Source organism: Apteryx mantelli, chromosome 1, assembly GCF_036417845.1.
Source record: "Apteryx mantelli isolate bAptMan1 chromosome 1, bAptMan1.hap1, whole genome shotgun sequence".
Taxonomy (NCBI): Eukaryota; Metazoa; Chordata; class Aves; order Apterygiformes; family Apterygidae; genus Apteryx; species Apteryx mantelli.
Window position 1 is genome coordinate 194960763 of NC_089978.1, and position 59929 is coordinate 195020691.

The following is a 59929-nucleotide window of genomic DNA, read 5'->3' on the forward strand; positions in this document are numbered from 1 at the left end:
GAACAACATGAAAACAAGGACCTTGAAAGGTATTGCTCAGACCTGAATTTGAAATCTGAACAATCTGAAATCTAATCTGAACAATTTGAAATTTACACAATTTCTAAAATAGGTTGGATTAAAATTAACTTTGGTTATCTAGCTCACCATCTATCCTACTCAGCACAGTTAACAACTGATCAATTAATGAGACAGCTCAAAATGGTTATTCCAAGATCCTTGCATCTCATACATGGTTTATGTCACTTCAAACACTATTTTTGAATAGTGCAACATGCTATGGATGTTAATGGTAGTAAGTCTGCATTTAACGTGAATGCTGCGTACCCATGTAAGTGTTCACAATTGCAATTACAATCACTTGAAATAGGAGACATAAGGACCAGCTTCTCCCAAATGCATTTTGGAGGTCTGCTTAAGTAGTAGCTTTTTGTATAAATGTACAACCCTCTTTATTGAGAGGGCAGTCACATTAGGTAAACTGTACAGCAAATAAAAAGTATTACTTTAGCATAATAAATATTTTGTTTTTAAATGTGTAAGCTTCTAGAAGAAAACAACCCTCCAATAATTCTAGTTTCTTTTATTAGACCCCAAACATGTTCCTATCCAAACAAATTAAAAAAATTAACTTACGTGCAACTGTGGCAGTAAAATCAAGACATCTGAACTTTAAGGTATTATTTTTCTGTTGACTTCATCTATATAAAATCAGTTCAGTACAGCATTCATACCTATAATTGGTTTCTGCAAAGAATATTTTATTGTAACTTTAAACTCAAAAACATTTATTAGTACCTATAACTTTTATGCATTATTTCTTCTCACAGGTATTTTACACTGATCATTCACACTTTTGTCAGTATTTAACTAAGTTTTAAAACCATTCGCTGGAGCAGATTTCCTTTTCAACTGCAAGACCTTCAAGGCTAGCTTAAAAAGATCTCCACCCAAGTGGGTCTTTTCTTCAAATTCATGGGGAAAAAAATAAGTTTTTAGTTACTGTATTAGCAAGATTTACTAGTGGTAGGAAATGCTCTGGTTACTGCAGCTCTGAAATGGAAGCTACTTTCAGTGCTTTTGAAGTGGCTTCATTAATGCAAATTCTCACTTAAATGGAGAACTGAGGCACAACGAGGCTAAATAACAGAAATTTTTTTAGAGGGCAATGTCATGGGAATCTTACCAGTGGTTGAAATAATTCCACTTACCTAAGATGAAAGTGCATGCAAGAAATATACTATGAAACAAAATCCCCCCCACCCCGCCAAAAAGCAGCAAAGATGTCACTGTCAAAGTTTTATTAGCTCTTGCTAGCTATCCCATCACTGGGTAGCTGTATTTGAGTATATTTTGAACTGTATTTCAAGCTGGAGAAAGATTGCTGTACACATGAATAAAGTTCTATGTACAGAGTAAGCAGTTAAAATGGCACTATACAGATGTTTGTATTTCCATGGATTTTTTCCTTTCGTGATGTATGTCTTGTTAGTTCAGGATGATTTATAATACATAATGAAGAAACAGAACTAGTTTCAAAAGAGTTCCTTTTCCATGCTTTGCTGGTTCACGTCAGTATGCTGATACTATGTGCACTTCTCCACTTCTGCTGGCAGAAGGTGGTGGTGGTGGGAACATCACCTCTCCTCTCTGACTCAAAACTGGGAACAGAATGGAGGAAAAAAAAAAAAAAAAAAGGAGTTGTATTTGTCTCTTTCCTCATCACTCCTCTGTGAGAAGTTCCTTGCACAGAAAGAGAAACCTGGGAGGAAAGGAAGTGAAGCAACTGCAATAAAAAGGAAACAAACTAACACCCAATGTAGTCTTCTAAAACAAAAAGCAGAAAACCATTGTGACAACAATAATAAATACTACTCAGAGTAGCACTAGGGTTTTATCTGGTCTTTCTACTCTCTGGAAGGAGCAGCAAAGATTAGAGTCTACACACAACACCTCTGAAAATACACAGAGCTAAAGCATGACACTCGCACTGAGTCTTAAGGCTTTTTTTGCCTGCTTCTGTTTTACTTTGTAATAGAAGAATGTCCCTTCACAAACTCTCAGCATTTCTGCAGATTTTAACTGAAGTTGGAAACACACAACCATGATCTGAATTATTTATACCATAGCAGCTACATAGGAAGAAAGGGAATTGGTAACCAGGTGAAATACAGATATTAATGTTTCACAGCAGAATTGTAAACATCTTCATAAATGGAGAAATATTCAGAAAAAATTACTCTAAACATCAAGCTGCTGTAGTGAAAGGCCAGGCCAAGAAGAAATCAGCTGCTTTGTCTTCCAAGTTCCTTGCATTTGTGTAATTTTAAATGTCATTTAATCTATAATCCTTAAAACTGTTAAAAGAAGCAAGTCTCCCTGAGGAAACAGATCTCTGGCATAATTTGAATGGCATAGTTCAGGGGGGAACAACTTTTTTGGCAACGTTTGAGATGATTTCCATAGTCCTGTAGCTGTGACAAAAAACAAAAGTACACCTCAAAGTTTTTCATATGATCTATACTACAACAAAATAGATGTTCAACATGAAATTGTGAGATACTTCAAAATATTTCAAGAAAAAAAAAAGCAGCAACATTTTGAATACAGACATGCAATATAATCAGATTTACTTGCTCACATTCACCTTAATGAACAACAGCTTAAAGGCAACAGTGAAACTAGTAATCAAGCATTAATTACAGCTTTGTGTACCAAAAAAGCAGCTTTGACAAGATTTTATATCCACACTGTAGGCCAAAAGTAATTTTGAAAACAAAACCTTAAGATATATCCAAGTAAGCAATTTTTATTTTTAATTATTTCTGTATCAATGTACTTACTGGATGTAAATACTACAAAAAGCAAGAGAGATTACAGTCATTTTCACACAAATTCAACTCATAGCTCCATATGCTGAACAGAAGCATAATACGAACAAGTTTTCCAAAGTTATTCATAAAGCAAAATTTAAAGCTGGGTTTTCTTTATGGCTAACTTAGTTATAAAGAAGAAAAAAAAAATTCCAAACAATGTTACTACTCCCATTTTTACTAATCTGTTTTCCAAGGTAGATGCTTTTTCTGGAAATTCCACTCGGCTGGGGTCATTCTTCTGTTCACTCTGAGACAGAAGTTAAGTTCATGTAAAAAGTGTAAAAAAGAAAAAAAATTAGTGTGAGAACTGGCAGTCCTAAGAACCTGCATGTATCTCGTATGTATGTTATTTCTTTCTCCCTGTGTGTCTGAGGACTACTTCAATTGAAACAAATGTGTGCAAACCTTTATCTTATCTGGTGCTTGCTCATTTTGTAAGTAATACATATTAGAAAAACAAACTGTTTGTTTACAAACAGAATTCCTTAGGAGTAAAACACACTGCTAATAGATGCTACAAAAATCCAATACCAAAACATTTCAGTTTTCAGATACTTTAACCAGAACTTGCTATTTAATTATTAGTACGACTTACTAAACCAGTGAGTTAAATATGTAACAGATAAAACTTTTAAAGATTTCCTTGCAGTTAAAGAGGGGGTTGAAAGTACCTTACAAGTGCCTGCTCAAATATCTGCTGAAGCTGACTGGAGCCTTGTCATGAAGTGCAGCAGGGTTAGGTCCTGCTTCCCTTTCTTAGTTCATAATACTTGGAAAGCTATCTCATTTGCATGTCAACTTTCAAAAAAATTATATACTACAGACATAACATGCACTGCAGGCAAAATATTGTAATGACTAAGCTTAGCAAAAGCTACTGAAGATTTTAAGGGAGTTTGTACACACATATCTCAGAGGATTAACTTTTTCATTTAAATTGTTACTTTTCATGAAAAATGTTTCAGTGTTGTACAGTGATCTGAGAGTGGCACACCCCATAAATTAAATAGCACAAAAATGTTTAGTGTTACAACATTCATCAGTGAAATTCATAACACACTGCAGTATTTTAATACAACAGGAATTGCATTTTCTAAATGATTACTAGGCTAACATTTAACACCTTGGTTTGTTTAACAGTGGGTGCAGAGCCGCTGTGCTTCATCTTGACAGGTATAAAACCTTAAGTACAGAGGAGAGCAAGTCCAAGCGGCACCTAACTCTGTTCTCCCCCCCTCCCCTTATAACCAGCCTGCATGTACAGGAGACAGATATATACATGCAATTGATATCTGCATATGCAAACAAAGGAACACAAATGGCTAAAAAGTTCTTTGCTACAACCTCAATCCAACTCTTAAATACATTTGGTGTTTAGTGATTTATTAGGAGAAGGCTGTTATATTACACTAAATTTACTTAATCTGCAGGAAATTGCATTACTAGCATTATCCTCAAGGTCCAAGTTCCACATGGCTTCATTCAGTAACAGATTCCTTTCTGACACTGATGCTCCATTTACTCTATCCCATTCCTTTTACTAGCCTATTACTTAAAATGACCCCATCTGACAAGAGCATGTCACTGTGTTGGTTTGAGAATGACTGATGTGGTGCTAACATCTAGCCTTGACCTCTCCCACCCTCTTCTTTTGTCACCTCTGCAGAGTTAGCTGGGATGCCTCCTATTCAATCCATAAAACCTTAACATCTTCAGTGAGTCAATAATTCCAAAGGATTCCCTAATTAAGAAGTATTCTGAGTGACACTTATACCATAGTGGTCATCCATGAGTGTAGGGATACTTCCCACTGATCTCTTTCCTGCGGTTGAAAGAAAAAGATGGACTACACTTTCCCCTGGAGACTGTCCACTCTGCTTTGGAATATTCTAGACTATTTCTTGTTCTGTCATGGAAAGGTGGAAGGGCGAGAGGTGTAAAGAAAAGAAAGCCATACATTCCTGCTACCTCCATGCAGCCTGCAATCCCTGAATGCAATGTCCAAACTACAGCTGAAGAGAGCCTATCGTAGACCAACATACCAAACATTTCACTGATGGATGTCACATTCAGGGTTTATGAGAAAGTTATATACAACATTTGGTAGACTCCACTCACACACACTTACCTCTTCCATGAGGTTCTTCAGTTTGGTAACTTCTTTTCCCAGCTTTTCAACATTGCAAACCAAGTCTTTGCAAACTTCAGTAAAACTTTCAGCTGGTGCCCACTCCAGTACTACCTATTAATAGTTAAATGACAGAATTACTGTAGATTGTAAGCTAGTATTCTTCAGTTAATGTAGTATAAAAGACAGTGTTGGAAGAAGATTATAACTTTATTTATGCTAAGTTTGAATAGTATGATTTATGCATGACAATCTACTACTTTGTTTCAGCCTTCATGCAAGTCTTCTGTCACTTCTGTTTAAACACCAAATCCTTTATCAGCAGAAACACTGAGAAGCAGATCTATGGTCTTCAATTGGTTGGCTTAGCACTCTGGAATAAATTATTTGAAAAATGTATACTTTAGGGAAAGAATACTGGACAGCTCCATAAAACTATATATGTTTATGGCTTTGATCACTGTTCATTTTTTTCCTCATTTCTACTGACTAGAATAACAGTATTCCCCAAACCTAAATCAGTCTTTGCCTCCTTTGGTTGAATACCTTGTGAGAATTTGCGAGCAAATGCTTATTTATGGTCTGCACAGGAACGGTCAGGTTACCACACTCTTTATTCAACTTCTGAAGAAACTTGAGGAATTCATCTCCACTAGCAAAACAAAACCATGTTCCATTATTTGTAAAAGGCTGCAACTTGCAAGCTAAATACTATCTATCCATTCCTAACATTGGCTAGTGAGTGAATCAGATGTGCAATTTTAGAAAAAAAAAAAAGAAAAAAAATCCACAATCCATTTACCACAGGGATTTGTGCCACATTTAACATCTTGGCAAGCTTTCCCCCCCTCCCTTTCTTTTTGTTGGAAACCTTTAAGTTATCTGGAATACTTAGCTACTAAGTCACATTGAAAGCTGAAAAAGTGTTACCCAAAAGCTTTCTGGAAACATTCTGTTAACCTCTGCTTTCATTTCTCTCTGCTATTAATCCTATATTATCACTACAAACACATCATTACCTGCTACATGAGAAAGTTTGGATCACAGCACGCATAATAACCACAACATTGTGTTTTTCTGTGCATGTGCGATAGAGATCATAATCTGGCAACGCCAAGACGAAAGAATTTACAGTCAATTTTATATTGACACATCAAATATTCCTGATCTGCAGCTTACATTTTAATGAAAGATGTGAGGGAAAAAGATCTGTTTTTTACTTGAGAGTTAAGGACAGAAATGATAAGGTTAGAGATTAAGTTTAGTCTCTAGCACAGTGGAAGAATGAAGAATACAACAGTGCTGACTTGGGCCTTGGATCTGGAAATACATTCCTCAAAGCCCACAGAATCTGAGATAATCTACTTTGAAGAAAATGTATACTTAGTGTTCAAATACAAGCAGGAAAATAACTCTGAAAGTTAGTTTGGTACCTCCAAAGAGTGGAGAAAAGGATGTAAAAGTCTAACAGACCAATTTCAAGACTAAATTTTAAAGATCTCGTGTCACACTAACTCAATTGAATTTTATTGAAAACCTCAGCCAGAAATTAAGGTATCAGTTATAAGTGATGGTATGGACCAGAAAGTTGTTGCCATTGACTAGGCAGAGGAAAGGGGAAACAAGAAAGAAGATAATCCAATTGTTTGTAAAAGGTGAGCTCTCAAATCCTGGAGCTCTTAAAAGTTTCTTCATCTCCAGCTTCTGCTAGCTACTAGCCATTCAGGAGAATAACACGCAGGCCCAACGCAATAGACAATTTTAACTTAATAACTTCCTAATCACAGGGCTTAGATTTATGGGAGGACCTGAATAAGTGAATTCAGATCCCAACTTTCCTCTTTTTCCTGGAGCAATCTGCTACTAAACCTAAATGCAACATACTCGCACTACCTCACTTTCTGCCTCTTCTGAAAGCAAAAAGGTCTAAATGCAATTTGCCACCAAACAGTTGAGTCAAGCTACATGCCAGTGTGGTGCGAGTGTCTAAATAGAAACTGAATTTAGCCCACAGGGCATTTTCATCAAGCTCTCACTTTTTCCTACAATAACGCATACCCTAAGCAAACAATATTAAGCTGTCTACTGGCAAAACTGCCTCCTAGAAATAACTGGGAGCCTAGAGCCTGATCTCCTGCAGCATCCACATGAGGGAAATAGGCAAGACTGGAGACTCACCTCTTTGGGAATCATTCTGCACCTAGGACTTCTTGCATAAACATTGTCCATTAGGACAACAGACCTAATTACCCTAATTAGGGAGAAGGAAAAGTGTGTCAACAAAACTGGGATCCAATTTTCAGACTGTATTATCCTGAACTAGGATTATGTTGCTTTAGAGCTGTTTTGGAATGATTTGATGGCCTACAATTTTCATTTTATATTTGCTAAAACTTAAAACAGCTGCTCCTTTCCTGTAAATCTCAGCTCCAAAAAATGCTGATAGATGTTATTCTCCTACCCCTATAAACAGTCCACACCATATTTGAACCTCAGTACCTAGTTCCAACCTTTTTTTTAAAATCTTTCTTGGTGGAATCTGAACTTTAAATCTAACTCCTATGAACTCAGCAACTGCTTAGACTGTCTATCAACGATACAGCAGGGAGTTCAGGCACAGAAGGATGAGGAAATATTATATATCATGCTTATGGTAATCCAACTTAATAAAAAACATGAAAAGTAAGAATACAAAGTATTTATTCATTCTGCAAATGCATCTTGTAAATATTAATCTCTCTCTACACTGCATGAATTAACTGATATTTCAAAAGTGAGTTTTTAATATATCAATCAACTTTGGCACAACTCTGTTAGTAAGCAAAGTTTCCACCACTGCTCAGAATGTCTGTCATTTGCAACGCTGCAGAACTGCTAAGACTTTAATACTCAAGACAAAAATATACAAAACATCAGTAGAGATGCTGAAGGTTAAAAACCAAGATTGTTCAGTTTGTTATGAAGATGGGGAAAAATGACAAAGCCTATTAGCTTTTTTTTTTTTAAGCACACTGTTCTGAAATAAATAATAATTTAACTGAAGAATTATATTTAGGGTAAAAAACACTAAACAAAATAATCACATGCAGAGACAGTCTGAAAGTTTGTCCCACATGTTACTACAGTCAAACCATGCACACCAAAACTTTCTTCTACTTTAAAAAGATAAAGTTTTGGCTGGCTAGGATCAGTTATGACACCTGTGTTTTGTCACAAAGGAAAACTATTTTTGTTGAGAATCCTTCCAGAATTCCCAGAATGAAGTATGTCAGGAACATGAAATGGAATAAAACAAAGAAAAATATTGATGCTTATTTATTTATTGTACAAATAATAGTTCTTAAAAACATTTTCATCAAATTTTATATCCATTGTGGTAATGTATTCCTATAATATTTAAAAAAAATAATCTTTTTAAAAGAAATAATGGCTGTCAAAACACCAGTGGTTAAACAGTGCTAAACACTCTGTGAGTTTATAATCAATCAGCTCAACATTTTCTACTATGTTAGTTTTTCTATGACTTAATGACTGATTTTCCTTCTCACAGAATGACTTTGAACAAATGGGAAGTAAAATCTTTACATAACAGCATGTAAACATAACCTATGATTTTAGTCCCAAGGTCAGATTCCTAGAATACGTGTCAAGTCATTTTCTAAAAAAACAAACAAAAAGAACCTATGCAGTGCTTCCAATAATTGAACTGCAGCCATATTTTTGTGTACTTCAATCTTTATTCAATCATTTCCTGGGTTTGAGAACTATAAGTGATCTAAACTCATACTAGGAATTCCATATGACCATGTTACTGGGTATGATATTGTATCTGAGTTTGTATGGTTGTTTTCTTTTTGCGCCTTATTTGGCTACACATGCAGTGAACTACTAATTTTCTGGATTTCTCCACTTATTCCCTGTGTTCAAATTTTTATGCTGTTCTGCATAAATGCATATGCTAAAATGTCACTACATACAGATCTGAAAAAGAACACGTTTCTTGCATAAAAATGCAAGAAGCTTAACTGGACAAAGTTCTCCTGACTTGCAGCTGATTATCCCTCAATGAGGGGTCAAAATCATTTCTAAAGATGCCTCACTTGGACACTGAAACACCCAGGTGCGTAGCCTACTACCTCTGCTCGGCAGCAAAGTCTATCATATTTTAATAGGAAAAGCTCACATGCTGCCAAAGCATTTACGGCGTACCCATATCACAAGGGTTTGTGCCTTCTTGCATGCTGGAAGTCGAGCTCCTCAGTCTCACACACAGCATACACACTGGGTTGCATCTGGATTCTCTTTGGGAAGTAAACAGGTACTTGTTTTTAACAGAGAAATCTCTTCACAGACTAGAAGGCAGAATCAAGGTCCTGTATCAGGACATGAACACCTGTCTCTGCCAGCCCAACTCAGTCTTTCAAGAGCTTCCCAAAATGCCTTGCATGTCCTTCCACATCCCAAAGCTCACGCTTGGCATCATGCGGCAAAAATGTACCTCAAGCAGTCTGCAAAGCATTTCTCTCATCTTACACACACAGTAATGGATGCAGATATAGGCACGATAGCAGTGTCAGCAGCAATTAGCACACGTAAAAATGACTAGTTAGGAGTGGAGCATGTACTAGACAGACTCACGCAACCAAGGCACGAAGGACAATGAAATGGCAGGAGCACATCGTGATGTGAGGGCTAATACACAGCACCAGTGTGATTTAGCTGCCTCCAAGGGATGGTGACATGCAGAATGAACTTGAACTCAACCATATCCTTCGGTCCAACAAGCAATACGACTAACAGTCTAGCCTTACAGCATCCAAATAAGTTATCTAGCTCCTATGAAGAAGAAAGAGATACCTAAACAAAGGAGTAATACAGCTGTCAGGTCACCAGTCAAGTGGGAGATACATGCTTCGGGCTGCCCCCCATATACACACTTTAAAGAGGAACTGAACCCTTAATTTTCTAGGCAGTGGAAGTTTATTTAATCAGCTTATTGGATGCAAGAAGGACAGATTTCTTCCTCCGTACTACCCAAGCCAAGCCCCAGCAAAAAAGGCAACACAAAGCTATGCAAACGGTGATGCAAATGGGAGGAGAGAAAATAAGCACAGAGAACCTTATGTAGCGATGCAGCTACAAGTATGGGGAAGAAGCAGTATCTCAGCATTGGCACCATCTTCTCTAAGTTAAACAAATACAGTTCAACAAGACTAAAGTCTCTGAAAGGCAAGTCACAGTTCTCTCCCTGGCTCCAATTCTAAAGCTTTTGCAAACTGAAATATCAAACTAATGCTACTCTTCTGGAGCAATTATTTTCTAGTTTAAGGAGGTAACAAGGGGAAGATATGAACACAGTATCTAGATTCAAGTCTAAGGCTCTCTTCTAGAAAAATGATATTTATTCAACAAAATACAAGTCAAGAGATTTAAGAAATCATAAGGCACCTTTCCACTTGCTGCATTCTTCAGTCTTCTTGTGGCTGATGTGGGAACAGCTGTACCAGTGATTAGGGGGACTGAGGAGGTTTAATAAGGCTGAGGGAGGTTTCTGTCTGCTGCTCAGGCCTGACTTTGATGGAACTGCATAAGACTATACTAGAAGAGAAGTAGGGTAAGTATTGCAGAGCTGATATTGAAGGCTGTAAGGAGGAGCCAATTACCAAAGAAATATCAAGTTGGAATTGAAGTTTGAAAGACTAAGACTTTCTTAAAAATCAGTTTCCTTATAATCCTATTCCTACAGATACATACAATTTATAAGTTCTTCATTTATAATGAAAAATGATGTCTCTTAATAGAAGCCAGTTAAAATTGTTTCTAGTGGAAGAGAGAAAAAAGGAAAAAAATCCTGACTTTATACAAGGTCACCTTTATGATTTAAGATGGACATAAACAAATAATTTATCAGTTGAAAATTAAGGACCTATGCAGAATTTATACAAATCTCTCTCTCTCCTGCACATCTTTTTATTGTATATTACACTCAAGACAAATCTGGTTGCAGATTAACACAGCTTACCTTGACTACAGACACAAAAACAGAGAATTACTGAAGGCAACATCATTTGCCATTTGTAAGGGTTAATAATGCTGTTGGAGCACGGGGAAGCAAGGAGGGCAAGACCCCATTTCCACAGAGAAATAAAAAAATCTGTTCACTGAACCTAGTCAAAGAAATCAAAGAATGTTAGTACTGCAGCCAAAGAAGCCAATTTCAGAGTTTATGGTATAGCCAGAACCCAGAGAACACCCTGCACAGCAAGGTCATGAAAACCTGCATGAGGTGCAAAAAAAATAATCATTCACTCAAAGTGATGGGCAAAGTAATGACATGTATGACAGCTATATAACCCACAAACAGATTCATACAATAGGAAACTGTTTCCAACTTTCTTTGTCCAAAATGCACCTACTCCTAGCCTTCAGAACCTGTTAGTTGGCATAGTCTCATGAATGCTTATACATAGGATAATGTGTCAGAGAATCTTATCTTTGTGCTATAAAAAACACTGCAGTCATCTTAAATAATTGTGTTTTAAGTAAAATATGAGCTATTACCTGAATTCCAGCTTCATCACTTCAGGCAGGTCTCTAATTCTTATTTCTTCAACTTGTAGCTCATTAATAGCATCTAGGAGTTTCTGTTGATCTCTGGGATCTGTAATGCCAATCTAAATTTAAAGAGTCATGTCAAATATATTATTTGTTTTTAATAGTTATTTACACAAAAACCAGTGCAGTACTGTTTATTGTGCGAGTTTCTAATTATTAAAAGACCAATTGGTCAAAGGAAGTTGCTTTTAAGTTACTGCAGCCAACTACAATGTACCTAACTTCCAAAGGGAAAAAAAACCTCAGCAACTATTTGATGACGCACAAAATGAATGAATTGAAATGAATTAAAGAAAAGCCAAACTGAAATTGCACGGGATGCTCAGATGAGCATAACATTCATCAACAGAAGGGTATTTGTAAAAACTATTAGTTTTTTTAAAAAACCTTAAATAGAAAGGCTTGCTATTCCAGAATCATCTAAGGCTTCTCTCATAGCAAAATAACCTATTATCATGTTGGCGGTACAACAATAATTCAGAAGGAAAGAATGCAAACCATCAGGTCAGCATCAAATACAGCATTTTATAGAAAGAGGGCAGATTTTAAGGGCTTTCACAAGTTTTTGTGTGTGTATTTTTCCCAGTTATGGAAACTGGTCTCTAAGATACTATACCTCTTTCTAAAATCTTATTTTTAAAACAAGGTTCTCTAAGAAAATAAGTCAGTCACTTATACAAAGAAATCCAGCTGGTCCTCTCTATCTCCAAAAGTTTGAATGATCAGATAAAAGACAGAGTATGATCTCGTAAGAAAACAAACAAAAAACCCCAAACCAAAAAATATCCTTTCCAAAAAACAACCCCAACAACAAAAAATGACATTCAACATGATGTTTCTACAATGAAACACCCTGCAAAACAGCCTTTTTATATATCTGAAGAACAGCATACTTATAATCAGTATAGATTTTTTGCTTCAAATTAAAACCAAGTATTATAAGCCTAAATACCACTTGACACCTGCTTGTATGATCCCTGAGCTCTAATCAATCGACCTTCCATACTCTTGGCTAACACTACAAACAATAATAGAATAACTTAAAGAAAGAAAGAAAGAAAGAAAGAAAGAAAGAAAGAAAGAAAGAAAGAAAGAAAAGCCTAACTCTTTTCAGAAGATACATACTATGTAACTGAGGTTCTCCGAGTGATGCCTGGGACAGAAAACATTGTTAGCTGCATTATCCATAACTACCACAGATTAGAATTTAACTTATATGTAAACTCTAGAAAGCTAAGAGTTTTCTTTCAGAATACTTTAAAGAAAAAAAACAACCAGTCCATTTGATAAAAGGAAGTGCTTCTGTGACACATTCAATACATTTCCTTGCTAATCTGACAGGCTGCTGCGTAACACAGCCTTCTGTGGTTAGCAACCTTGATGAAGTTTCTCCACACAAAAGCAAAACCTGGAAACACCAGCTCCAAGCATGACTTTGTTCCTAATTCTCCAGCTGAACACCTGGAGCCAACAGGATCAGACCACTCTGCAATTCCAGACTGCAACGTTTCCACAGTCTCCAAAGCCAGGACAGATGGAGTCTCATTAATGCTCCAAGGACCCCAAATTCTCTGTTGCATCCTCTGAAATCTGCAGGATATTGGTATTTGCAGGCACCCAGCTTCCTTGAACTACTGCAGAAAGAATTTTGAACAAGCAGCTAGCAACGCACACCAAATCTGAATGCCAGGTCTCTAACTCCCGGCCTCAAATGGTGCCCAGCAGCAATTCTAAGAGAGGAGGTGCCTAGGGAAATCCTCATTTTCTCTGACACTTTGGTTTTTAATGGCCAGCATCCATCCTGATTCCCAAGACCAGTCCTCCAGGTTTGCTGCCAGGTGTTTGAAAATGCCAGACAACATGTGGCTATGGGCTCAAAAGCATCTCTTTAAACACTTAGAAACCACATTATAGATCTATGTACAAATAAGATCTCCAGTAATGGAAAAATCCCAACAAGATTAATTGAAACTTTAGCTACAGGCATCAAGAAAAATTGAGTTTCCAGTAGGTTGTCAAGGGTCCTGGAACAATTTGTACTCAAGACCACTTGGTAAATATCACTAGCAGCCTTAAGAGAGAAAGATCTAGATTTCCTAGAAATAATTTGCTCTGCTTACATCAAGCTGTAAGTTTTCTCAATTCATTAGTTCTCAAGTTTGTCTTGTGAAGCCCTATCTAGTATGAACTAATGTCTTCTTAATGCTTATAAAGCAAAGTGACATCTAACAGCAGTCATTTTATGAAACAGAAGAAAGCATGCTTATGAGCAGCAAGTTTACTTTTAATTAAAATTAGAAAACCAAGGGAAATATTCTAAAGACAGAGCAGCAGTTATTCTTGAGTGTTATAACTATCTTGCTTAAAGCAGGAATTATGATGATGACTGGGATTGCTTTCAACCCAATCTTCTCATTCCTGGAACAAGCAAATCAGACACTGATCAGAAAGCTGTGTTATCAGGAACATATTGTACTTTGTTTCCCTATGAATCAAATGCAACTTCATTGTTTTGCAAATGAATCAGTGACTAAGCACCCTCACATCCTGAAAGTATGTTTTATGAAGTAGAAAACCTGATTAAACTCATATAGACAAAGTCTCCTACCACCACAGCATTTTCTGAATCTAGAGGTACTAAGTGCAGAAGTTAAGAGATAAAAAGTGGACAATACACCAGTTCAAGCTGCTTCCCAAAACAGAGATTGTTTTTTCCCCTTTTCCTGTCCATCTATGCTGAACACAAACATTACCCGGAATCCAACCATTCATGCTATGATGAATTCATAGACTGAGCATAGTGCAAGCATGGCTTTCTTGTGGATAAGCAAGCTCTCAAGTTGGCATCAGCTGAAGTACAATCTGCAGCTCAAGCGATCCAGGTATGACCTGGAAGTGACCATATGTTGAAGAAGGTACAAGAAAGTCTTTAGTGTTGTACAAGGACTTACTTATATCTGTAAAACAGACTATGCACAGTCTAGATTTTGACTTCAGGTACATATATGCTCTAACAGTATTTATTTTTTTCTTTACTTAAATAAAAGTTAAAAAGTCCCCCCAAACCCACACCCAAAATCAACACTCCAACATCAATATGACTTTTCTGTTGACCTTTAGATGGAAAGATAAGGTAAATAACAGATTGCCTCTAAAAATGAAAGATGGCATACTTCTCAGATAAAATCAGCCAGGTAATGCATAAACACTTACATCCTTGTCATCTTGCCCAAGTGGCCACTGTTTTTAACAACGTCACAATTTCCTGCAAAATCCTAAACACTTTTTGGTGGTGTGGAAGGTGGCAAAAGGGCTGGGGAGGGGGGCTGGGGTAAGAGAATCCTGGTATGGAAGCACACAGACTGGATAAATCTCTAAATTCCCAGATTATATTTTGAATTTTGATATGTCAAATTTTCATTACATGCTCTCAAATTCAGAACAGGATGCCAATTTCTCCTCTTCTAAACTAACACACAAATGAGGAAGGAACTTTAAGTCCTAAATGCATCAGGAAGTAAAATGACTTCTGCCACTAGTTTGCAAGACAAATGCTCAGAAAATGACTCCCTCCCCAAAAAATCCAAGTGTCAGGAATAGCACCAAATCAGACAAAAACCTCCAAGTATTGAATGGACTTGTCTGAGGATGAAACAGTTTATAAGTTTAAGGAATGCAAGGATTTCAGCTTGACAGTCATTGTTTAGGCTCTGTTCTAGAACACAGATAAAGATATTTACAGAGAAAATATCTTTCTGATATTCTTTGATGGAAGAAAGTGTCTCATGTTAGTGACAGGATTTCTTTCCAATTCTTTTGGATACAAAGCAGCATGGTTCAGAGGCATCCATCAGAAGTCATCATTAATCTCTGTAGTAATAAGATCCAGACTCTTTAAAAGAGCTGGCTGTTAGTGGAAGATCTGCCATCACACAAAAGACTTTCAACTCTGTAGTTACAAGGAAGCAGATTAGATTTGTTGTTCTTTCAGCAGTGTGGGAGAAACTCTTATTAGAGCTCTAAAATCAGAATTAAAAAACCCTATTTTTTATTAGCATACTGCATCAAGAATTTAGGATAACTTATGAACTGCTAATAAGTCACAAATGTTATATCATTTTTAAAATCCTGAATTAAAGACTCACTAATTAATTTATGTCCATGCACAACACAAGCCTGGGAATAGCATTCTGCCAGAGACAAGCAGAAAAAGAATTCTATTCCCAAACATACAATTTTTCTGTGCAAGAGCAGCTGGCCCAGGTGTTTATTTCAGTTTTTTCAATAAAGTTCTCTTAATAATAGGGAGCCTCAAACATGTTAGAAAATTGAAATACAAATTATCTGTTTGTGTGAAGATTATTACACCTCTTCAGTGAGGGAAATGTAAGGCTCAGGTGTTCATTTAAGGCCACAATTCCCCCATCCCCTATAGAGAAACAGACAGAAGCAACTACCATTTCCTAGCAAGAGATTGATACGAACATATATACTCAGTCAAATTTGCAGTTCAACGAGAGAGAGAGCGTGCACGTGCATGCGAAAGAGAAAACAGCTCACATAGTCACGAGAAGAAAAATACTAAAATCTCCTTTTCCATAGGGGCTTTAAGGATTCAAAGAAAGCCCACACTTATATGCTGCATAATGGATAGGATATTGAGGCTCTGGAAGCACTGCCATAACACAGCACACTGATATACCTAGTCTAGGTGAACTCTTGAAATCTCCTCCTGATACACAAAGCTCCCTATACATGCACCTGCTGAGACTAGAAAAGCATTTCTGAGCTCTGTCAAAACACTGCAAACACCAACTCTGCTCAGCTACAATGCAAATCCTTGTGACAGCAACTCAAAGGTACATTAACATATGTAGATAAATGTTGATTCCAGCTGCTAGAACACATACCTTCCTTAGTACCCTGTATTTTTTGGCACTGTCCCAAGAGTTAACAAGGTATCCAAAGCAGACTAGAGGAAAAAAGCTGACGCTGAGGACATGGTTAGCATTAGTACCTGGGAGCAAGCCTGAAGCAGCTAATTCAGCCAGGGCTCTTTGGTATCCCAGACCAGGTACAAAGCATTCAGAAGAATTCTGCAACCTGAGCTATTTAAACTGTTCTAAGACAACTTCTGTGGTACTGTATTATGACATCCCTTTTTAAGTGGAGAGTTTTTGTAGGAAGTCTTTCATGTTCCAGAATAATAATTGCAACAAACAGCCTAAGGAAAAGCAACTGTTCTATCTCAACTGGAAACTAAAACCTTATAACAATATATCGCTCACCCCTGGATCACAGCGAAATACCAAGCTTTCCAACTGCAGTAAACTACAAGAAATCAAATCTTCTTGCCTTTTCCCTGCCAAGGTTTTACAGAGCTGTGTGAGATACGAGATTCCACAATATAAAAGAGCTACTAGTTTCTCCAAAACTAGAAAGTAGCCCCTCATGAGGAGGGCCACATTTAAAGCGGTTATTTAGGATTATCTGCTGCTAATCCTAGCAATGATTTGCTTTCAGGGAAAACGTACTTACAAACTAAAAACAGTAACGCTTAAAATTTAAAGACTGAAATATTTCCTGCTCATCCCAATTCCCACATCATTACAGAAAAGAAATATTGGGGACCGCCACTTCATAGTCAGATCTAGGCACAGAGGATGTAAGAACTCAACTCCTAGTATTTAACACTGATCTGAGGAATTGTATACTTTAGAAAAAGTCTGTCTATATTCACATAAAAATTCAAGAAATAGCATAAGATTCTGAAAACAGATCTTCAGAAAGAATTCTTACAAGGTTAGACATTTATGAAGAGAAGTTAAGACATTAAACTATTTAAGAAAGAGAAGAAAAATAAAGTAGTAAACTGACCTTTATTAGCTCATCTTTTTTCATGATCAAAAGTTGTCTTAAAGTTACATCTCTTTCCTGTACAAAACAAAGGGTTTTCCATTATCAAAAAGTTTCAGAAGAATACACTAAGTGAAAAAGAAATAAAAACAGCTACACAATACCATCACCAAAGCAATGAAAAAAGTTCTCTAGTCTAAAAACATTACATATTGTGACTAATGCACATAATCAAAATTGACCAATCTAGTCCAGTGAGACATTAGAGTGGAACTTAATATTTCAAATAAAACTTTCATTTAGCACATTAATAATAATGCAAGTTTTATGGACATTTTAGGTGCATTCACTTTTACAAATTAAATTCCAGATGGCAGATGCATCACAATCTTACCTTTAATAATCCTATTATGTGTTCTAGACCAAGACCGTGTAAAAACACTTCCATGTCATCAAAAGCTGAATAGGAACTGTAAACACATTTAATTAGATTCAAGGTGAAAACAGTGGAAATTAAAAAAAAGACATCTATAACAACTCCAAAACATACACACGAGTAAAATGCTACACACAAATTCCCAGACAAAGCACTGTCAAACCTAAAGTTGTACACACCCAGCAATCACAGTAGTATCACATAAGCACCACAGGGTACAGTTTAATCTATCAAAATTTTACAGCTGGCTATTGTGAACCTAAATGGAAGGACTTTAATGTCACTTTTAATAGCACAACATTTCAATCAAACCTTAAAGTTAGTCACAAAAGCCTGAAAATTTGGGAATGCAGTTAAGGAAGATAACTATGTACTCTGCCACCAGCCACCCTTCATGTAATTTAGGTTCAACCTATAACTATTACTTTTCCAGTTCCATTTAACCCAAGAAAAAAATCCCCCAAAACAGGAACGTCCCTAATTAAGGACAGAGGAAATTAGTTCAGTAAAAGTCTGTTGCCAGAAGACTACTGTTGAGGTGTTAAACTCCTGAATCAGTGTAATCCCTTGTAGGTTCACAGATTTTTAAGCTTTATAAACAAAGGTAAGAATCAATCTTGAATACCAGCCCTACCAAAAGATAAAAAAATACAAGGAAAAATATCTAAATAACTTTCAACAGTCAGATGAACAACTGTAATGAACCAAAAAGCAAACCACACAAAATGCAGAAAGGACTACTGCAATTGCTACGCTGAACCCTTGCCAAAAGCCTGAGTAAAGAGATAGCTTGCTCCATCTTGCTGTGGGGCCTTAAACTTACAGTTTGTCCTGTTCTTAAAGACCTAAAGAGCTCCTACAGTTAAAATTTATAAAAAAAATCCTCTTTGAGAAATTTTCTGAATATATAAGAAAAGATTTCAGGTTGGCACGATGAGAATCTTAAATACCAAAAATCCTGGAATGCAAGTACGCTTAACTCTACAATGATGGACATCCCAAATCACATAAAAAGGAATTTATGCAACTTCTATGCTATGATGAGTTAGTAATTCTGGGAGTATACAGTGTACATTTCAGCAGGTAGAATATATAAAGGAATGTAAAGTCACTGTCCCTATTACGAATTTGTGTAGAATTGTTATCCTCTCCCCAGTTCCTCTTCCCCCAACACACAGAGGACAACAACCAGCCTTTGAAACAAGTAAATCACATATACCTTCACACACTGTATGGGTATCTAATGCACCCAAACAGGCAACAGGAGACAATATTTGTGACCAACCTGAAATGATAAAATCTTTGTATTTACACATTTCAAAGTGCCTAGTTTGCAAAGGTTTCTAGAGTCTTGGGGTAACTTGAGGCATTTGGTTCTGCTAAAGGTGTGAGAAAAGGACGTTTCTTCCCAGGAGCAGCAAAAGGGGTATTCAATATCCAGAGGGTAACTTCAAAGCCCCTGAAGAACAGGACTTAGTCAAGCAGCTGAAGAAAGCCAGTGCCTGACAGGTATCTGTGTCTGCTTGTACAGTCCAGACCTCTAGAGCCAGGACAAACGCCTCATTAGGATGGCAGGAGGTGATAACTGAAGCTACATTCACTCCCTAAGGACCACACCAGCATCTACAACAGGCTATACTCACTGACCCTGCACAGTGGAGCACAATTGCCACCCAGTATGAAACGAAGAAACAGGAGCACCTGAGAGAGGAAATGGGACTTGAACAGACAATTGACAATGCCTGTGATGAAAGTTACACAGAAAACTGGCAGGGAGAAGACATCTGTCTCACAGAACTATGATGAAGTAAACACAGATATCAATGTGCCTCTTGACTATCACTGGACGAAAGAAACTAACTAGGGAGGGTGGAGGGGGGAAGAGAAATTGTTAAGCTGTATTTGTAAGAATAGATGCTGAACAGCCAGATATCTGGTATATTCGAGGAGGATCGGGTTAGAGATCATTTAAGCAAACTTGACACCCACAAATCCATGGGCCCTGATGGAATGCACCCATGAGTGCTGAGGGAGCTGGCGGACGTTATTGCTAAGCCACTCTCCATCATCTTTGAAAGGTCATGGAGAACAGGAGAGGTGCCTGAGGACTGGAAGAAAGCCAGTGTCACCCCACTCTTCAAAGAGGGCAAGAAGGAGGACCCAGGGAACTACAGGCCAGCCAGCCTCACCTGCATCCCTGGAAAGGTGATGGGGCAGCTCATCGTGGAGGCCATCTCCAAGCATGCGGTAGACAAGAAGGTGATCAGGAGTAGTCAGCATGGCTTCACCAAGGGGAAATCATGCTTAACCAATCTGATAGCCTTCTAGGATGGAATGACTGACTGGGTAGATGAGGGGAGAGCAGTGGATGTTGTCTACCTTGACTTCAGCAAGGCTTTTGACACTGTCTCCCAGAACATCCTCATAGACAAGCTCATGAGTGGACAGTGAGGTGGATTGAAAACTGGCTGAATGGCAGAGCTCAGAGAGTTGTGATCAGCGGCACAGAGTCTTGTTGGAGGCCTGTAGCTAGCGGTGTCCCCCAGGGGTCAGTCCTGGGTCCAGTCTTGTTCAACTTCTTCATCAATGACCTGGATGAAGGGACAGAGTGCACCCTCAGCAAGTCGGCCGACAATACAAAACTGGGAGGAGCGGCCGATACACCAGAGGGCTGTGCTGCCATTCAGAGGGACCTGGCCAGGCTGGAGAGGTGGGCAGAGAGGAACCTCCTGAAGTTCAACAAAGGGAAGTGCAGGGTCCTGCACCTAGGCAGGAATAACCCCCTGCACCAGTACAGGTTGGGGGTTGACCCGCTGGAAAGCAGCTCTGCAGAGAAGGACCTGGGAGTGCTGGTGGACACCAAGTTAAGCATGAGGCAGCAATGTGCCCTTGTGGCCAAGAAGGCCAATGGTATCCTGGGGTGCATCAGGAAGAGTGTTGCCAGCAGGTCGAGGGAGGTGATCCTCCCCCTCTCCTCAGCCCTGGTGAGGCCACATCTGGAGTACTGCGTCCAGTTCTGGGCTCCCCAGTACAAGAGGGATGTGGCACTACTGGAGCAAGTCCAGTGAAGGGCTGCAAAGATGATTAGGGGACTGGAGCATCTCTCTTATGAGGAAAGGCTGAGAGAGCTGGGCCTGTTTAGCTTGGAGAAGAGAAGGCTGAGAGGAAATCTTATCAACGTGTACAAGTATCTGAAGGGAGGGTATCAAGAGGATGGGACCAGACTCTTTTCAGTGGTGCCCAGCGACAGGACGCGAGGCAATGGGCACAAACTGAAACACAGACAGTTCCATCTGAACACGAGGAAAAACTTCCTTCACTGTGAGGGTGACAGAGCACTGGAACAGGTTGCCCAGAGAGGTTGTGGAGTCTCCTTCTCTGGAGATATTCAAAACGCGCCTGGACGTGATCCTGTACAATGTGCTCTAGGTGACCCTGCTTGAGCAGGGGGGTTGGACTAGATGATCTCCAGAGGTCCCTTCCAACCTCAACCATTCTGTGATTCTGTGATATTCCAGGAGATTGTCTTTTGAAACCAAGATTTCTACTAATCATCAAAAATGATCAAAATTATGAAATATCAGAACTGGCTACTACTAATGAAAAATCCTTGAAATTGCCAGAAAACATCCGTTGATAAAGACAAACAGGTTACTCATCTGGTGTAGATTAAACTGGTAGAGTTTAAAAAAGACCACTGGGCACATTGTGAAATTGTTGAAGCACAAGAATCACCTAATAAACATAACATTTGCAGTTAGACATCTGGCTGCCACAAAGTAAGTAGGCTTAACGTTTTCAGTGTCTTATTTTAAAAGCTTATCAAGATTACCCAGATACTGGTAGAATGTCCTCTAGCCACTGCCAGGTTTCTACAGGCCAGCACAAAATCCACTTGAATAACTGCTACATGGTGTTGGTGTGTTTCCTTGTACTAGAAAGTCTGGGAAACTTCCTAAATAACCTAAACTTATTAAAAGGTAGAGATCCCTCCTAACACTGAGGTCACAAAGTACAGATTCTATCTAAGAGTATGAGTCTCTGTGAAGAATACTAGAAGACCAAACTATTTAAAAAGAGTCAAATGATACCCCAGGAAGGAATTCAGGGTGGATCACAAAATAAGTTCTGTCTTTAAAAACAAAACAAACAAAAAAAACCCCACCACACCACAATATTTGGGCTGGCTGAATAGTGACAAGGAATGTCACCTTTATGGCAAGCATCCAGGAATTCAAAAGATGATTCCCAAGGAGAAGACTAGGATCCCACAGGAGAACTGGTTCATGGACAGGAAGATATGCCCAGAACAACTCCTTCAGGAACCTATAAATAGTAAGATGAAAGAACAAAGAGGACAGCAGAGATAATGGACTTTAACATGTTAAACTTTCACCCTTCAGCTCCAAAAAGTACCTCCAGGATGATAATGGCTGAAGCACTGGAGGATAAAAACCTGACTGATGCGTGCATTCGTTTAACGACACAGCCTGGTGGCACTGAGGTAGTCTGAACTGCTACCTAGCGATGTGACATCAGCATAACGATGCAACACTGTGGCGCTTCTATTTAAGCTTGACTAGACTGAGCAGTGATAGAGAATCACCACAGACTAATCAGAGCAGACTATAGAGTAATTACAGGCCCCGAAAGTTGCCTTCTCAGGACAATGCAGCTCAAGAAGAAAGTGGATAGTTTGTTTTTGACATCTTAGCCAGTATATTTTGGGTCAAAACCACATCTGAGGTCTTCAGAATAGCTGAAGCAGGGGCTGAGTCCGGTCGTAGGACACCTGAAAGCTTCCGAGTCAGAGGCATGCTTACACAGAAGGTTCTGGAGCTTAAGTGTTAAGTATGAACTCCTGTTCATATTTAACACAAACTTCCTCAGGTGTATTGCCCTCTCCAAGGTAATATAAGTATCTGAATACATGTGTGAAAAATGGGATATAGCTCTTTCTGGCAGCATGAAGTTGAAAACAGGCATTCTAGGAAGGCATCAAAAATTTAACACCAAATGACGCTAACCAGAGACCAAGGAGTATCCAAGCAGGAGAGCATAACAGACTTAACAGAGTTGAAAAGAACTGAAGTTACAGTGGACCTTGCCTCTGTTACATTTCACAGTAAGTGAGAGGAAGAAAAGGTATAGAGCATGCTCTTTATGCATAATGTAAAGGAACTCTGCGGTCTTAAATGACAGTACATTAATATACTCACTGTGGACTCTTGGTAGCACTCCATGCAATACACAATATATATCAGTAAGACTTAATCATGTTATCAATAAATGCAACTTCTTAGGAAAATTTACGATCTAAAATTACACTATGTATTTACCCAACTCTGTGGTCAGGAACAGCTGTCAGAAATTGGTAGACAGTCTCTGTCTTAATCATTTGATGGTATCTCCCTTGCAAGTGATTTGCAGTCAAAGAAAGTAAACTATAAATCTGAAAAAAGCCAAAATGAATCAATTACTATTCAAATCTAAAACAAATAATGCATAAAAAATTGCACTTAAGTAAGACTACAAAGAGTTCTATCATGAATTATTACATACAGGGAACATGAACGTATACTATTTCTTCTTCTCCATGACAAACAACAATGAGGAGTTGAGAATAAGCCCACAGAGTTTATCAAGAGCATTTCTGAATTAACCAAATTCCAGCACAGTGATGAACTGGCACAGAGCAAAAGAGAATATGTAGTGCAGTCTAAAAAAGTTAGCACCCATCATCTGAGAAACAACAATACACCAACATGACCATTTTTGTGGTTTGTAGACAGGAGTTCTACACACTCAAGGGAGTAAGTTTTCTAAAGAGCAGCAGGTACCTATTTTAACATGTTTCCATGTGCATATATAGACCCATATGTATACATACGTACATACATATGTGAGAAAAAAAACCCTCCCCTCACAGATGTAGTTTTTGTAGCCATAATCTTTTTGACAACGCAAGGGGCTGTCAACAGTCCAAAGAGCAGACCCCCAAGCTGGAAGAAGTTACGTACCTCAGCACCATCTGTAAGACTTTGCAGTAACTGTGTGAAAGTTAGCATGTCACAGGACAAGAGGCAATGAGGCAAGATCCATCTCTTAAGTGTGAGGAGCCTGTATTACCTCCAAGTCAGAGAGTCCTGTTCTATGATATGGCAACAGCCTGCTGAACTAACATGTCCTTTACCAAATGCAGAAAGAATTTGTAGCTCCTTTCAGTAACCTGAGTTGACAGATCACAACCTCAGATGCTGATGTTGCTAACCTACAGCTTTGTGCATAGTTACCATTTGTGTTCCTGCCTACTTCCCTGGAGTCCAGCAGCAGAACAAATAGCCACAATTCACCAAACTGAATGACACACTTTTAAAGAACAAGTCCTAAATTCTAAGTGAAACTGATATTCTATGATGCTGACTCTAGCCATCTGCCACCGCAAAAAGCCACATCATTGGTAACAACAGCTCAAGACAAAATACGCAGAAATCTGACTGATCCACCGCACATCATCTGGTAACAACAGTAAACATCTATTTTAGAAGAATATATTTTGTGTTCAGGAGCACTCTCTTTACTCCAATAATTAATGGCTGCTCTTCCAATGATTTTTTGACCAATTTACCTTTCTTTAGACTGTCTTCCCCCCGAACACTGATTCTGAAGAGGGCCAGTACATACCACCAAACCCCCAAACCCATCTTTGTTTTCAGCCTTTTCACTTGCAAATTCAATCAGGAGTTTCACACTGCAATTTACTTTGGTATCTGATTTCTTCCACATAATGTGGGTCTTTTTCCTGCCTGCCCAAGTATTTTACTCTATCTCATATCAAAATTATTAACACGAATAATCTCTTGCTATGTATTGAAAATCTAAAGTTAAGAATTCTGAAAAAAAGGTTCCCACAAAAACATTACCATGTAAGGCACCATGAAAATTCAATGTATAACAAAATAATCTACATAAATGTATCAGCATATGTATTCAACTAGCTGATATAATTCAGTTAATTCAATAATATTTTTAAAGGAAGTAATACAATTAATAGAACAGATTTTTGAGGCAAAACATAGATTTGCATTTCAAAGAGAAAAACAAATACCTCTGAATGTTTATTGATTTTTGCCAGGTCCGCTGCTGTTTTCTCATCCTTAGTCTGTAGATTTTTGTCAGCTCCAAGCTCAAGCAACTTAAAAATTATGCTTTTATGTCCATGGCGTGCTGCCCACATTAATGCCTGCATAAGAACAACTTTGCTTTACCAAGTGAAACCATGCATATTTGAAAAAAAGGACCATAACTTTTTGAGGAAAACAAACAAAAAAAACAGTTCATGCAGAAGGTACACATTAAGAACAGCTCCGCAAATTATAAGTCACTGGAATACTATTAACTCTAATGTTACACTCAACTAGACACTCTTAAGTAGACATGAGAGAAAACAGTCACAGTAAAGCACCTTAAGACTTTCAATTAAGAGGTAGAATGCAAGATTTAAGTATAAATGACAGATGTTCCAATCAGATTTAATTCATTTACTTTATACACATTGTAAAGAGACCTTTTTCATATACATTACTACACCTACAAGTCCACTAGACAGACTGTAGAATTCTACACAAATTAAGATTATCTTCCTTTACAAGGCTACTTAAATACAGAGGCTTTTTTTTAAGTGCAGGACCACAGTGGGGAATCTCAAGAGTAAGTAGCCAACAGAACTCTGAAACTGCATATTGGGCAGCTCTCAGAATGTTGTGCTCCACAACAGTTCCACACACAGTTAAGTACTCAGGATAGGCAAACCATGCGAGATTAGGTGCATAGGGAGTAAAAAAGAAAAGAGGTTCAGTGATACGACTTCCAAAATTTTTCTGATGTGGCAGAATCAAAGACAAATAGAGTAAAACCTATTCTAAAGAGTAAAACCTAACCTAATCTAGCAAGGCGGTGTAAAGCAGAAGAGTATAACAATGAGGATTTGGGGGTATTTTTGTTTCTAAGGTATACTTAGAAACAAGTTTATGGGTTCCTGCTTTTTAAAAACGTTATCATTATTTACAAGATACAGAAGTAAATCACTTACTGAATATCCATTTTCATCTTGGGCATTTATGTGTGATCCATGAGCAACAAGAAGAGCAGCAACCTGAGGATAGCCTTTTCTAGCTGCATACATCAGTGGAGTCATTTGTCTCCTGAAAAGAAAGGGGAAGGGGGAAAAAAAATAAAAAATAATAATAAAAAAAATCACAAAACAAACAAAAAGAACCCCACTGATTTCAAGATGTCAAAATCCTTCTGCATAATCAGGTACAGCACCCCAATTCCGTAAAGATTTTCTGTCCTATAGAACAAAAAAGCAGAGAATGAAAGCCTGAGATGCCATATTCACACTTCAGCACATGGTTCAATTTAACAGAACTTCCAGATTCAAGTAATTTATTTCGAAATAGCAGTTTTAAAATGCTTTAGGAGTTGGTATTTATTCTCCAATTGAAAGGAAGTCAAAAGTCAATTGTATTCCTGGACAATGATGAAACAAAACAAAGCAAGTCTCTTCCAGAAGTTTAGAATATAGGCTTATAGTACTTCTGCAGAATAATGTTGAAGAATACATTGGTGTTTTATCATCTCCGAATTCAAGCAATGCATTAAAACACAAACAACCTTAACAATTCCCAGCTGGGAAGTGTTACAGTAACTTGGTGACTAAAACATTTTTGTTCTGGTTCTGAAGTACATGAAACCAGTTTTCAAAGACTTGTTTTATCCCCCTCTCCCTTCTCCTGCTGCTACCACAGACCCAGTGGCAGACTTCTCATTTAGCACATACCGCAGCTTAATGAGAAGGAAATGGGTATAGTTGTAGATTATAGTCTCCACTCTACTTTATTAAAAGCACAGAATATCAACAAATGATCCATACACCTTTTTTCCACCAAAATTCATTCCAAAAAAGTGGCAGACTTTTACATTTTACTTAAAAAATTATTTTTAGAGAACACAATTTAAGTGACAAATTTTACATACAGATTAATTTAAAATGAAAGTTCTGAAAAGAAATATTCAAGTTGTGGAGGGCATGTTGTAAAATGAAATTGAATATTTAAAAACTAAACTATGTGTATACCTGCATACCCTCTCTGGTAAAAACAGTATATGCAAAAGAATCACAGGTCATATCACTTGTCAGTGCGCAAAGCTATAGTGTTACTAACATTCAGAATCCTTCTGTATGTACCTTGGAGTTTTCCGAGAATTACCTAAAAATGTCATACTAAAAACTTAAGTTTCCAAATGCACATTAAAATATTTTTGTCCTTTATCCCATTCTTTGTTTTCTATTCCCAGAACTGTTTGCTTTGATGCTTTCTCTCCAACATACTACTACTACTTGCAACTGCTGAAGTGAGTGCTTACAAAGACCACCCTTTCTACTGTTCTACCCCCAAAGCATTACACAGTCTATTGATCTGAACAGATGCATATTTTTCTGTTGAGAAGCTCATAAGAGGAAGCAATTCTGAATTGCTCTGGAGATTTTGAAAGAAAAAATATTGCTGAAAAGCTTCTGTTTTAGAAAAATATCTCTCAAGATGTCTGGCACACTTATTTTTTGGAGGAAAAACACTATATCATGGAATTGAAAAATATGTAGTATCGGAGGAGAAGGATGTCTAGTTTCTGATCACTATAAACAATTCTGAGTGAAAATATTTTACTGATGATATTCAATTATAATTTATTATATCTTAAAATGCAATTTTTTTAAAGCAAAAATATTATGCATTGTTTGTAATGTATAGCTCTATGGCAAAAATCTACTGGCAAAAGATCATTCTATTTTGGTAGGAAGCAATTTGAGGGGAGGAAAGTTTTTCCAACATTCCTCCATTGTTCCAACATTGTGCTGCTTAATGAGTTCAATAGCGACCACTAGAGGGACCCTGAAAAGCATATGTAAACCAAAGCGGGTGTCCTAAAAATACTGACTTTTGCTTCTTTCCAGAGTATTACTAGAACTAAGGCCTTGCTCATCTTTCTTTGCTATTTCTCATTCACAAAAGGTCTCTAGAGATAGTATTTCATTTCATGCAAGCACAGTTAAAAGTCCAACTGAAAAAATTCCAGACATATAAATTTGAAAGACCCTTATGATAGGGAAAAGTCAATTATTTAGAGATAAGTAAAATGAAAGGTAACTAGGCCTTCCCAAGACATACGCTCAGAAAGAGAAAGGTTTTTGATAATGTAATGAAAACAGACTTGCATCAGTCTAAAACTAATTCAACTTATTCTATCAACACTTCAAAAGCAGAAGTTCCAAGTGAATGTGAGGAGCAACTTTTTCACCAAGGGGGACAGTCAAACAGTGGAACAGGTTGCCCGTGGAAGTAGTATAATCTCCATCCTTGGAGGTTTGCCTCCACCTGACTGAAGACCAGACTGAATAAAGCTCTAAGAAATCTGGTCTGATGTCACAGCCGACCTGGCATACTACTGTTTTGGAGTAGGAAATGTGATTAAACTGCATTTATACAGCAATAGATATGAATGGGTACTGTTTAATGCCTAAGACATGCTGCATAACCACCTCAGAAAGCAAGGTCATTTAACATGTATGTCCACAAGAGGGAGACTAGAGCATTAGGGAAAACAAATCTTGTTTTGCTAACTCTGCAAGATACCCCCTCCAAATAGATAGCAAGCTTTAAGATGCCAAATCCAGTGTTTCTTGCTAAACCTGAAGAGAATTTAAATGCATTTGCACAATTTATTCTGCAGTCTAAAAAATGTACATAGCAAGTATAGTGATAACCATCTAAATAAAAGACTGCATTAATGTTTGACCTAAAGAATCCGTTGGTCATTTTGAAAAATCATGTAGATACTCTAGTTTCAGTAATCTGGCATGGAGCTGACCCTCTTTTCCAAATACCTGAAAAGCCCTTTTGTATGGCACAATTTGCCAAATTGTTTTTGCTCATATTGAACACGATACTCAAGTGATACTCAGTGTAAAACAAATACAAACCTTAAAAGACACAAGCAACTTACTAATGTCATTTAAGCACAATGTTTGTTCTAACTGTATTTGCTTCCAGCTATGCAATATCTAAATAAAAACAAGGCATTTGCATGGTCTTATTCTTTATCTTTTAGTCTCCCTGTTTTTACGCTAAGTCTGGAGAAAAAGACAAAAACAGAAGGCTTTTCAGTTCTCAGGACCATCCATCTATACAAACTTACAAGAGACTTTCTTACAGGCTCACTTCCTCCTGTCAAAATAATGGAGAAAAACACAATCACAAGCAAATGAGCAGAGCTGAATAGTCCTGACAGCTATCATCACTTGGAGCATCCCAGCTTGGATAACCATGTGCCATGATAAAAACAGGTAATACAGTGACATAGTTTTCTCAGTGGAAAATGTTCTGAGTACCTGTCTATATTATTAAGTTTAATTCGTGGTGCAGAATTCTCCACACCTGACAATATATATTCTTAGGTTACTCTCTTCTGCCAAAAAAAAAAAAAATTGTCTTCCTACAAGATTTCGGAATGAGGGGGAAGATGCCTTCCTTCTAGACACAGGTCACCTCCCACTGGGGAGATTTCTATGGAAAATTCAGTATTTCAGGCTGGTGATCTTGAGAAGTGTAAGCTATATTTAAAGTTTCATAACCGGATGGATGTTTACTAACTAGACCGCTGCATCACTAACATCAGGGAAAAAATACAGTAGATTAGTGTTTCTCCTCAATTTTTTCTTCTTGAGATCCCAAAACAAGGAAATGATGCTACGAGGCACTCTAATCTTTTAGTCTGTTGATCTGCAAACTGAATACTGCTTCAAACAACCTGGCAGCATCTTCAGAAGTTCTTGGCACCAGTTTCATCGCTCCAGCACTGTGTACTATGCTTGGAACTGAGAAAGGAAACAATAACAGTGTGTCTACAGCAACCAAAGGAAATCTATTTGCTCCTTTTCTGCTTATTGGGATTTTAAGGGGGAAGGTGGGAAACCCTATACAACAAGTAGAATTGGAAGAACATACTTGTGTATTGTGAGCTGCAAGACACTTTTCTTAAGCACCACCTACTGGAGCAAGTTAGGAGAGTCTTCTACCTTCTGGAAGCAGAACTTGACAGGAGAATGCAACTTACAGCTCTAATAAGGTGGGGCTGGAAAATGTGGCAGGCTTAGTTTCAGGATCTCTAGTTTTAAGTTTCATTTCAGATTGCCAGTTTTATATCCTTCTGCTTCTTAACTCTGTCTACACGATTGTTTTAAAATAAAAGAGATACCCATATAAGTTTTCCAGCACATAGAAGTTGAAAAGGTAGACAGCTACAAAGTTATTTTCATATGACCCCCCCTCCCCCAAAAGGGAGTGAATAAGAAAGGGATAACAAAAAGAGCATGGCAGAACTCTACGTTATGACGCTTCCATTCATCCTTCTCTGTCCTCCTACTGCCTCACCCCATCACATTTTTACAAGCAAGCTGGTCTAGCTAGGGATAAAGAGGACAGGCACATTCTGATCTAAAGTAATAAAACAAATGAGTTATCCACAGGATCAGAAACCTCTGAGTGTTTTCAACTTTACTTTCAAAGTAAGGGTAAAGTCTCCAATCAAGAAATTCAGAACATGCATGGGAAATATACTCCACTTATCTGACGAAAGAACAATTCTGTACCAACTCCCCCCCCCCAAGTATTATGCAAATAAGCCATGAAAAGCGTAAGCTAGTAGCACAAATAATAATTTTAGTATACTTGGGATTGAATGTTGCTGATACAATGCTAATGAACTCCAATACCAGTTTTGTTCTTGTGTGACACAATGGCTGCTCAGGTGACATTCCAAGGCATCAGAGGACACTGTTCCTCTCAGAATACTTCTGTCAAAACCAGCATCTAACACTGGCACTGTCCCTGAGTATTTTTTACCTCTGCCCAGAATCTGTGGTCAACACTCCTAAGTCTGTTGGTCGCACTGTACAGTCAATACTAGCTGGGAAAGGTCTAATCATTTATTTCCAATCCTAGACTCTTCTGCCCGAACAAAACAGCTGATGAATAAGCCTCAACACTTGCATTTAAAAGTCACCCTTTCAAACTCATTTGTACGACTGATTTTCTTTGGGTCTCTCCCCTTTGGTCACACATTTATGGCTGTTGTGATTTTTTCCTAATTCAGATATGGAAAGGGAACAGACTTGTGAACATTGTCCATCTGCACACAGTACTTAGGTAAATATACTTGCTCTCCCCCCATATAATTCTTTTATTTAGTCCCTCTGTGCTGATATGTGAGCAACACAATGAAGCATGTCTTTCTGTTCTGAGTTCATAGTGCTAGAATAACAAACTCTCAGAAAGTAATGAGATATGTGTAATCACAAGGTACCTTGTTTTTTTTCTGAAGTAGATCAAAGATCTTTACTCAATCAGTATTAAACTTCATTTAAATGCCCCGATTTTCTTGCCATAAAATGCACTATAATGCAGTAACTTTTCCCAGGCTATTTACCTATACTTAAATGTACTATTTGTCATTTGGCAAACGTTAACTATCACACAATGATAACGTCAAGGTCTTCGAAATTATTATGTGGCAGTGCAGACTTACTATCTTATCAGCAGCAATAAATATCTTGCTAAAATTGAAGTGTTACACAATTGCTTTATTCTGAGTATGCAACCTGAAAAAGAGACCTACCTTTTGAACTGGGCAATATTAAGATGAACATTTCCCCCTTCCATTATCATCTTCTCAAGAGGGCAAAGTAGACTAACACTTTCATTGTAAAGCATTTTTGATCCTCCTCAAAACTACTCTGAATGTAAGCATAAGTGAACATACCTAGGCAAACGAATACCATACTTTAATAATGATTATATTTTAACGTGTATGCATTCATGTATATGATAGTATGCTTCAATCTCAACTTTAAATCTTTATAAAGACAAAGGTCTACCTTTTATAATATTCACCTAAAAATCTGAAGAATTTCTAAACACTTTTCTTCAAACATACATGAATTTCAACCTGTTTCACAGCAGAAACACTTAAGGGGAGGCTTGGTCACTGAGCAGGACCTGATTGTGTTAGAAATTAAGAGTGAAGAAAAAATCCACACAAACAGAAACAAAATCCAATACACACCCCATACAGAACAAGAGACAAAGAGCTTATTTCAAAATATAGGAGGTTTCACTCATTCGCTTATTTGTACCTTCTTCTAACACAGTTACTGGCATGAACCATCAATTCAAAATACTCTCCTCACGTGCAAAACCATTAGGTTTCTTTTACACTACTTTAAACAACAACTTGGAGGATGTCATCATCAAAACCCAAGTATACTACACATGCTATTAAATGCAGTCCTAGCAGCAGTTTTGTTATTTAGTTATCAGTCGGTCATACCTTTTCCTCCACCCTCTAATGAAATAACAGCTTAACATTATTAAACCAATGTACTTTCAGGAAAGCACTGCAGGTTAAAAAGAGTTTTAAGAAAAGACTGCTTAACTTTTTCCTGGCCTTACAAAAGGATGCAGTATACCATTACGTTTTAGACCAGGAGGGAGGTGAATGATGCAAGACAAGCACAACAAATTTCTCAGGGTAGTATTCACTTAAATAAAGCACAGATGGTATAGTAGCTCTATAGAGACTTTACAGAACATCTTACAACACCTTCCTGTATTACCTAATGATTACCTTTTTTCCTGTTTATCTTTCAAACCTCTTCAGTTAGCACTTATGCTTTGATACACTCCATTCTCATCAGACAAAATTTTTTTTATAGCCATCAGTATTTAGTCCCTGATTTTGATTCAATAAAATACCAGAAGTAAAGTTACTCTACTTGTTGATACCATCGCCTCAGTACTCTATTTTTCCAAACACATTATCTTTCTTAGACAGCACTTCAAAAATCTGATTGAGATTTCTCACTAGTACTTCCACCTCATGCACACTTAATGAATCAGAGGGAAAAGAAAAAAAAAAAGAGTAAGTTTCAGTGTATCATCTCCAAATCAAGCGAAATCAAGAGTCCATGCAGGCTGCCCTGCCAGCTCAACAGAGAGAGGATAAATTCCAACATTTCTGTACTACACCAAAGTACTCAGCTTTGCATTCACACACATTTCAGTTGTTGGTGGACAAAAGAGAAGTTGAACTCTGTTCTTCCTAGAATGATACTGGTTCTTAAGTGCTGAGACAACCAAATATAAAGTTTAATTCTTAATACATTCCTTAAGCTGATCACACACGAAGGAATCTCACAATAATCTCAACTCATTGACAATTCTGATGTCCTTTTATGGATAATATGGAAATGCAGAACAATAATAGCATGGGCAAAGTGGGACTGGAGCACCACTCAGGTCTGCATTGATTCCTTCTCACAGGAGCAGGTTTAGTGGATTCCCTCCTACCGTTTCAGAACAAGTAGTTCTGTTCTAATGATGGAGCAGCAAGCACAGAAGTCAGGTATTGGAAAGGAAAAAGGGCAGCACAAAGATTTTTGAAAAATCCAGACCTAGCTATCTAACCTCTACTCTTGTTTGGTGCAAATTTGGATCGTCACATTATCTTTTTGTTTGAGAAAGATTATTCTTCCAAAAGTGAAAAAAACCTGATGTACACAATCTGATGTACACAAGCATAACTCATATGTTAGCACAAGGTCTTAGGGTGCAAAGAAAGATAACAAATAAATATTTGTATATAAAACCAACTACACATAACATACACTAAGTTTATAAATAAGGTTTTGCCCTTAAAATTCCTCTCTTGTGTCAGAATCCAAACTTTTTTCCAAAGCTTAGCCAAAGGCCTTTAAGTGTAAACTAGCAGCTTTGCACTCTGGCTTACATTTTCAAGCACTCAGGACAAAGTTTAATGATGCAGAGACTTACCCCATTTTTTTCAAGCAGATTGTTTAATGCAACACCCAGTTATCTGAGGGCAACAATATGTAATTATTTCAGAGTCTGAAGCTTCCCTTCTTTCATGACCCTTATCTGATAAAAATGAATGGCTTTTTTTTTTTAATATCACACATCAGTGACACTTCAGCATAACTGTGTTTCCTCCCTGCCTATCAATGCTATGCTTAGAATGAAGTTCAGGGCCCAACAAAACATCTGAACTCTACTAAGGAGAACAAAGGGGCCTCCCAATTATGTTTCAAAAAGAGAAGCACAATCCAGATACCTCAGGTAATGAGAGTTTTAGTCTGTGGTGAAGAGGTAAAAGAGCAGTAGTATAAAAAATGAATTTTAGTTAAGTGCAGAACAGGCAGTCTCAAAGTTAACCAGAACACTATCTTCTTTTTTTTCCCAGCAGAAGGAAGACAGTTTATCCTGGGTCAACACAGAATTTCTTTCTTTTTAATGCAAAATGAAACACTGCATCAGACTATGCAACTACAGATAGCTCACAATGTACTGCCTCAGACTGCTGAGGCATGAAGTGGTAGTTCAAGAAACAAGCTGTTGTTTTTTAAAAGGAGATTAAATCATGCTTGCACTGGAAGAAATGTATTTTATTTACACAGGAATTTACTTTTTCACAGGTGACTCTCTCAGAGGAATATACCTAGGAACCCATAAAAAGCTCAAAAAGAAGTGGTGAATTTAAATTAAGAACTAACTCTTTTACCCCACATCCTTATACAGAAGGGGAAATGTGATTTGGGTAGGGCAGAGGATGTATTTTTTGAACTTATACTATAGGCAACGAAGGGTATTGTATGATTTATTTTTTCCTCAATTTATATCTTGTTCAGCTGGGGAACATACTCTAATTTGATAAAACTGATCACACTTTATTATTTACTCAAATGAATAACTATACTAGGAGAAAAACAACCATACACTCATCTTTAGCTTTTTGCAACTTCACCGCTGTCTATACTATATACAGAATGAAGTATACATCATCTGTGGCAACAGTTATGGCTATAAGGATGTCTCTGTGTATTAATATTAAATTTTAGGCTGTATTAACAGATTTTACCTGCAAGCAAGGTTAGGATCAGCATTCCTTGACAGAAGTAGTTCTACAGTCTTCAAGATCTTTTCCTCCAAAGCATGTGCAGTACATGCTGCCATCAGCACAGTGTACTTATCTGTTTCAAAAATTAGAGAATTGCATACATAAACACAATGCTGATCCAGAATTTCCTTTCAAAGCCTTTACTCTTGTTATAATTCAGTTAATTAGGTTCTGATACACTAAGACTCTTGGGAAATGGAAGAATTATCAAGTCAGATAAAGGCATCTGAGTACAGAAGATACTCAGAGGAAATGGAAGTGGTAGAGCATCTATCCCTACTGAAGATGAGGATGCTTCTTGGCTGTCCAAAAAACCCAGCAGAAGTTTAACTTTAGATGCTTGTTTCTCAAATCCTGGTCCATACAAGCAGATTCATTTCCCATCCCCCAACCCCTAAAAAGGGAAATAGTCAAGGAAAGAAAGAGCTTAGAGGAAGTTAACTAGAATGGACAAAAAAAGTGCATGAAATATATTTATCACTCACTAGCACTATCAGTTTTAGAGAAGATGGAGGCCCATACAATGGACAGTTCAAGTAACAAGGCTTTACTAAAAGGCTTTAAGAGAAGGAACTACATTTCTAAACTAGACTAGACTACTACTGTGCACTAGTGGCAGGAGGAGGATTAAAAGAATGTTTTTATAGATGTTCTTTTCCACACCTACAATACTTAAAGACTAGTGAGGAGAAACCTGTATTTGCTCCAGTTCTGAAGCCAGCTGGGTGTTACATTCTACCTTTGGTCATGAAGCCGAATTGCACACTGCAGCTGTTTGTCCACAAAGCAGGGGGAATCTCCCTTCCCACGGTTCTCCTATAGAGATGTGGGAAACAGCACACATCAAGGACCTTAGTGAGCTATTTGGCTCTAGCGGCAATTAGAAGACTGCCATTTGAGTGACTGCCCATTTTGCTTGTTGCACAAACCTGCATACAAGTTCAAACATGCCTTTAACATTTTGTTTTAACAAATACAGTTTTAACTGTACATATCTTAGAACATACCATGAAGTATTACAACATATTTTCTAACTTTCTGGTAGAAATTTTAAGACTGTGTATGTGCTAGTACTTTTATTTCTCAGCTGAGGTCAGGTTTTAATAAACAAATTTTTAACTTGAAGTGATGTACTTTACTCCAATATCCAAGTCTCAACACTTTTAGTCCCTGAACAAACACCCAAAACCTGAGTTTTGTGTTTAAATTCACCTGGGTTTTACATACCATCTTGTAATTTTCAACTACCTCATGCAGAAGTTCTAACATACACAAATCAATATATTAAATGAATTCACAGAGTCACTTAAACTCCTGAACAGTAAGCAATTAACATTTTAATAAACTATTTGATACACTGGCTGACAGATTCTTACTCAGAATGTTTAACATGGTTATCAATAATAACATGAACTGAAAGCTGACAGAAGGACTTCAAACAAAAGGTAGTGATAAGCTCTATTAGTCTGGGAACGGTATCTAGAAGGAAACTGTAGTTATATTTGTATTCAGTATTTCAGATGGTGATAAGGAGTGGGAAACTGATTTCTGTGTAGCATACCCAGAGCTCATAGGTGTGAGGAAAAGAAGGGGAAGAAACATGTCAGAATCACAGAATCACTGAGGTTGGAAGGGACCTCTGGAGATCATCTAGTCCAACCCCCACTGCTCAAGCAGGGTCACCTAGAGCACGTTGCACAGGAATAATCAGGTTTCTCTTTTCTTTTGCAGAGAAAAATTGATGAAGACTGAAAAAAGATTAGTTTATGTTCAGTCTGAATGAAAAAAAAAAAAATCTAAAAGAGCTAGTGAATTTACTTCTCAGAGATGCTGCATTCTGATCCCATGACATGTTCAGTGCTACGCTTAGTTCCTTGTTCTTCATGACTACCAAAGTTCATTTTAATATTAGGGTAGAATTAAGTAACCAGCTTGCAAAGAACGATTGCAATGTGACTAGAGATGATTACTAGTACAGCCATTATTAGGATTATAGGCATTATAGGATTATTAGTATAGGATAACTTAACTGATTGCCAGCTGATATAAAACAACCAGCAACACTAGTGATTTTAGTACCACTTTAGGAAGGCACAGCTGTTACTGAACACATGTGGCCTGACCTAAATCAATCAACAACTTGCAAGGCTGTTCCTAGCTGGTCCGTATTCTACTGCCCACAGGACCTAGCTACTGTTTCCCTACACACGCTAAAAGGGAAACAAGCTGAGAAACCTGATCCTAGCAAACTGCCACTTAGGGCAAACACTGACGGCCACACTTTGAAAAAATACCCTGTATGTCGGTTAACTGCTCAGCCGAGACTGCTGCCCAGAGAAGTCTGTCCAATTTGTAGCTCTTTACAGCCATAAACAAGGTATGTTGTAAGCAGGTATGGGTTGTAGGAAGCCACATGAAGTTCTCTGAAGTAGGTTACAAGGATAGCAATGAGAAGACATGATCACTTTTGGTGCAGGTAATCTACTCTCATCTCGTAACTCTGATCAGTTCCCTAGGAAGTTCAAGAAATTTTTTAGTACCGTCTGCACTTCAGTCTACTACTACTAAAAATATTGGCAAGTTACTGGAAAATAAGATCAATGTTTTTATGAACTTAGTATTGTGTGCCAAATTAGTTTCTTCTGTATTGCAAAGTCTTTTCTTGGGCTTGGACAAATCTTCCAACAGAACGAAAGAGAAGAAAAATAACCACAGTTTAAACAGGAAAAAGTTATTTATAAGCCATAAAAGTTGACAGAGGAAGTGATCAGATGTATTACTTTAGAAATTCCATTAAACTCTTGCAAAAAAAAAAAAAAAAAGTGGTCTAGCAACACACTGAAGAAGAGCTTTCAGTTAATAGAAAAATTATTTTAGAGAAAGTCCACATTAATTTATCATGAACTGGACAGCTACTCCTGTAGGCAAATTATTTCTTCAACTACAGTCAAAGGAGAACTCCTAGTATTTGTTACCATCTTTCAGATTTGCCCTTTGAGCTGCTCTTGTGTAGTCAAAAAAAAAAAATTAACCTAAAAAACAGTACATCTTTATTACTGTGGTCTGAAATAAGCAATCACAAGAGCAGGTCAGCTGGCATATTTGAAAGGCCAGCATTGAGGGGCTGGAGAGCAATAAACTGTAACAAACGCAGCTGGAAGAGAAGTGTCCATTACAGCTATTAGAAGATTAGACTAGATTAGGCTAGATTTTGAAAACTTCTGGAGTGGGCCCATGTCTTTTATCATATATTGCAGTATTTAACAAGAGTAGCTACCAATCCTGCTTTCGGATTCTGGTTGGTTCCTGCATGTTCATACTTCCTGACAGGAACAAACTAAGGAGGTGCTAACTCTGCAACTTTATTCTTTAATTCTTGATGTTCCTACTCTGCAACTTTATCCTGTAATTCTTGAGCAAGTATTTCCAAATGCTGGTTTTTAAAAAGCACTGGGGCGGGGGAGCAGGAAGAGAGAGACAGAGAGACGAAGAAAAAACATCAACTGAATTCAGCAGTTTCAAGAACATAATTTTTACTTTAAAAACTAGCTAACAGAGCACAACATGGTGTACACATCATCACAGAAAGTGCCCCCCACTGAGTTTTCAAGGGCAAGCAGCTACTTACTATTATTACATTGTCAATGCATCTTGACTATATTTTGCAATTTTGGATGTGAAATCTAGTCTAGGCCCCAGTTCCATTGGGGACCTTGCTTTTTTCCTATATAAGTAAACAGAGAATAAGGATAGGACAATGTCTGGTATTGAGAGTATTGACCACTAATTTCATTCACGTCTTACCTATTTCAAAGCTTGCATTAGCTCCTCTGTCCAGGAGAAGACGCACTACTGCAACATCAGCCACACTGGCAGCATACATCAGGGGAGTCCATCCAAACTGAAAGCTAGATTCTATGCTTATACCTGTCAAAATTTAAGATACTAAAATCATAAAGTTATACCAAAATAAACACAGATTTTTATAAACTTCACTTTAACATACATAGTTACCATAGTTACTGATTTGTGCTTACACTTGTGTTTACTCCTAGGGAGAGAAAAGTCTTGCTTATAGCATTGCTGTTTTTTTAAACATCTTTTAACAGTTTTTAAAACATCTGGAGTACCAGAAAACAAGTTTTAGAACTGACCCCAAGGAAGCCCAGTTCTTTATCCAAGTAGTTAAGCACCACAGAAAAGTTACATTAAAAAAAATATATAAGGGATACATTTATCAGCAAAAATAATTTCAGAGAAGTGCACAGAATATCTGTTTTCTCCACTTAAGTACTATAGCTTTCTTCAAGCAAACCCAAGAACTTTGATTCTTGCCAAAGAATCAAGTGATTTGTTGTGGAAGCAACTTTCTCCTCTTATTATTAGGACCATATTGACTAGGGTTTTCCTGCTCAGAGCTCCTTCTATTCTTTGCCTTCCAAGGCAGCTGGCTAGCAGAGGCCAGTCTTGCATTCAGTACCAACAAAGTATTATCTTGGTAGAACAGAAAAATAGAAGATAATGCATGATTCAGTCACAATCACCAGATTTGTTCATTAATCCGTATAATAGCCACACCTTCCTCTGCAGCTAAAAGCAACCTTGCCCGCCAGTCTGCCCAAATTCACCAAGTATAGACTCATTTGACAACTTTCAAATAAAAATCTCTATACATTCTAAGAGGCACCATCTTTCCTTCAGTTCTTCCTCAGAAGATTATTTCCTCTGCAACACTTAGTTTCCATTAGCTGATTTCACATTAGCCCAACAGTGATTCTAGATAATCAGAAGTACTTATTTACAAGAGAGGACTCTGAAAAAACACAACTGTCCTAAGAAATTTGTGACGGTCAAGCTGCATGCTACCTTTTTATGCTAAATGTATATTTACTCTCCTTGCCTTGGTAATTTGTCAAAGATGTGCTCAGTATGGCAAGTCAAAGTCAGCCAAGCTTAGGTATTAACAGGTCACTGCCCTGAGATTGATTCTTGGACTATTTTAAGATCACTGGAGCTGTAGAAGTCATCTTTAAAGAGGAAACTTTCAATGAATGCCAGGTGCTGAAGCATTCCAGCATCTCTAATCTCCAGCAAGCTACAGAAATCACAGGCAAAACTTTTTAGTGGCACACACATACTAGCTGCAGTCCTTAATGTCACAGCATTCCAGTTTTCTTGTAGCATACAAAATAAGGCCCAGAACAAAGTTCTACAAGGAGTTCCACTAAGCATTCCTTAGCAGCCATATCTGAATTTCCTTGTAGCCAAGTCAGCTCAAGAATCTAGAAAGTCTGATATACAACAGCCAACTGAGTCAACACTAGTAGGAAATGAGCGCTGGAAAGCTGGCACTCTGTCAGCCTTGAGTTAAGAAGTTACTTCTCCTCTTAGGAGGAAAAGCAGACCAGGTAACTAAAGCTCTCATTAAGATGTTTTAATTTTAATATATAGTTGAACAATAGTGACAAAAGAGCTATTTGGGATGTATATAGAGACTTATTCAAGCTCGGGACAGGATATTTTCCTCACTGCTTTCTTTAGATATATAACAGCCAGTATCTGCCACAACGCTGGTGCTTTTTCTAAGAAGTTCCAAAAGTAAAATGGTCTTTCTGGTAACAAAATGTCCAAATTGCTTTACAGATTGTTTTTCATGCATGGACTCCTGCAGTTTCTCTAGTGAGTGCCCTGAAGTATCACACAGTCTGAGTCACAATGCATCTGAGTTATAGACAACTTTCTTCCCTCTATCTTTAACTAGGAATGGGGAGAAATATATTCTGGCCCCAGACCTGCCCTAGAGCAGAAACTATATGAAACACGTGAATAATGGTGAAGCAAAAGAACAGCAAGGGAAAAATGATGTTCCTTCTGTGATTAGTACAGTTTCTCCAGTACCTCTTTCAGATACTCTGCTGATTGTGGCTAATATTAGTAATAGTAGGAAGGTTGCTTTTATACACAAAAACGTAATCACAGATTCAAAAGGTTAATAAGGTAATGTCTGAAAACCTATGATCAGATTCCACACACAGATGCTAAATAATTCCGTGACTGACGCCAAAAATCTTGAGATGTTGAAAGACTTGTTTAGTTTAACAATAGCTTGTAATATTAGAATCTGTTCACATTCAGACTGAATTTATCTGACCTAGAAGTTGTAAAGTGCTTGATACCAAAAGATTTCTCTTCTGATACTTCTAATAGAAGTATATATTTATTTAAAGTCTGTCAGCACTTTGTGCTGTGGTTCACACAATACCTTAAATTTAATCAGAGCTGTAGATGTCTCCTGCTGCTGGACCAGCAATGGTTCTCATCTTACTCAGGGTTCACAATTCCAACCCAGCTGGAAAGTTATCCACTTTTTTTCCCCACATAGTTTGCTACTACTTTAGCTCCCTGAACTGGTTCACACAAGATCAGATGAGCTCCAGCACACATGCAAAGATGGGATGGAACAGACTGCTGACAAAAGGAATGAGGATATGACTGGAGTATATGCCACCTTGAATGAGCCCAAACTGTTGTGAGGTCATAACATTTAGTTCTATCTGAGGAAAATGAACATATGAATTATACGGTATAAAGTATTTTACCCCCAGAGCAGACTAACACGCCATTCAAAGTCATCTTTGCACCTGCTACTTGCTTGCATTATTTTGTGACACACTTCAGAACTTGTTCTTAGTACGCTACCATTTTGTGCTTGTCCATCTCTTAAAGGAGGCCTGTGAAACTGCCTCAGCACTAAAGAGTCTTCAGTCAATCATTAAGAAAGCCAGAAGATGACATGTTCTTGTTCTGTTTGAAAGAATAGCCACAACTGTTGCTAGGAAATCCACCTGTCCAACACAAACTGGGAATTTGTTCAAGCGCTAATAGCAAGCCTCCTATAAACTCTACTGAACATACACTAGAAGTGACTGAATTTAGAGGTAAAGATTTCATCTGATTGAGCACAGATATTTTGGAGGACAGTGTTACCTTTCTCCAGAAACATCTCCCAGTTTGAGATTTATTACCTACTACTGCTCTGCAGAGGCAGTATTGGATGTGTCAGAATTTTCCTGTTAGCCATTTTCTTAGGAAATTTATAGATCTTCTTGTGATACTTTGCCTTGTACATTTCTGGGTACAAGATACCAAGCTACAGGAATCTTTTGCTTGACCTTATGTTCTTACAGATCTGTATCATCATCTTCTAAAAGTGTAAAACAACCCATTATGTGATGGGCATCAACATGGAAAGGTTCGGTGTGAACTATTAACACTTGAGTGAGTTACAAGGAATTAAAAATGGAAGGCTGTAACACAAAACAATTAAGCAACCTGATGTCCAGACATCACTAAAAATTCTACCTATAAGAACAGGTTTTCTCAAAGCAAGGGATAAGGTGCATTTCACTCATTATTATGTTTCTGAGTTTCAGCCTGTATAGTAGTTTTGATTAATAAATAAATAAATAAATAACTCCCCACTGAGGTGAAAAAACAACCTTCTTTTAAAAGGGCAAGTAACAACATTGTTTTAAAACTCAGAAAAACCTTACTAACTAAGAATCTGCTTTCTTCCAGCCATAAGACAGATTTTTCTCAGAGAACAAGCTCTTTGCTACTATATTCTGCTTGCTTGCTGAAGCAGAACTTCCTGACAATTATCGCTAGGCAGGTTATTCAGCTATGCAGTTTTGATTGCCCTGGATGCTTCAATAAGTGATCCAATCCTCCTAACACTGAATAATAGAAACACATTATAGAGAAATACTGAGTAACAAAAACAGGGAGAATGGCTTTTAGTGTTGAAACGAACTAGTTTTTAGTCATGATTTGTAACTGTGACAAATGCCATACAAACATTATTAGACCTTTTGGAATCACAATGTCCAGTCACGTTGCCAAGACAGCAGTATTACACATGAAGCACACCAGAAACACAATAATGCTGATGAGCAAGAAAAACAACATGGAGTTTCTAAACTGTGGGATCATTAAAAACCAAATGAAGAAAAGAACCCCCAGCAATACAACCTTCAACATCAAGGTAAAAAGATCCAGTGAATTCTCATTCTCAATTTAAACCACTTCAAACTTAGTGTTTGTAACAGGAGATTTTCAGATTCAAGATGCATCTGAAAACAAAGAGACACTTTATTTCATAGTTCACACATTATAGCTTTGTCAATATTCAAGACTCCTGACTGAAAACATGAAATAAATATAATTCAGATAAAATTTACTGGAATACTGCATGCTGAGTCACTGAAAAAAAAAAAGTACCTTCATCTTTAAAATAAGAGTCTATATCCTGTATCAGAAACATGGACATAGTGCTACATGCACCTGAGACATTATTTTAAAGTGAGAAACTTTTAAGCATGGGAAGTCTTGCTAATGAAAATTAAAAATATTCAACTTCATAATTCACTTTCCTCACCTGAGTTTAAGAGTTCTTCAATCAATGATACATCACCACAAGTCAGAGCTTTCTTTAACACATCATTCTTGTCTGCCTGCAACATTTGCTCCAACTGCTAGATAAGCAGAATAAAGTTAAGTTAAAAATCAGGTAAATGTTTCAAGATAAAAAAGCACAGCCTGATTTTTATATAGATGTATTAAGCACCTCCATGAAGACAAAACAGAGAAGGAAAAAAATAAAAGAAAGGTAAGGCTTTCCTTATTCCATCTCTGTACACCTGTTTACATTCTACTGCCAGAAATAAGTTTTAAGATTAAATTTTTAGAAAGATTCCATTCTCTAAAAATGTAACTATGAACTTTCTCAATGAACCTGCTATCCTTCTACAGTGCTCTCATTTTTCCTTAATGCTATTCAATTTCAGTTAAGATTCCTTTTCATCTTCTGGTGCTAAAGGAATGTTGCATCATCTTTCTTAATTTGTTTTGCACATTTCACATGTAAAGCAGAAAGGCACTAAAAAAAATATATACCTAGTATGATCAAAGATAAAAGTTATGATTTGGGGCAGTTTAGCTCAGTGAGTAGCTATCTGGCTTAAGCCAGCATGAATCCACTGCTGGAGAGGATGACTGGTTCCCTTCCCTCCTACCCCTGTGGCAGCAGAGGTATTTGTGTTGCTGAATCATAAGTGAATTGACAGAAGTGATCTGGCTGAAAAATGACCCCCTCCCCCCCAAAAAAAAGAGAGAGAATGAACAGTTTTTGAATCACTCAGTTGCCTGATTCACTTTCTTTTCAGCAGCATCACAGATTTGTTCTAGATTAAAGCTACAGATGTAGCTAAAGATTGTTGCTGGCATGACCTGGACCATACACAGTAGTTGCGTACGTTGATAAGTCAAGCGTTGTTCACTAGCGATATCTTTGCAGATAGAAGAGGGGAAGGAAAGATGGAAAGTTGTATTTCATTATAAGTGCTTGAAGTCATGACACAAAAACTCAGGATTATACAATTTATACAATTATATTATTATAAAATATTTATACTACACAATTTTATATATTCATATTATACAGTTTTCCCTAGCATGCAGTAGTCTATCTTTCCCATGACTTTCGTACAGGTCTTAACAAGCTCTCGGTGTGTAGAAGACCAAAGGCTAAAAGCAGCCAAGCTAATAATTTAGCCTTATTTTCTGCTCTACTCACCCAACAGATTCTGAATAGTGCATATTTTAGAAAGATGAACCTTGATTTAAGATCAAGATCACTTAAAAAGAAATGATTACAAACTTTGGCAGAGCACTATAAGTTTTCAGTTTATTTCCCTTTTCAAATTACATCCATGAGACAACCTAAGGGCTAAAAAGCCTTGTAGAATCTCTTTTCTCCTCACACCATCTTTTCTCAAATACAATAAAATCACATAAGTCTTCATGTTAATATAAAACACAGTCCAGAGATTTAAGATCTAAAACAGCTTCCAGGCCTCAGGTCTATTTCAAATTTATTCTCATGTTGAAATAGTGACTGGGATCATTCATTATAAAAGAAAAAAATATCTGGGAGAAAAATTATTATTTTTTTTTTAAGGAGATAAACAGCCCCCCCCCCCAAATTTGTTTTTTGTTTATCCCTAGATTAAGGAGACATCACCCATCATCATGCTAAAACAACCGCAGCGGCGGCGCCAGCTGCGCCGCCCGCTCCGGGCCCGCTGAAGGAGGCTCCGTCACGGCAACGGCTGACGCCGCGGCCGGCCCGGCCCCGAGGCGGCACGGCGCGGTCCGCCCCCCGGGCCCGAGGGCGCCGGCAGCGCGGCGGCTTCGCCCACCTGCGACTCCCGCCGCTCGGCGCCGATGTCCCAGCAGTCCTCGTCGCTGCCGCTGCTCTCTTCGCCTCCCGCCACTACGCGCGCGCCCCACCGCGCGCCGGCCATGGCGCCGCGGAGCGTGCGCGGAGCGCGCGCGGAGCCCGCGCCTCGCTTCGCCTCCCCGCCGGCGGGGCACGTGACCCGCCCGCGCCTGCGCGCGGCGCCGCTGCGGCACCGCCTGCCCGCGTGCCGGGGGCGCTGTGCGCGCGCGCCTGGCGCTGTGGCCGTGACGGCTGCTGGCGTGCGTCGTGCGGCGGTGCCGCCTGTGGAGAGCCGCGGGCCGGGGGCGGGCCGGCGCCTCCGAGCGCCTCCGAGCGCCTCCGAGCGCGGGAGGTGGCCTAGTTTGAGTGGCGGTTGTAGCCTGCGGGATGCCCCGTGAGTTAGAAAGGGGGGCCGGCGGGCAGGACGGGGGACTGCGTGGTCGGTCCTGTATACGGTGATGTTGCAGCATCAGGTACAAGAACAACATGAAACCTATGTTTAAAACTTATGTGTTTAAGTGTATGGGAATGTAACATGGCATAGTAGCCCTCAGCTGTTTTGTAGTGATGTTTGGTAATACAGTAGGCCACGTACAAAATTTACGTTCCAAATCCGTGATTGTTAAATGTATTTTAAATGAAAGGGAAAAGTTATGTTTTTCTTTCTTTTCTTTTTGTCATGATTTACGCACTCTTAAAAAGCCACTGAGCTTTATGTATTATCAGGCAGTTGCATTGTTTGTATGTATGTACACACACATATATACACATATGTATACATATGTACCAATATACAACATATATACATATATACACACATATATTTGTATATACATATGTAGATAAACCTATTATATACACACATGTATGTATATATACACTGTGATATAGCCAAGGCTTATGGTGGTGACAGTTTTGTGGAAAAGGTTGAACATCTGTGCATACTGAACTAAACTTTGACACATCTCCCTTCTTGCTTTTACCTGTGTGTATACAGGCATTACTTTCAGTTTCAGAATTGTGGTTATGTCTTTTTCTAATGAGAGATAATAGCGCCTCACCCCTCATAAGCTTCATATAAAACTGTTCGAAAACCAGCTCAGGAATAATGTTCTTTATTTCTCCCTCAAGCAAAACTGCTCTTTGAGCTCAGGGCAGGCCTTATCTGCCTCTGAAATGAAACTGGTCTTCCAATTAATGAGAGAGGACAGAAAGTCTGGCTGCAAAGAAGAGGTAGATGCTAGTATGGAATGCAGAATGTCATCCCTGCACTTGTAACAGAATAAAAGTGTTGGAGCTGTGCTTAGAACATATTAAGTGCTATAAAAATCCTAAGTATTCAAAAAATGGTGGTCTGTGTGTTTTAGTTATGCACTCCTGAGATTTTTAACTGCAGTTTTTTTCTGTTTCTTAGTTGCTTGTCTCTAAAATATATGCATAAAAGTGTTATGTAAATGAAACCATTAACAATGAGGAACTCTGACATAGAGCTAAAAACTTTAAATGAGCTCCCATGAAAAAATTCCAGTTCTGGAAATTTTTCTATACTTAGAAATGCCAGTAGCTTCACTATCACAGAAGTACTGTGTACCTTTACAGCCTCACTAGAACAAAAGATGGATTCTTCTTCAAAACATTAAAAGGATGAATAATTTCTTACTGAAAGCCAACTTTAATAGATACCTGTATGTTTAAGGCTTAGCTTTATTTGCTTAATTTGGATTCAGTTGTATATGCTAAACATTGCTAGCATTAGTTGAATAATAAAGTTAACATTTATTGAATGTAGTAAATGTCCTTGTAGCTATTTCAGTTCTTTTAAAATTGTAACTCTTAACCTCATAGAGTTTTCAGTTTTCTGGTCACTGTCCTGGAAATTTCTCATGTCATTCTGCCTGCAGATAAAAAGAGGAATTTATGGCATTGCCATCTAACTTCTCTGGGTCTTTATGAGCTTTTCCTAACAGTTCTCCAAATCACAGTCTCCAGATCCAGGATCAAAGTCCATAATAGTCTTTATTTGGTTCATCCATGTCACAGAACATGGCTTTGCTGGTAGAATTCTTCTCTCTGGCTGCTGAACTCAAAAGATAACTGAGAGTGCCTTTTTACATTTCACCTGATGCAAAACCAGTTAGAACCAAACACTCACGCACTGCTACCATCTATAGAGTCTGTACTTTTAATACACTACCAATTATTTCTTGCATGAGTATTTGAAGTTTGTGATATGTGTATCCTGGTTCAGGTTGCAAAGTTTGAGATCCCATGTTTTTTTCTTTTTTCTGCACCATCTCATGCACAGTTTAAAATGTCACTACTAGCATTACTAGTGCAACCTACATTCTGCTGCTTTTTTCAAAGGCTTTAAAAAGGCTACCCTTAGTAACAACCGTGACAGTCCTTAGCACTACAAAAGAACCTTCCAAAACCTCATAGTGCAGAACAGCCTCACAGCTGGTATACCTGACAGCTGTTTCAAATGCAAACAGTCTAATAATGCAAAAATCGATAGCAGATGGTTTCTCGTTGTGTATCTGTGTGAGACTAAAATCAGACACTATTACTGATGTGGATCCTCCCTCTTTTTCACACTCTTCTTGCTCCGGTTCATTTGTGACCTTGAAGTCTGTCTTCATTTTTCTGCCAATCAGCCTCTTCGTTTTTGTTAATAGTATGGTAAGTTCTGGCTCTCACCCAAATTTGCCAAACATCAGTATGTTTTTTTCTTTTCTTCCCACTTGCATTGGATTCAGTGGGAGCAGTTCCCCACATCTTGCTTCTCACGTGCAGTATGTACATTTTACACACAGGAGGCAATTATAGAATGGCTCAAGCTGGGAAAAAGTCCCAGAATAACTTCCTCTAACACAAGAGGTATCAGAACAAGCACTGAAAACCATTTCTAAAATAAATACTTAATCTGTGCGTAGCCTAGCTCCAGATACTTGGATGTCAGCCTATACCAGACCAACCTGTTAAAGTTACAGTATGGATAGTAAAGAGAACAGTCACTGGATGAAATAAATAGCAGTGTTCCTGTAAGAACCTGTTTTTGCTCTGAATAATAGAACTGCCTTCCATATACTTTCTGTCTTCAGCCACCCTCCTTGTTGCCAAAACTTATATTCTGACTTCAGCTTGTTTTGATTTCTCAGCTGACTTGTTACCTTCTTTCATGACTGCTGGCATTAAATAAATTCCATTAGTTATCTGAATTTCTTCTACATTTTTATCTACATCTCATGTCCTGTCTGGCATGGGACTGATTTGTGTATAGCTGTATATTTCTCTTCAAACATGGTTGACACTCTGTATATGGATTTCAGTCTTTCCATCTTCCAAATAATCTTATTTTTGACTTACCAGAATATTGTAATTGGTTAAATTTCATCAGTTTCAGACCAAAATGCTGAACTAGCAAATTTTTAAGGGCTTTGATGTTGGAAAAGCAATGTTCTTGGGAGAAGAATCAGAATTGGTAAATGTTTAAAGAGAATCAGTCTGTGAACCTTAGCTACTGCAATAATGTTCTACTAACAACACAGCAACTAATATTTAGAGATGTAACAGCATTTTAGTGGTTTTTACATAATATCATTCTTATCTGAATCATAGCTACTAGTCTGAGTAACAGTCTATGCCCTTTCAGTATTATCCTTATATAATTTCCATCTGTGGTAATATTATTTACAGTAAAGACTCACAATGATTCTGTATATTAATGTTAGCTAGGTATTACTTTGACAGAACTTAATTGGACTGTGAGACAATTGATAAGAAGTCTTGAACCCATTCCTTTCATGTTCTTATAATTTATTCATGCAGAGGAGAAAAGGAGTCCTTGTGCAACCAGTGGACATTCCAGAAGGAAGTGAATTAGTAGTTTTAACAGATTCTCATTCCCAGAGAGAAATAATATCTCTGGTTCTAGTGGATTAACTAACTCACATTAGCTATTCAGTTGGGGATTGGTAAGCAGCAGCTGTGAGGAACCCTTATACTAGTTCTGTGATTAAGGGCAGGATATTGTACAGGAATTTGTGTCGCTTAAAAGTCCCATAAAGTAACATGGATGACTTTTTCTTGCAGGTCGTATTCATGAAACAAAAGGAGGAAAAACACTTCATAGTAGTTTGGGTTGTCCCTGACAAGTTTTCAGCTGACTTGCACATACCTGTAACATCCCTTCTTTTTAAGGTATTTCAAGTGTAAAGAAGGGCTAATATTTCAACCTTTCTATTTCACCCCAGACTATAAGATATTCCTGGAAAAAGCACTTAAGTGTTCTGTCTGTGATCTGTGAAATCATCCTTTGCATTAAACGAGGTTTAGTTTTGCCACCCTGAAATTTCTTCGTGAAGTGCTGCACTTTAAATCAAATTGATTTGTTCTTATTTTTTTCAGTCATTGTTCTAACGGACTTACAGTAGGAATAAAGTATTTCATTCCAGCTGTTTTGCTTCTGATAATTCATTTTTTTTACAGTTCTGTTCATCCTGTCAGCTTTGCCAAATCTCTCTGGATAGTATGTGATCTGAAACTTTCAATCTGCTGCCAAAAAGCTGAGTATAAATTGCATACTAACTGTTTTCCTGTTAGTAAAATTAGTTTGTTTTCTGGTAGAAGTCTTAATCCACTGTCAAATTGCTCCAAAGTGCCCCACACAAACTAGTAAGTGGTGGAGAATTCATAGGTGTGGTGTATTTGAATCCTTTCCAGGACCTCCTAGGTGCCAGTGTCATGAAAATAGTTCTTCTTATCCTGGTAATGTCTCAAAAAGTAGAATAGGAATTAGGATGTTCAGGCATTTTTTTAACTTCAGTTAGGCACATACACATTTTTAGCTTCTTTCTGTATAATCTGTAAGTTTTAGTGTATATAACAAGTCCATGTCAGCATGATTCCTGCTATTACTTGATGCAACCTCTCTGATAAAAATTCCTCATTCCTCTGCTATCTCTACTCCATCCTACACTATTTCTTCCCCTTAATCTTAACTGGCAGTACTCCCACTTTGTTATTATTCTGCTGAATGGTGTGTAGCTTCTCTGTTTCAGCCTGTTCACTTTCTGCTGATCCTCAGGTAGCCACTTCTAATAGTAGCATCTGTCTTTCTGAAACTCAGGTGTTTGGTGAGTATACTGGCTGTTTATGTGGACAAATGGTGCTCTGAACTTTCTACCCCACTTACCTTTTCTTCTGATGTATCACTTTCTCTTATCACTTTTATCAAGACTGAAGGTTATCCAGATATTTCAGTATATTTGCATATATAATATTTCTGTTAGTTGCCACATTCTTATTTCACTCCCACCAATTTAGAAGGAATATGTCTTCTTAGAAAAGGGACTGAATCAAATCCTTTATTTTTTCATGTCTTTTTCTTTTCTTCTCAGCAAATTGTCATTTCTGTATACTGAACTGCCTTGCTATCATAGTTTTACCACAAGATATTAAGTTCCTGATTCTTTTATTTTTATGGCTACTGGAGCTGCTCATCAGTAGTCTCTGGGCATAGTGACAACACCCACACGTAAACCATCTTGGATTTGATTTGCTTGTATTTGTTTAAAGTCTGGGAGGTGTTTTACATAATCCTTGTTTACATAATGGTTGTTTTACATAATGATGTCCCTCCAAAGTGACACCAGTAATCTAGAGCCCTTAGAGCTTCACAGCTTCTCTTCTCAGGAACTGTTCGGCCCCTCACTGAATTCCTAGGATGTTCTAACTAGACTTTGCTACTGATTGTTTTTAATCTTATCTCTTCCAGCAAAGTCATCATCTCCTTTATGTATGCTTTAAACTCTTCTGTTGGAGTGTAATTGTGATACCATAGACATCCCCAATGGTATGATCTAAAATTGTTACAGACTCCAGCATTTGGAGCATGAGAACTTCCATATGCCCTGTAGGAAAACCTTCCAAAGTTACTGCACTTTCCAGGTGCAGTTTTCAAGTGTCTTGTATTTGCATTCTTATCTAATGCTACTCCTGAAGCTTATCCAGAAGTGTCTAACGTTGGAAGAGACTTTTATGGTTGTTTCCAGGTGCTCTGTCACAGCTGGTCCTATAACAGGAAACCGTGAGACTTCCTTATTGGCCAGGTGGAAGCAGTTACGCACTGTGGATGCCCTGACTAAACTCAATGAGTACTGAGACTGTAGGGGAAGGTTCCTTCCCTCTAGTAAATCCCTAGTATTTAAATGACCATAGTCCAGCTTCCTGTGTGCCAATATTGAATTTTGTTGGTACATAAGATCCATTATATAGCTCTACATCTTTTTTTACCAAGTCTCTAACCACTGGTAAAGCTCCTTCATTCAATTTGCTGTTACCATAGATATAATGGTTCCCTTGTTACAAAAACCTTTTATTAAACCCATTAGTTTCAGTGCTTGAAATCCCAGAATCTCTTCATCAACATGCACTCTATTAAAAAATATAACTCCTTTCTAATTTGTGCAGTGAAATTCTCAGTAGTTGCTATCCACTTCGGTATTGTAAAAATGCCCCGAGTCTTACCCATCCTGTATACAGGAACTATTCGGGTTATCAAATACTTGGTTTCTTCTCTGTTAATACAGATTTATAAGCCCCCAACACACCTATTTGCTCCAGACTCCTTTCTTTTCCAACAAACCTATCTTACTCTAAACTTAAGGGACCTCAATTGCCTGATTATAAGGCTCTATACAAATATATATACAAATATATATACACACAAATATATAAAATATATACATATATATAAATACAAATATATACATACAAATATATATATATAATTCCCAAATATGAAGTGTAAAGACTTCAGTGGAGATACACTGTTCTTTCTCCTTTGTGTTACTTGTTTGTTTCCCTGTTTTATTCCTAATTTCAATCCTCCTTTCTGTCTCTGCTCTGAAGAACAAGGTATGCTGTTTCATTCTCTCTTTTTCACCAGAGAATCTGCTGTCTCTCCAGTTTATCTTGCTTAATTTTACCAGGGGCCAAAAGCATCACTATGAGAAAGGAAGCTGCATTATTATACCATACCCATAAAATTTCCTCATAGGCTTAACCAAAGGGGGAAGAAGGGAGGGAAGGAAAGGAAGAGTAGAGGGAAAAAAGGAAGTTGATCTTTTTACTCATAATAGAGGTAATGCTTGATTTCTGTCAAGCTGAGAGCAAAGGAAATTCCCTATGGCAGGAAGAGAGGAGGTAGTCAGTGGACAATACAGACTCCTATACAGTTCAGTAGTGCTGGCTGTTTGGAAGAGGCTTTGAGATTTTCTCCATTTTTGTAAAAATTCAACTCTTTTCCTTGAGTCCTGTTTTAAATCAGTGACTGACACATTCAAAGAAGGATACATTCATGTAAACAACTTATAACATTTCCTTATTTATTTTATTCACTTTTTCAATCTCTTCATTGAGTCCATTTCTTATATTGTGATGGAACAGTTTTGATGGGGCTTTTGGAAACAAACAGGAAGTTATGGTTATAGACTTTTTTCCCTACAAGATAACATTAGAAACACAACTTACATATCTAAAGGTTGCTTTGCCTAAAATAAGGTCACGTCAGTCCAATAAAAATGCGATTTTTATAATTTACCAAGCTGTTCTCACACTGACCTCAAAAGGCCTTCACACACTGAATCTTTAAAAAAAGCCAGGACTAAAAAAAGTACAATATTGAAAACGCATTCAAAAGTTTTTTCACTATCACATCACGACTGTGATGATAGCAACAATATTGTAATCTAGAGTAGAAGAAAATAGGAATTGAGATCGTCACAGCAATTATTTCGTATTTCAAATGCTTTTAATGCTATTAATATTTGCACAAAACCAGTTGCATGATAGTTAACCTAATGAAAAAATGGTAAGTTTCCATCATTCTGCAATAGCTTTTTCTAAAATGTATGTATATTTCATGCTGAAGTTGTAGTGTTATGTATTTAGTAGTATTGTGGTCAAAGGATACAAGTGAGTCAAGGTGTAGGAAGAGAAAATCCTGGCAGTTATTCTAGTAAGAGGTATTACTTGAGCAACAAATCTGCTTAAACCTGCTTCTCTAAAACTATTTTCAAACTTGGGCCCAGCCCATCTATGCACTTGCAGATTGCCCATTTGGTATTTAATGCTGTAAACATCAATGTTCTTGTCTGGGATAACTCAAAAGCTTTGAGTACCAATTACTGCTGCATAAGGCAGGTAATGGTGCTGAATGAAACCACTGATCAGTGGTTATTTATCTTTTTTATTAGGATTTCTGTACCCACCTTGAAATAGTTAATCTTGAGTTTGGCATATGGAGATATGTCAGTTTCTGTTGATTCCAGTAGGACCTGTGGATGCTTGCACATCAGAAAGCATGTTTAATATTATATATCCAAGAGACGCCTGTTTTTTCAGTAGTGTTCAGCATGCTGCTTGTGCATGCTTTAGGTAATCTGTTAACTGTTGCTAAGAACCTTGAGATTTTCACATTAAAGCAATTATATAATGTTAAGATATTAAATGAAACGCATTAAGTTTTGTAAAAAGTAGTAGATAGGAATCTGGTGATAAGTCATATAGCCTTGTATGCTATACTTTAGAAGAAATCTAATAAATGTTAACACATGCACTCTGGGAACTTTTTTTTTTAATGATTTGATTTTTACTTTCTACAGCATTTACCTATTCTGCAATGTTTAATTTCACTATTCTTGCTCATATTGGAGTCGTTACAGTTATAGTCCTATGATACAAAACTCCCCTGTATTGTTTTAAAAATTCTCTTCGGTAAAGCAAATTGATCTAATCTGAAGTTCTGTTGGCTACTTCTTATTAAGAGAAATAGGTTGTAGGCCTGTTTGCAATAAAATTGTGATTATTATTATTTTTAGTGGATCAGGCATATAGATTGTGTGATGTAGCTTTGTGTCATAATACTACAGTCCAAAGAAATACACTATTTCTTTAGTCCATAATATAACAATGTCATTATCTGAAGTCAGTGGTAATTTGGCTGTCAGCCATGGAGGTGGTAATAGTTTGCACAGTCGTAATGAGAGCTCTAATTCCAAAAGATAATAAAATTTGGTTTCTGTATTTGTAATTTGATTGTGCCATTCTCTCACCTTTAGTTGTAACATAAAATTGCGGTGTATTATACTCATTCATAAAGAACAGCTCATTAGATTTTTTGCTTCTTTTTTCACCCTGCCAGATTTTTTTTTTTTTTTTGATGATGATGGTAATTGTGGTCACAGAAGTATGGCTTGACTGGTATTTTAAGAGTGACATGCACGTTAGGTATTATTCTCGCTAGTGTTGTCTGAGTGCAGCCATGAAAACAGAACTGGTAGTGAGACCTCATAAAAATTTAAAGACCTCTGCAGGAGACTCCAGGTAGAATGCAATCAATATGTAACCGGGGGTGGAGGGGATTTTTCTTCTTATAATCTGTTACATGTTTCTAAATGTGTGTTCGGTACAGTCGCCTAAGTCATCACTGTACCTGTTCAGAGGTAGGGGAAGAAGTAGAAGGAAGTAGCTTCTTATATTCTACAGACTAATTATTCCTTTGTTGCAAAAAATGGCTAGTGCAAAAGCTGACTTTTGAAAATAAACACTATCTATTGGTTTAGGTGGCAAGTACAAGAAAGTTCTATTCTTGTATAAGCCTGGACTCCGTTCAAGACCATGAAATATACTTGTAAACTCCTTTTGATTCTAGCCAGCTTAAATTAGGGTCTGTCATTTTCTGTGTGTTTGATGTCCTATACCAAAGGATGCACACTAGATAAATATGTTTTCAAAAAAGAAAATGTTAAATACATGACATTCAAAACTCAGATTTACATTATCTAAGCAGCATAGCATGTGTACTTGGGGATGAACAAGCAGTTAGCAGTGTTTGCCAAAAGAAACTAATTTTGTATAGAATTAACATGACCTTTCTAGCATAAGATAGGGTTGAAGAGAGTTAGCTTAGGAAAAAGCAGTTCTTAGAAATCTCCATTACATCTGGGATCAGGTAGTCTTAAAGATGCTTATGCATATATAATTCAGAATCATTTTTTCCTGCATGCATTGTTTCTACTTTTGTTATGTAAATATAATTTCTGTTTAACATCTACATGCTTTTAATTTGTATGCAACAACAAAATAATCTTCTGTTTTACTTGCTCTTGAGATCTGTTCATTTTGTAACACATTCTAATATTATAGCTTTGAGGTTACAGAGTCACAAGTCACTGTGTGGAAAAGACAGTATCGTGGTCAACAGCAAAGAGGCCTGTCATGTCACAGCTATTAACAGACAGTTTAAGAATAGCAGAGCCCCATGTAACACAGGGACCATAATGTATAAGAGTTGGTATTGAGTGTATATATAACTTCATGGAACGTGCTCTTACAAGTCGCCTTTTGCATGCTTATCTAGACCCATCAGTCACTTCCATCTTTCCTAGACTGGTACTAAGATATTTGCTTCCAGCTGTTCCCCACATCTGTAAGACAAAAGGTGGCTCAGAGAATGCAGTGTCAGGGTAAGAACAAAGAATTTCCCATTGAGAATGCATGGTGCTTTAAGGGCAAGATCCCTGTGAAATAGTTCCTGGAATGTTTCTAGTGTCAGTACTTGCTTCTGTTATCCATATTTTGTAATTTCAAACTCTTCATTTTTGTTTGAGAAGAAAACAGTAAATAATCCTATTGTATTAAGAAAAATTTTCTTATTTCTAGTTTTTGCTTGTATAATTTAGATGGTTTACATCCTGCCAACAGAAATTTTAATGAGACTGCTCTGCCTTGTCTTAGCACAAGTGGACTATTTCAGCCAGAGGCACCTAGCTTAAGTTCCTATATGACTTCCTTTTGTCTAGATGTCTCTGAAGCTTAGAGGCATTTGAGGAAAAAGTTTTCAACCTGAGGACTTAAGAGAAGTTTAAGATGGATACATTTTGGCATTGGTACATCCATAAGGCTTCTGTATGATCTGTTACATTAAATTCTATGGAAAGTTCAGTGGAAAAGAACTGAAGTAGTGTTTCAGGGGTGGGAGGTACCAATTTCTGAGAAGTTGGTGGGTAGCACCTGTTTTGTTTTTTACCTTCTGCAGCTAGGCCATAGAGTGAACTAAGACTTATTGACACCACACATCATGTCCCCATTAAGCCCATAGCTTTATGTAGCACATATTCACTGTATAGAGAAGGCACGGGTAATGGGTGTCTGAAAATCCCATTCTCTTTTGGAATCAAGTTCTGGCATTTTTGAGAAAAGTCCTGTTACTATGTTATTAAATTGGTAAATGGGCTATATGAAAGCAGCAAGTTCAGATGTCATGCATCCAGTCATTTTACACTCTGATACATGCATACTTGGGTTTGTGCTAAGGGTAAGAATGGGACTGCATCTTTTCCTCTGTGTTTCTTAAAGCTTGTAAGAAGACTATATCTGAGGACAGGCTTGGGTTTGTACACTTGAGACAATTTCAAAAGTGACTTGGGGACAGTTCTCAAAATGCAGTGTTAACTTGCCCTAATAGACCTCAAGAAGGCATCTAGCCCAGCCCTTGCACTGGAACAAAATTCAGTATACCTAAAACTTTCTTAACAAATATTTTGTGTAACTGGTATTAAAGATTTTCAGTGAGCAGGAGACCTGCAATATTTCCCTACCCTTACAGGTTCAGATTTTTTTCAATCCTCTTTATTGCAAATTATTGTACTTACTTCTCTTTTGTACATGTGGAGATCAACTGATTATTGTCATTTTTATATGTATTTGAAGATTTTAGTATTATAGGTTAAAAAACAATAAGCACATTGCTCTTTAGTTCATTATCTCCCAGGCCACTGTATTTTTCTTACTCTGTGCTGCCCCAAAATGGATTCAGTACTCTGGCTGAAATACCACACCAGTGCTAAATATAACAGCATAACTACCTCACATTTTTTTTTATACCCCACTTCTGTTAATATATCTAACAACTCCATTTACGTTTTTTACCTGCTTACTTGGTTGACTTATTGAATCTGAATGCGCAGAGTGTTTTCCACCAAACTACCTTTAGTTATTCATGCCTTCTGTTTGTACATTTGTGGTTTTTTTTCCTTCCAATTTAGTGTTTCCGTCTAGCCTTATTTCATCTTGTATTATTTCACATAACTTATGTGTTTTAACTTGTGTATTTGTCTGTGTATTTGTATGATTTCACACACTTTCTCCACTTTATCAGAATCATTTCGATTGCATTACAAATCTATTGGTTCTGAAAGAGTAGGCACGACACTGGAGTTTATGTTCTCACAAAAGCTTAGAACACTGTACCAGTTTGTAGCAATGAGCAAACAAGCAGGTGTTCCTTTGTGTTCCTTTGTTGTTTCTCTTCCTTTCTTAGATCTGTTTTTTTATGTCTATTTTCATACCTAGTCACAAAAAATGTTAACTGGAAAGAATAGAAAAATAATACCAGGTATTCATGATCTTGAAAAGTTCAACCTGGTCTACCAAGTTCAATGGCAACCAGTGACATAAGTTCAAATATGATGTGTTATGTGTAATGTTTTGGGGATGTAATTATTAGACATTCAAAATATGCTACAGTGATGATTGTTTTGTATATGTGGAGGAAACATATAGCTCAACACCGTCAAAACAGTTGTACCTTAATTTGTTCCTTAATAAAAGATGCAGTTCCCCAATTTATTACAACAATTGTACATAGATACAGCTCTGATAAGTATAGGTGTTAAAATGCTATTTTGACGAGAACACTAGACAGACTTTGAAATGGCCTGACTTCCTATAAGTATAAAAAGCTTAAAAAATGTCTGTTAATCATCTTGAAGCCTTCTATGAAGGGACAGAACAAATATTCTCAGACATGGATGTATAATATTCATAACCAAAAGTATTAAACACCTAAATAAATTACCCTGTTTTCAGTCTAGCAGGACCAATGAGGAACTTTCTTAAATTTGAGCACAAAATGACAAGTACAGTTCTTGGTTTGGAGAGTTTGTCCACAAAACAGTAGAGTTTGTTTTGTTACACGGTTATCGGAGAGGATCTCTGGGAAGAGATTGCTTTTCATTACCCTCTGGTTCTTGTGCTGTGATCAAGCAACTTAAACATCTGATCTTTCAGTTGAATTGTTAATCTCATTGCTGTTATTGTTGCAGGACTTTTGGAAGACTGTATTAAATCTGTGACTATCTCTGGAAATAGTACTAAAAATTCTCAACAGGTGATGGTATAAAAAAGATTAATATTTTGTCTTCCAGAAAAACTGAGAAATGAGGAGGACTATTATATTAAAGCTTCTAGAAGCAATGAGTAATTATTAAGCCACTTCTAGTGATACAGTTAATGATCAAAATGGTAATGGCAAAAGTATAATGAGAACAATGGATTAAGTATAAAGAAAGGCAAGGTTTTCCATTTGGTAATGTAGTCTCCAGTTAACTGTGTTGAAACTGCTGTTTGAAAATAAACTTAATCAAAGGCATGGGATGTAGGAGTAATAGCTCTAATTGATCCAGAGCTCATTAAAAGGCAAAAGAAAGACTTTCTATTAATTAGACTGTGGCTGAGTTGCGGTGCAAACTGAAGAAACATCTCATTCATTTTGGTTACATAGGCTGTTCCTTACCTTTCTCTGCCCTCGTTCTTTCAGTACTAAAAAAATTGCAGGAAGTAAGATATAAGGGCCCTTTCTAGATAAATGATATCTGAAGCCTTCTGAGTTTTGCAAGCCTCTGACGGGTGTGGATCCTGGCTCCAGATAGACTGAGTGATTGAGAAAAAATGTCAACCTCCTATAAGCACTCAAAGGATGTTTTTTTTTAAAAAAAAACCTGAGTGCCAGAAAGTCATGGATCAGACAAGGAAATCTCACTCAATTTCTCCCTGCCAGGGCAATAATGAGCCTTTCCTGTTAGGTAATCTGTCCTGTGATGTGTTCCTGAGGGATAACCCAAGTGTGAATTAATTGGTCTCTCTTTTACAATTGATGTGACTACAGATAAAATGTCAGCATTCCCTTCTCATGAGCTCCTTTATATGGAGGATATTCCTTCTTCGCTGTTATTTAGGTCAACATTTTGTTCTGGTGTTAACAAGATTCTTGCTGAGGGTCAGCTATATCTGGAGACTGGTGAGTTACACTTTCCATGTTTGCTTTTAAAATCCTGCCTACTTTTTTGCAATGGAATCTGTTTGCTGTTCCTGTCTGCTCAAGCAGTGTTTATGACAAGCTACCAAGTCAAGTTCATTGAATACAGAGAGCATTTTACTGGGTGTAGGTACTTGATGTTCTAGCCTCTGTTTTGAGAGTGAGTTTTCTCCCAAGCATTTGTAGTAGAATGCAGACAGTTGCAGTTAGACAAGAAGGTCCTCGAATGGTACAGAGACATCTCATTGCTTAGGGACACCTTATCCTCATACATTTAGTCTTCAGAATTCCTGTGACGTTTTTCAAGAAAGACATTGGTTTCAGGGTTATTTTTTACTGTTCATAGGTGGTTTTTTTTTTCCCCTCAGTACTTGCGTGGTCAGGTGTCTTAGCCATACCAGTGGAGTTTTAGCTGTATCTTTCAGCATGATATCCATTTAAAAGTTCTCTTTTCAATGCCTTTCCCAGCTTAATCTTTGAAGAATAA

General features: G+C 37.5%; 1 protein-coding gene across 1 annotated transcript; it reads right to left on the reverse strand.

Annotated features, from left to right (window-relative positions):
- Positions 1–2638: 2638 nt before the first annotated feature.
- On the reverse strand, positions 2639–45366 carry ASZ1 (ankyrin repeat, SAM and basic leucine zipper domain containing 1). The gene is made up of 13 exons (XM_067289961.1): positions 45262–45366; positions 43440–43536; positions 38807–38929; positions 34964–35075; positions 26004–26115; positions 25020–25154; positions 23251–23363; positions 17870–17945; positions 17497–17553; positions 11566–11678; positions 5551–5656; positions 5005–5118; positions 2639–3123 (listed from the first exon to the last, which is right to left on the reverse strand). Exons 1-13 carry the CDS (start codon positions 45364–45366, stop codon positions 2971–2973), a joined length of 1416 nt encoding a protein of 471 aa, XP_067146062.1. The 3' UTR covers positions 2639–2970.
- Positions 45367–59929: the final 14563 nt, after the last annotated feature.

Bases quoted from the DNA above. Each gene is read 5' to 3' on its own strand.
- ASZ1 (XM_067289961.1), bottom strand. From the start codon at position 45,366: ATGGCCGGCGCGCGGTGGGGCGCGCGCGTAGTGGCGGGAGGCGAAGAG. The intron at 43,537-45,261 runs GTGGGCGAAGCC...CTGCTTATCTAG, and splicing joins CCGAGCGGCGGGAGTCGCAG to CAGTTGGAGCAAATGTTGCA. The intron at 25,155-26,003 runs GTAAGTGATTTA...GTTCTTATGCAG, and splicing joins AAGATGAAAATGGATATTCA to GCATTAATGTGGGCAGCACG.